The sequence below is a fragment of the Humulus lupulus genome, chromosome 4 (assembly GCF_963169125.1).
Source record: "Humulus lupulus chromosome 4, drHumLupu1.1, whole genome shotgun sequence".
NCBI classification, from domain to species: Eukaryota; Viridiplantae; Streptophyta; class Magnoliopsida; order Rosales; family Cannabaceae; genus Humulus; species Humulus lupulus.
Genome location: NC_084796.1, coordinates 123,507,973 through 123,580,061, shown reverse-complemented (window position 1 = coordinate 123,580,061; position 72,089 = coordinate 123,507,973). Strand labels below are relative to the sequence as shown.

Below are 72,089 nucleotides of genomic sequence, written 5' to 3'. Positions count from 1 at the left end.
TGAAAAATTAGAGATATATGAAAAATTATATGTTTTTGTTGATTATTGAGTTTTTAGTAACTTAGTTGTTAGAGTGTATAAGTCTAAGCTCTATATATACCAAATTTTTTGTTTAGGTTAATTAATGGCTCATTATAATTTTTTTTAGTAATCATTTCTTAATTAATTAATTTTAATTTTGTAGGTTGAGGTTTTGTTGGAGTGATACTTTATGGTGGTGTTTGTCTCAAAATTTCTATTTCAAACACACATTTGAGGTAATTAAGTTTCTTAAATTACAAGAATAAGTTATTGTTAGACGTTCAGTGATATTATCTTAGTAATCTTTCTATATATTAATTAATTTAATTTTGTAAGTTGTTGTTTTGTTGGCATGAGATTTTAGAGTATTTTTTGCGTCAAAATTTGTATTTCAAGCACACATTTGAGGTAATTAAGTTTCTAAAATTACAAAAATAAATTACATATTGTTAGATATTTAGTGATATTTTATTTATTAATTATTAATTTAAATTTTGTTGGTTGTTGACTTAATAGCAAAGTGGATTGTTAAGTGAAGTAATTTTGCTAGCTTGGATTATTAATTGCAAGAGGTACATATATATTTTCTTACGTCTACTTTTAATATTATTAAGCAAATATTAGAGGAGTTTGAATATCTTAAATATTCATCCATAGTGAAGTAGGTTCTGAGATTTAAATTGTGCGTTGTGGTAATAGAATGTTGAGAACTTTGTGTGTTTTAGTGAAGTAGGTTCTGAGAAATTTTGTTGTGTGCTGCAGAGCTATACGGAAGAAAATTATTGTATGTTGTTTGAATTATTTGTTTTGCTATTCACATACAGATGGTTAGGTCACTATTATAGAGGAAATGCTTTTCGATTTTATCTAGGATTACAAACAATTAGCTTTATATAGACATCCAACTCTATCACGTGCTTATTTAGTGTCATTTCTTTTATTTTTCATAGTCATAGGAGAATATATGGAAAGAAAGTGGATGTCAGTGAATAAGTTATCTGCAGAATATAGGAACGAGTTCGATTTGTTCTTGAGGTTTTGTTCGGAAAATGTAAGACCCAAATTTTACTTCTTGTCCATGTCTTAAGTGTGGAAATGTTAAAAAGATCACAGAACACTTAAATTATTGAACTATTATAGTAATTAAGTAGAATAATATTTATGCATTTTTTACTAAGTGTCAATTTAATAATGAATTACTCATACTTTTAAATAAGGGTTTATACCTTTTTAGACCCTATGTTTTGTCTCATTACCTGTTTGGACCTTGTGTTTTGAAAAATTATTTTTTGGACCCTGCGTTTTGTAAAATTGTTCAAATAGGCCCCTAAACCTGATTTTGATGAACAAAAAATTAAGTATAACAACACAGTTCTTAGGCAGAATGATTGCATTTTTATTCTGAGTTGTTAGTTTGATGAATTATTTGTGATTTTAGTTCAAAAAACTTTGATCAAAATCGGATTTAGGGGTCTATTTGAACTATTTTAGAAAACACAGGGTCCAAAAAGTAATTTGTCAAAACACAGGGTCCAAACAGGTAATGAGACAAAACACATGGTCTAAAAATGTATAAATCCTTTAAATAGTTATTGTCCACACCAGCCAAACAATGTGGCATATAGATACTACATAATGAGGATGTTGAAGGATTTGATTGAACATACTAGCCCAAGACATTACATGAGAACAGTATTATTAATTAAAATTTACAAATTATTTTTGAAACCATATATATAAATGTAATCAAATAATTAATTAATATATTTTATTTTATATTTCTTTGCAGCTAACAAGTATGTCATATACAGATGAACAACTTGATGAGTTGTGACAAGAATGAGCGACATATGTGTTACCGATAATCCAAAGTTACCGACCTCGTTGTTAGGTTTTTTTACTTTTTACCACTTTCTTCACATATAGTGCAATATTTGTTAATTTTGCATATGTCTAACAAATATTGCTTATCTTGTAAAACAATCTAAATTTTTATTAATAAAGATTTGCGATTTCATTTTATTAATTATTAAATCAATTTAAATATATATTAATTATTAAATCAATTTTATTTTAATTAATTATTAAATCAAATTAAATTAATATTAATTATATTTTAATTTAATTAATTAATTAATTAATTTTAAAAAAATGGGAGACTTTTCAATGTCTCCCGCTCAGAGACATGGAATGTCTCTCACATCTCCCAGTGAGAGACATTGAAAGTCCACGTTTTTTGATACCTTTCAATGTCTCCCAATACACCTCTCCCATTGAGAGACGTGGGATGTACACTTACAATAGTTCCACCTACGATGTCTCCCCCAACAGGAGACGTTGTAGACTTTTAATGTCTACCAAATAAAGCCATAAAACTCATATATTGTTGTAGTGTAATAACCCAATTATTAACGACGAACGTGCATTGCCGCTAATAATGTTGCTATTGAAAAAGTTTTTTCTTCTATTGTTGGGCTCATATTGTTAGAGATGGTAGACTATAGTTTAATGGGTCAACCTATTGTCATTAGGGTACTACTATGGCCTTAAATGCAATTAGTAAGTGTTATTCATCTCATTATAGTTATTAACAATTAGTATAGGCACTCCAATTAATGATTGTGGTTATGAATTTATGTTTGTGATTATATTAATCCATATAATAATTCTAACATAGTTTACATTTGGGTTAAATAATGAACGGATTTGGATCTGCATGATAATTGATGGTTATATGTCACTTAAAAAAAAAGTCTTTTAGCTACTAAGGTATTGATAGCCATTAATATATATTTGGTAGCTAATAGACTTATTGCTACAAAAAAATTTGGTAACTAATTCGTAGCTGATTCTCCGTCACTAAAAGTATATAGCTATCAAAAAATTTGGTAGCAAATGCTTATTATTTGCCACTAAATATTTAGTAGCGAAAAATATTATATCTAGTAACAAAATGACTGAATCTTATATGTACTAAATTTTTTTGATACCAAAATTTAGTAGCAAAATACTATGTCGTATTAATATAATGATTTGTAATGCTATTTTGCTAGTAAAATTTGGTAGCAAAATATTTTAAAATTTGTAGCTAATAAAATATTGTCCACCAACAAATAGAGAAATGTTTTAAATAAGAAAATCATGAAGAACATTAAATTAAATAAGAATTTAAGAATTAAGAAATAAATATTGTATACATAAAACTTTTCTTTACATGGAAACTACAAGCTAAGATTGTTTGATTATTGAATTTAAATAATTAACAAGTGTTGGCTTTGTTCCAAAGTAAAATATAGAACAAATTTTGAGTTAAATTCTTCTAATTTGTAATCTCCCAGACTAAAGTTGATGATGCCAAAAGTAGATAAATTTCTCTATAATCCTCCTCAAAAGAAAAATTAACAAATAAATAATGCAAATTAAATTAGTTAAAGAAGAAGAAAAAACGTACGAAAAAGTCTCGTGCAAGAAGAGATAAACATTAAAAGCAAAAGAATAAAAGATATAAAAGGACAAAAAGATAAATTAATTTGTTAAATAATTGAATACATTGAACATCATATTTCCAATAGAATCAAGAGCTGTATAAACTTCATGAAGATATATGCAGATTAAAAGAACACAGGTCTTATTTCATTCTCTTTTTTTTTCTCTAAACTAAACGAAATGATGGAAATATTTTAGTTGATCTCATAGATAAATATATTTATGTATAATAGATCAAATGTGATCATGGTTGTAGTGGTGAGATAAAAATGTGTGTGAGAGAGAATTAATGACTGACAGTTGTATACATGATCCAAAAATAGTACCGCATCGTGTGTGAGAATATATGTACTATATAAATTTATTATTTTGATGACTTTATTTTACTTACTGTGACACCATTTATTATTTTTATTAAATATGTACAAAATGTTTAATTATTAACCACAATTAAAAATCATTATGTTATTACAAAATATATTATATAATCATTATAAATATTTCAAAGATAAATATAATTAATTTTTTTTTATGTTTTATATTGAATATTTTAGCAATCAACATTTTACTAGGGTGATACTATTATTAAAATATATTTTTTCCTACAAAATAATAGTAAAATTTTTCAGAATTTAGTAAAAATAACTTTAGTTTCCGCTACCAAAAAATTTAGTAACTAACATTCCATGTATTGCTAACAAAACAGAATGGTAGCCAATAAAATAAAAACTTTTTTATTTTGGTCACAATATATTTAGCTACAAAAATAAATTTGGAAGCTAAAAATATCAATTAGCTACCAAAAAATTTGGTAGTAAATATATTTGGTCTTGTAGGGGAGCCCGTATCAACACACAATATTGTTGATGACGAAATCCAGGGCCTTCTTCGAGGTGATTGTACTCATGGGTTTCGCTTCAGCCCACTTGGTATAGTACTCGACGGCCACGATGGCGTATTTCACCCCTCCCTTCCCGGTTGGGAGCGATCCTACCAGATCGATTCCCCACACCGCGAAAGGCCAGGGACTTGTCAACAGAGTTATTTCTTTTGGAGGGGCTCGCGGGACCTTCACGTACCTTTGGCACTGCTCGCACTTGCGGATGTATTTAATACAGTCTTTCTTCATGGTTGGCCAAAAATATCCTTGGCACAGGATCTTTTTGGACAGACTGAGTCCGGCCGTATGGTCTCCGCAGAAGCCTCCGTGCACTTCATGCATGATTGTGCTCAGTTCGGTCCCTGATACGCACCTGAGGTATGGCATGGATAACCCTCTGCAGTAGAGCTTTCCGTCCATTATGACGTGTTTGTGGACCTGATACTGAAGCTTCCTAGCGACGGCCTTCTCTGTTGGCAACCCGCCAGTTGTCAGATAGTGGGTAAGGGGTCCCATCCAGGATGGGGTGTTGGAAATGTGCCTTGAAATCATATGTAGTAGACATTGTTTTTATGAAATAAATAAATGAATTGAATTTGTTATACATATATTTTATGGACTATATTATTCTATGATAATATTATGTAAATATCAGGAAAATTCCTAAGTTCATATATGTGATCTCAAACACGTATTGGTACGAGAGGATTGTGTTTGAGATAAATGAACTTGAATAGTTCACAGTAAAATAAAGTTATGGAATCTTTAGATTAATTACTGCAAGTACAGTCCACTAGTATCATGAATACATGTGATCTAGATCCGGATAACTAGTGTGGTAGGACACTTTAATGGATGTGCTTTATATATTAGAGAATATATAGAACTGGACCAGATATGTTTATTAATACTTAGTTAAATACTGTTTCGAAGTATTAATCAAATATATCAACTGATGATCATAAACAAATAGATCTTAATCCTGAAGTTACTATGAACTCATGTTTATGTTATATGAGTTCTTTGATTCTCTTGTTAGGGTCTGTCAGAATGATCAGGCTAGAAACTTTTGTTTTGGGAACTCATTAATATAGATGGCTGGGGACATAGTATACAGATATGGAATCTATGCCTTCTCGCAAGAGATTGAATGATGGTTCTCTTAAGGGTTGACTTTTGGGACTGAAAGGTTATTGAGCTCAAATTCATAATTTAGTTATGAATTAACCTTCACTAGTAGAGTCAATGGTACTTAAGGAAACAAGAGATAATTAAAAGGGTAAGACGGCAATTTAATTCCCGATTAATTATGAATCATTATTAGAGGGTCAAGTTGTATGCAATGATTATAACAATGGACGCTTTATGATTATAAAGTACTCAGTAAATGAAATGTCTATAATTACAAGAGTGCAGTCTCATATTTATAGTAGAATAATCATGAGATTAATAAATTAATATTATTTAATTAAAGAGTTTAATTAATAATCTCAAATTTATTGGAGCTTGGAATTATAGGTCCCCATAGCGGCTCTATCAACACTGTTCAAGGTAAGAGATGATATGAAGGGAAAATAGTTTGAAGACATATTTAAGAAAAAATTTGTTCTTCAGGCCAAATATGCAATTATATGATAATAGTGATTAATTAATTAATTATAAATTAGTTGTAGTTAATAAAATTAATTAATATTTAATTATTGTATAATTTTTGAAATTATATTAAATAATTAAATTAATTTCGAAATTTAATTAAATAATTAATTAATTATAATTTTCAAAATTATAATAAATTAAATATTTATTTTCAAAAATTTTGGATTTAATTAATTGGTAGAATTAATTAAATATCTTTATTTGAGTGGGAGAAAATAATCTGATAAGTTCAAATTGGATTTGAATTTAAAAGATTAATATTTATTCAAATAATTAATTATATTTGATAATTAATTAAAGAGATAATTAATTTGAATTCAAATTTGAATTAGTTATCAGGTTGTTAGATCTTATCTGACAAAGTAATTTGAATAAATATTTAAATATAATTTGAAAAATCAATATCCCTAGAAATTAGGAAGCTACACATTCACACACAGTCCATGGACTGTGTGTGGCGTGTAGGGCCAGCATTTTCAGGGATGGGATTTTCATTTTTATTTAATTAATTAATGGATAATTCAAAAATTGGTTTTTGGATTTTTTTCATTAATAGAATAATTAATTAATTAAAAAGTAAATTGTAAAATAGTTACAGATTTATATTTTAAAATTTGAATATTTTCTTTTAAGTATGACTAATCAGAAAATTATTCATATAAGTGATGTGAGACAACTTTGTACATTCACTCTGTGAAAAATAGAACGATAGTTTTCTCTCCCTGAAAATAAAGAACCAATTCTCAGGCCTATTCTCTTGATCTCATGTGTTGAGTATATCAAGTAGAATCATAAATAAACTATCCTTCATTCTCTAAGTGCCCACACATTTCTTGAGGTGTAGAGAACGCTTTGGAAGATCTTGGTGTGAGTACGCGAGAGCGGTTTGGATAGGAAGATCGTTCTAAATACGAAAAGATAGCAAGGATACTTGATAGGCTTCAAGAGGTGTGAATTCTATCCTTATCTTGTTTATGATTAATGTATGTATATTAATGGATCCACATATTTAAAGGTAGTTTAAATATTTTACAAAAATTTTGTTGTACACTGGGCCAACCACACCACCATTCCGCTGCGTATTAGGAAACTTGTTCCTAACAATTGGTACCAGAGCGGTCATTAATCTCTGCATATATTAATTACTGTGTGGGCATAATATGCATTCTTATGTTATTGTAATATATGTGAATGGATGGATGTATATATGATGATAGTTTATTCTTAAGGGTCGTTAATTATATGGTGTTTTGGGTTTAGGAATTGTTCTTAAAATTCTAGAGGAAAAATGTAAGCCATTTTGGGGCATAGGAATTTTTGTAATTTTAATTTTCTGTGTTAAAATTATTTGAAAAATTCTGTAAGGCCCGAGCCCCGGGTTCCGTGCCTCGAAGCCCTAGCCTCACCCAGCCGGACTGCTGCGTGCCCAGCCCCTGCGTGCTGCCAGCCTAGGCGTCTCGCCCGCGCCCCTGCGCACCTGCCCAGGTGCTCTTGCGCCATGCCCAGCGCGCACCTGCCCAGGCACCCCGCGCCCCTGTGCGGCCCTGCGCACCTGCCCAGCGCCTCTCCTAGCAGCTCCCCAGCCCGAACCCCTGCCCAGCGTGTGCCCCTGCGTCTGCTGCACCCCAGCAGCCTATGCACCCCAGCCGCATGCCCCATGCTGAGCCACCATATGCAGCCGCCCCTAGGGTTTCTAAACCCTAGGGCTTGCATCCAAAAATTGTCCATTTAAATTATGGGCTTAATTAATTTAACCCATAGTTAAAAATTGTTTTATTTTGAATTAATTGTATGAGCCCAAATTCAAATCTAGGCCTAATAACTTATCGGGCATTAAACCCAAGTTAATTATTCTTAAAATTTGTTTAAGATAATTAAAAGTTATTTTAATTCAAAATTAAATGGATAAGTGGCTTAGTGGATCAAGACTACTTGTGAAGGCCCTAAGTAATAGATAAAGATATATTTAGATCTTATTTAGTTTCTTACATTTGTGTGTATATTTTTGCAAGTGTTGTAATTTTTCTAGAAATACCCAAGACACCCGGCCCGCATTTATTTATTTATTTAGCTAGTATTTATTTATTTAAATGTTTGAATGTGATTAAATTGTTTTATACTTTATCATGCATTTTTTGTCATGCCATACATATAACCCACATAGTATTTAAAATTGTGCATGCATCTCATAAGAGTAGAAACATGCCTTAGGATTGTCCTATGTGATTATATGCTGGTCCATATAATAATAAATCTAGTTTTTAACTAGTTCAAGAGCGGAAACAGATTTTAAAAGTTGTTTAATTTCTAGTATTTAATAAAATTGTTTTATTAAATTATAAATGATATTCTTAATAATTATGGAAAAATAAAATTGAACTAATTAGGGCATAGTTCTATATTTTTAATTTTTCTTAATTTGATTAGTAATTATTAGAATATCATTTGGTAAAAATACATCACTTTATTTTTACAACCAATTAAAAAGCATAGGATGTTTTGAGAAAACACATGTTCTAAAATAGTGAGTGGGAGAGGAAGTTATGACAATAAGTCCCATGGTCTCCATTATTAGTTAGCATCGAGGTAACATGGAGAGGGCCTCGCGGCACCATTGCTTGTGTCCCCCTAAGGAAGGCTTCCGACTGTGTTATTCTCAAGGCAAACTTCTTTTTCAAGAATAGGATTTAATGGTGTATTTCAAGTTTGACTGACCCTAAGGCACACTCTTGAGTTAAGTCATTGATCTAAAATAATGGGTTACACTCACAAGGTACATTAGGCTTTCGAGCGGACTAGTGTATTCTTGACCAAACAAGCGGTTGTTTATAAGTCGAAAGAGAAATATTGATTTAAGTTTTCACTTATAAATTTGAGAGCTTGTCTCAAAATTAATTTGGAATTAGTCTGACCTACCCTAAGGCTGGTCCATTAATGTTCAAATTAATTAATCGCGGAATTTGTAATTAATTTTTATGTGTTTTTTGTTGCATTCATGCATCACGTTTACTATTCTGAAAATAACTGATATTTATTATATGCATAGATTCATTTTGTTTATTTATTTATTTTCAGCAATTATGTCTAGCTCAAATCCTGTATCTTCTTTACTTGCTAATGAAAAGTTGACTGGTGAAAACTACATGAAATGGAAATTGTTGACTGTGATTTTAGCCAACGACGTAAGAACGTCAAATACGACAAACCTTCAAGAGAATTATAAACGACAACAGACAGTTTTTATCAATGAAAGTAAATAACACGAGATTTTATAGTGGTTCAGCCCCGATAATCGGTAATAGCCTAATCCACTTAGAGATTTTATTACTGTATTCACACTCAAGATCAGATGAACCAGTGTCAACTGAGTTTCTTCAGTGCAAATATTCCAGAATACAAAAAAGGGGTTCTCTCAGGGAAAAACACTTTCTCTCTCTAGAACATAGGTTAACTCTTAATTTCGCCAAAAGTCCTTTTACGATCCTCCCAACCCTCTATTTATAGACCTGGGATTCTCAACTGATATCCCCTTTAGATCAGGATATTTTATTATTCACCTTATATTTATATTACAAAATAAATGTTTAAAATACAACTGATCCTAAATTCGAGTGAGGAGTGAGAGATTCCCGGATGCTTAGACCAATTCTCACTGAAGTCGTTTCGGGAAGTTTGACGTAGTCTCACATGCATGTTGATTACTTCTTCAAGCTTTTCGTGGGTCAAAGGTGGTATATGCATGGCTCTCCTCGGACCAAAGGTCATATAAGTTTGGCTCTCCTCGGACCAAGGTGGTCCGAGCTCACCTCCTTTGCTCCTTACCTCGGACAAGTCCGAGGTAAGCTCCTCCCTGACTTGTCTGATCGGACACAATGGCTTTCTCCTTGGCTTAAGGTGGTCCGGACCACCCTCTTTGGCATCTCACCTCGGTCAAGCCCGAGCCCATTTCCTTCAATCAAGGTCCGATCGGACCTTGTAGTTTTCTCCTCGGACCAAGGTGGTCCGAGCCATCTTTTCCATATCATCTCCTCGGACCAAAATGGTCCAAGGCACCTCTCCTATGGGCATGTCCAATCGGACATGGTGCCCTTCTCCTCGGACCAAAGTGGTCCGAGCCTCTCCTTTTCAACCAAGGTCCGATCGGACCTTGTAATCTTTTCCTCGGACCAAGGTGGTCCGAGCCTACCTTCCTCCTCCTTCTTCTCACCTCGTTCAAGCCTAAGCATACCTCTTCCATGGCATATCCGATCGGCCATTATGTAGCCTTCCCCTTGACTAAAAGTTAAGTCTTAGTCATTCTTTTTGGACACATTCGAGCCAAAATATCAAGAGGCTCCCCAAGCTTAGGTCCGATCGGTCCTGTTGCTTTTATCCCTTGAACCAAAATCCAAATCTCTCCTTCAATCTTCTTGGACTTGGTTTCAGATCAATTACTAGGGTCTTCAAACTGGGGTCTGAGCCAAGCAACCCTTAGACCAAATATTCTCTTCGGTCGGGTGTATTTGACTTGAATATCTGTCCAATTTCTTAACTGGTGTATTGGGCCACTGCTAAGCCAGATCACCCCACTAACTCATGCCATGTGCTAATTTTATTGCCACATCATTCTTTTCAAATTTTTGGGATAACATTTGCCCCCCAAGTTTATTATATGATTCATTCACGTAATAAACTTTTTCTCCAGCTGACGTCATTATAAAAAAGAATAACTGTTCATCTCCATGCAGCAAACCCACGATCACTACAAAAATCCACCCATGATCGTGGAGAGAAAAATAGTCCCAGAATGCCAAATGTCCAAAAGTAAATAAAAACCCACTTTTTTTCCCTTTAAATATCCCCACTCTACACTCTTTTCTTCACACATACAAAAATTACTCTAAAAAAGAAACCTCTCATCTTCTTCTTCTCTTTTGGCCGAAATCCTCAAGGGTTTCCTTCTCTTTGCCAATTCCAAAAGCTTCAAGGGGAGCTCTTCATCTTCAAGCAATCTTCAAGCAAACCAAAAGTCTTCCAACCTTGAGTAAGTCTTCTTTTCCATGCCTTTTATATTGTTATATTTTTTTTTTTCAGAAATTTTCTAAAAAAAATATGCCATGGCCGAACCCCCTAGCATTGCTTGTTCTTGAAGTTCTTGTGAATGTTTTGCACAATTTGTTAGCTTGTTGTCTTGATGATGTTTGTGGCATGGGCAACCCGAAATTACCCCTAATTTCATAGGAATTTCAAGACAAATAAGCTACTTTGACATGAATATGAATATGGGTCTTAGGGGTTTTGATAGTGTAATGGGTTTCTAAGAACATGAAGAAAAACCTTTCATTTCTATGCTTTGATCTTGTTTTTTGTATGTGTGAATGAAAGAATGTGTTTAAACTAGGGATTTTAGGGCTTTGCCCATTTGATTTGGATTTGGGGTAGGCAAAGTGTTCAATTAGGGACTTTGTCTATATGGTTTTGCCAAAAATATTCTGGGCATACGTGTGGTCCGATCGGACCACACTTTATCCTCCTTGGGAGGTCACGTCCGATCGGAGACGGTGGGTTGTGGCTAAGGCTTGAGGCGTGCACTTCTTTGAACGGGGCAAGTGATCACTTCCGATCGGGCACTGAAAAACTTTTAGGCAAGTGTGTGGTCCGATCGGACCACACTTACCTTTCTTTGCATTGAAGTGCCCAACTCTTTTGACAGCAAATTTTGAACTCCCTAAGACGCCCATGCCCGATCGGTCGTAACGTGTCGTTGCTGGCTAGGAGCTTCAGAAGCATAAGGCACACCAGGCGCCTGGACATTCGAACCGTGGGTGTGTATCCTCTCCTCGGGCGTGCTATGTCCGATCAGACATCCTGGGGGACTTCACGTTGGGCTCGCGTGGTGGCAAGGCTGGACGTCTCCTTGGCCAGATTGTGTCCGATCGGACCTCTTGTGAATTGTCTGGTGCTGGGCTCGCATGGATGCATGGCTCCTTGGTTCCCTTGGCTCTGAACGACCCTTTGGTCATATGCACTTAGTGGGTCTAAGCATCCGATCGGATGCATTTAGATAAGACCATTTCCTTGAGCCCAAAACGTGTTCCGATCGGACCACACCTAATCTCTTAGGCCTTGGCCTTCTTTCTTTCCAAATGTATACCCAACCTCTTAGCATGTTAACTTACACGCATAAGGAATTTAGCCTCATAGGAAAACCTCAAAAGTGCCCATTTCTATAAACTTTAATAAGTTCAACACCCCAAGTACTTTTTAGGCATTCTTGAGCATTAAAATTATTTTTTCCATATGTGTCATATTTTTATAACTTAGACAAAATTTTCTAAGTATAAAAATAACTTTTATTTTTGATGAATTTTTCCATTATGGTTACTCACCTCCCCATGTTTTATTCATTTTTGTAGATGAATCGCTCTGACTATAGGGGAGGTGACAATCATACGGACTCCGAAACATCCGCCCCGCAACACAATCGAGACTCCCTTAAATAGCGATTCCTCACCAGACTCGTCTACTGGTTGCACTCCAGAGGACCGTCTTCGCCGCTTCAAGCAGATCCTCCCTCGCTCAGCCTTGTATCTTCTCCACGAGGAACAGTTCCTTCGACAAGTTTCTCAGTCGACGATGAGGGTGAAGCAATCCAACAGACTCCCTCAGGAACATGATCCACAGGTTGCCCGCAGAGCGGTGCAGAAGGTGGTAAAGCGCAATCAAACTCGCACTACCACAGCTTCAAGAAAACCTTCTCAGGAATTTGCTACGGCAATCCAGGATTTGGCCGTCCAGAAGCCATGTAATGAGGGGGAAGAATAACCCTCCTGGTTCACTACTGATGCTTCAAAACTTAATCCCGCGCTGTTTCAAAAACACATTGAAGCTTTAGGCTTGAGCGGGGCAAACGTGATATGTCCGGGCTCGCATCAAAGATCCAATAGGCCCGGTGGAAGATACTGCGCTTGGTCCAGGCATCATGTGCACGCTGGAGCGACACTCCCGCTACACATCTATTTCCGGTCTGTAGCAGATTACTTCAACGTCTCCCCATTCCAGATCGCACCGAATGGGATCCAGGCACTTTCTGCGTTATACATCCTTTACTTCCTGCATGGTTGGGAAGAGCCCACCCCTCATGAGGTGCACTACCTGTTTGATCTCAGGACCAATCCTTCCCACAACAACATTGGCTTCTTCCACTTCTACCATAGGCATAGGGGGATTACATATCTCAATGGTATTTCTCACAAATCGAACCCCGGGAAGTATCATAAAGAATACTTACTTACATTGGACATTGAGGCCAACAATTTGGCCTTTACACGCTCGGGTCCATTCGAGCAACCGTTGCCTACTAAAGGGATGTTTAAGCGGGCCCAGAAGTTGGCTAACATGAGTCTTAAAGAGAAGGATGTGAAAAAATTGGTCACCTTGGACCTCCTTCAGATGGTGGGCCTGGTGCCGTGTGACCAAGATTTGGCGGTGGAAAGTACCACCGGGGAGAACGACACTACCGATCAGTCCAACGCGGGGACGGAGCTAATGACTGATCAGCTTTCTCCTGGACCTTCTCCGCTTTCTCGTAGACCTGGCGACTTAGTCATTAGAGAACTCGAACCTCAGCGCAGATCTACTATTCCCGCTCAGCCTGGGAAAGGTAAGGCTATCCAGGTTGAGGGGGAACTTAGCTCATCCTCGGATGACGAGGATGAGTTCCTTGATCAGATCCTCAACACAGGTAACACATGTCTAGTGAAAATAGGAATATTTTTTATAGCTCAGTAATTAGAGAGTAACAAAATTGCAGTATACACTTGTACACGTTTCATTATGTTTAAATCTCTAACTACTTTGTGTTTTCCTCCTTTGCAGATTCAAACATGTTCAGAGAGTGCGTTGCTTCAAAGAGGAAAACTGGTGATGGAAGTGGCTCTATGCCTCCGCAGAAGATTCAGAAGGTAGCACCACCCAGTCAAGGGAGGCACACTGAGGGACCGACTACACTCCCGCCACTGACTCCCTCTTCACTTCCTCCTTCTGCGAGCCTAACTCCTACTCACCAGGGTAGCTCAAGTGAGCTCTTTAGTGTTGTTAGTGACCTAGGCAAGGGACTTCTTGAGGAGATCGGCCACGATGCTTCAACGCTCCAAAGCTTAGAATCCTACCCTCGGCTTAGCGTTGAAGTCGTCTTGAAGAGAGGGCTTGCTCAATTGATGAAGGTAAGTATTTCCTCTTAAGACAATTTATTATTAGTATTTTCGTTTATAATAACCTTTTTGTCTTCCATGCAGTCACTTGTCACCATTGGTCACGCTCAGCTCCGAGCCGTAGACTACAAGGAGTTGATCAAGGTGCTGAACGATCAACTGGTGGAGGCCAAATCCAAGCTGGAGCAAGCAGAGAGAACCGTAGCTGAATGGGACGAGTCTCTCAAGAAGCTTTCTGATGAGAACCAGAAGCAGGCTCAAAACAACGCTTCCTTGACAACTCAATTGGAGAAGCAGTCCCTCGAGAACAAAGAGTTAGCTCGGGACAATGAGAGGTTAATCAGCGAAAACGAAGAGCTGAAACAAGAAAAGGAACTTGACTTAATTCGCTTTGAGGAGGCCAGTTTCGACTGCTTTTATAAGGTCTGGAAGTTGAACAAACCTCTCAATCTTGATTGTTTCTCCAAGGAGGCCCAGGCAGAGGAGCTTGCTAGATGTGAAGCAAGGGCCGCTGAAGAAGCTGCCAATCCTCCTGCACTCACTCCCGCCTCCTCTGCTTTATCATTCCGAGCGAGAGCGGCAGCTGATGCCGAGGAGGGGGTAGATCAACCCATTAGAGGAGCACGTTAGTGACTCCCTCTCGTAGTTCATCATAGTTTACTTTACTTTGTATTTTGTTGCTCGAACTAGTGAGCTATTTTGACACTTAGCACTTTACTCTTTTTCTGTCAACAAGTTTAAACTTTTAAGTTTTTATTGTACATAGCAAAGTTCTTAGATGCCTTTAATTTCACATGAGTATTTAGTTTTTTAACTTAGAAATTTTTACCATTCCATAAGTCCATACTAAATATACTTCCTCATGCTCTTATTGCTCTAACTTTTTATGAGCATAAATTTTTTTATTACACGAATATCCGTTTCTAACTTAAAATTTGAAAAATTCTAAGTTACTTAAGCTTTGTAAAACAAGTTAGCTTAATGGCTTTTTTTAGACTTCCAAGCTTACAAGTCATCCCAAACAAATATATTTGCTCGTGTTCTTATTGCCTGTGTTGAAATACATATCAGTATACCCTATGTGCCCCCCAAGTGATTGAGGGTTGATAAATCCTTGATCACTTGCTACTTGACCGAATTTGTTCGAGTAGTTACTACTCGTGAAACACATAAAATATGCTAAATATCTTAGTAGTTGATCACTACAAAAACATTATTTAAACGTTGGTCCTTCATATTATGATATCGACCAGTTGAACACTGTCCGGTATACATTTACACTTAGCTTTTAGAAGACCTGTTTTGTTTAAATCATTATGACAGTTGAACACTGCCAAGCAAAAATAATCAACACATATGCAAAATTTGTAGCAAGATGCGACCACGCTGTGCGTGGTCTCTTTTATTACTCGTAATATTAAGTGACAAAACGTGTCTAACAACGAGTTCCAAACAAAATAACATTGTTCAAAATAATGTGACTGGGTAGCAAATAACCAGTTCACAAACAAAAAACTTAAATAACAAGTTAAGCACTTGATACAAAGCTACTACTCTGCAAGCAGTATTTATTGATAATATTTTCTCAAGTGCTCGCCGTTCCAGTAGTTCCTGATTAGCTCCCCATTCAACTGAGCGAGCTTGTAGGTTCCGGGTGGTAAGACTTGCTCAATTTGATACGGTCCTTCCCAGTTTGGTCCTAGCACACCAGCTGCTGGGTCTCTAACAAACACCTTTCCTAGGACTAAATCTCTGACCTGGAACTTTCGATCTCGCACTCTGGAGTTGAAGTAGCGTGCCACTTTTTGTTGATGAGCGGCTACTCTGAGGTTTGCCTCCTCTCTTCTTTCCTCTAGGAAGTCCAACGATTCTGCTAACAACTAATGGTTCTCCTCTTGGTTGTACATGGTCCTTCTATGAGAAGGTGGGTCTATCTCCACATCTAACATGGCCTCATACCCATACGCTAAAGAGAATGGGGTATGACCGGTGGCCGTCCGAGCAGTAGTCCTATATGACCAAAGGACCTCTGGTAACTCTTCTGCCCAAGCACCCTTAGCTTGCTCCAGGCGCTTTTTTAGAGTGTCCTTCAATGTTTTGTTCACCGCTTCAACCTGCCCATTGGCTTGAGGATGGGCTACCAAGGAGAAACTTTTGGTGATGCCATGCCGAGTGCAAAAATCAGTAAATAAGTCGCTGTCAAACTAGGTGCCATTGTCAGACACTATCTTCTTAGGTAGGCCATAGCGACATATTATGTTCTTAACAACAAAGTCCAACACTTTCTTTGATGTGATCGTGGCTAATGGCTCGGCCTCAGTCCACTTAGTAAAATAATCTACCGCGACCACCGCAAACTTCACTCCTCCTTTTCCCTTGGGCAACTTCCCAATTAGATCAATGCCCCACACTGCAAAAGGCCACGGACTTTGCATTTGCTTCAAAACATTTGGGGGCGCTCTGGGCACTTTAGAAAATCTTTGGCATTTGTCACACTTTTTCACATATTCCATAGAGTCCTCGTTCATAGTAGGCCAGAAAAATCCTTGCCTCAAGATCTTTTTAGATAGGCTCTGCCCCCCAGCATGATCTCCACAAAACCCCTCATGCACCTCAGCTAATAAGCTCTTTGACTGGTCGGGCGTTATGCACCTGAGTAGAGGCAAGGAGTATCCTCTCCTATACAATACTCCATCCACCATGGTATATCTAGCAGCTTGCCTCATAACCTTCCTTGCCTCATTACGACCATCTGGAAGGGTCCCTTGCTCAAGGTAAGCAATGATGGGAGTCATCCAGGTGTCGGCTATCGTAATCGGCATGGCCTCTTGTCTATCAATGCTCGGCTCCGCCAAGTATTCCACTGGTACTATATTTAGAGTTTCGGCATCCTTTGCACTAGCAAGCTTTGCTAGAGCATCGACATTGGAATTCTGCTCCCTTGGTACTAACTTGATGGTATACTCCTCGAACTGGGCTAGCAAATCCTTGGTTTTGTTTAAGTATGCCACCATGCGTAGGCCCCTTGCCTGGTACTCCCCCAATACTTGATAAACCACCAATTGGGAATCACTATTTATCTCCACTGACCGGGCACGTACATCTCTAGCCAGTCGCAAGCCTGCTAAGAGGGCCTCATACTCCGCCTCATTGTTAGAAGCATTAAATCCGAATCCCAGTGCACAATGAATTCGGTGCTTCTCTGGTGTGACTAATATTATTCCATCTCCTGAATGGTGCTCATTCGACGATCCATCAACAAAAAGTTGCCAAGTAGGAATTTCTTCTTTTGGCCCAGTAACACTCTCCTGCTGGTCGGGGACCTCAACGATTCCGGTACATTCAGCGATGAAATCTGCCAAAGCTTGACCTTTAATAGCAGTCCTTGGTTGGTACTTGATTTCAAACTGGCCTAGTTCAACTGCCCATTTAAGTAGCCGACCAGACGACTCCGGCTTCTGTAAAACTTGGCGAAGAGGTTGGTCAGTAAGGACCTTGATGGGGTGTGCCTGAAAGTACGGCCGCAATTTTCGTGACGCAAGTACCAAGCAGTAAGCCAACTTCTCGATCATGGGGTATCGGGACTCCGCTCCTATCAAACGCTTGCTAACGTAATATACCGGGTGCTGCACCTTATCCTCCTCACGTACTAAGGTAGCACTAACAGCATGTTCCGTGACTGCTAGATACATGAATAGGTCTTCTCCATCAACTGGCTTAGAAAGAACAGGAGGTTGGGCCAAATGCTCCTTTATCGCCTGGAAAGCTTGTTCACACTCTGCGGTCCATTCAAACTTCTTGCCTCCTTTAAGCAGGTTAAAAAACGGGACGCACTTGTCCGTTGATTTCGAAATGAACCTGCTTAGAGCCGCAATCCGCCCAGTCAAGCTTTGCACATCCTTTATTCTTGTCGGAGACTTCATCTCTATGAGAGCCTTGATCTTCTCTGGGTTTGCCTCTATTCCTCGGGAGTTAACAATAAACCCAAGGAATTTTCCAGAACCCACTCCAAATGAACACTTGAGGGGGTTTAACTTCATGTTATACATCCTTAATATTGCAAAGCACTCCTCCAAGTCTCCCACGTGCCCCTCAGCTTCCTTTGACTTCACTAGCATATCGTCTACGTATACTTCCATGCTCTTGCCGATTAAGTCACGAAATATACCATTCACCAAACGCTGGTAGGTAGCTTCTGCATTCTTCAATCCGAAGGGCATCACTTTATAGCAATACAGCCCTATATCCGTTCGGAAGCTGGTATGCTCTTCATCAGGAGGATGCATGCTGATCTGATTGTACCCCGAATACGCGTCCATGAAGGACAAAGTCTCGTGACCAGAGGTTGCATCTACCAACTAGTCTATTCTTGGTAAAGGAAAGCAATCCTTCGGGCACGCTTTGTTTAGATCAGTAAAATCTACACAAGTCCTCCACTTTCCATTGGGTTTGGGCACCAAGACTGGGTTTGAAACCCAAGCTGGGTAGTATGCCTCTCTAATAAACTCGTTCTCCTTCAATCGCTCTACCTCCTCCTTAAGAGCCTTTGCTCGATCCTTGTCAAGAAACCTCCTCTTCTGCTGTACCGCTGGATATCTTTCATCCACGTTGAGCACGTGGCTGATCACAGTTGGTGAGATACCCACCATATCCATGTGAGACCAGGCGAAGACATCTTGATTTCTTCGCAAGAATTCTATCAGCTGTACTCTCACCTCAGCTTTCAAATTCTTCCCAATCTTGACCCCTCTTGTCGGGTCATTCTCATCTATAGGGACCTCCTCTAACTCCTCGGACGGTCCCACATCACTCTCATAATCCCCAAAGCGAGGATCAATATCTCTTCCCTCGCTTTGGGCAACGCCCTATTTGGTGACTTCATCACCTGATGGGGTCTTCTGCTCTTTTAAAATAGGAGTGCTCTCCTGGCCACACTCCTCCAACATCTCTTCATCGTTCACTACTACAAGACTTTGGTCTACATCCATCTCATCCACCTCCCCTTTTTCAACACTCACAATCATGTTGTTCTCTTTGGCACCTTTCTTTGCCTTAGCTATGGAGGCATTATAGCACTCTCTAGCTTCCCTTTGGTCTCCTTGAACGCAGCCTATGCTAGCGCTGGTCGGGAACTTCATAGATAGGTGCCAAATTGAAACTACTGCATGCAAATTAGTGAGTAGTGGTCGACCAATAACCACATTGTAGGCGGACGGGCAGTCAACAATCAAAAACTCAGTCATCACGGTCTCATGCTTGGGGGCTTCCCCCGTGGTGATTGGTAACTTGATTGTCCCAGTTGGTGACAGTCCCTCTCCAGTAAACCCATAAATGACGTGAGAGCATGGCTTCAAGTCATTGATGGATAACTTCATTTTTTTCAAAAGAGGACTTATAAATAATGTTTACGGAGCTTCCCGTATCAACTAGACATCTTTTCACCTTCATATTAGCTATTTGGACTTTCACAACAAGAGGGTCATTGTGAGGATACCTCACGTGTTTAGCATCTTCTTCAGTGAAAGTGAGGGACTCACTTTCATACCTTGGGTTCTTGGATGGTCGCTCCTCCACCGTCATGACCTCGGAGGTGGATGCCGCACCCAACTCATGACGAAGGGTGCGAGCATACCTCTCCCTCGCCTTGTTGCTATCTCCAGCAAGATGTGGCCCTCCACATATTGTATCTAGTGTGAAGTCCACAGGTTCAGGTTGCAAAGGTGGGGACCGTTGCCGCTTGAACCCAGGATTATTGCTGCTCCCCTTTCCCTGGGTCTTCTCTGCCTTATACTTTTTTAGTTTCCCCGACCGGAGGAGAAACTCTATCTCATCCTTAAGGTGATTACATTCATTCGTGTCGTGACCATAGTCTCCATGGAAACGACAGAACTTGTTCTTATCCCTCTTACTCATTTCCTTCTTGATTGGTGGGGGTCTCCGGTAAGGGACCTCCTGATGGCTGGCTAGATAGATCTCAGCTCGGGTCACCGAAAGAGTGGTGTAGTTGGTGAATCGAGGTTCATACTTCGTTGGCTTGTCATTCAATCCCGACTTAGCTTTTTTCTCATTGTGGCGGTCAGACCCGTTATTCCCACGTTTCTTACTACCGCCTTGATCATTTCCGCTATCCTTCGGAGTTTCATCTGATCCACTTGGGTTGTTCAACCCATTCTCTCCATTCTCAATGGCGTCATCCAACTTCATGTACTTATCTGCCCGGTCTAAAAACTGCTGTAAAGTTGAAATTGGATGGCGGTGGATGCTGTCCCACAAAGGACTTCGATAAATAATACCGGAGGAGATTGCAACCATTTTCCCTTCATCTCCAACCGCGGTAGCCCGATTGGCTTCTCTCATAAACCTTTGAATGTAGTTCTTGAGAGACTCATCTTTACCCTGCCTAATGTCCACCAAATGGTTGGCATAAACAGGAGGGGTTCGGGCAGTACTAAACTGCCTGCAGAACTCCTTCCTAAAGCTCTCCCAAGAGGTGATGGAGTCGAGTTTTAACTTCCAGTACCACTACTGGGCAGTGTCTGACAAGGTGGTGGGGAAGACTCTGCAGCGGTAGTCATCACTCACCCCAAGCAGCTCCATCTGGTCTTCGAACTTCCCAACGTGTCTCACCGGGTCTGCCTTTTCTGTATAAACTAGCAATGCCGGCGCTTTGTATTTCCTTGGTGGTTGGGCTGCTCTTATTCTAGCACAAAAAGGGCTACCACTTCTGTGGTCTACCGGATCAATAACTGGTTGTTTTGAAAAACTTTGGACTGCCGCCGTTAAAGTATCAAGCTGGGCTTGGATGCCCGGGGCCACTGCTGGGGACGCACTCTCGGGACCGCTTAGTCGGGCACTCCTATCCGGCGTATCAACATCGAGTATTTCTACTCGACTAGTAGGACGGATTGGCTCTTGCGCTTCGACCGGAACGGTCCTCCTTCTGTCATCAATGATGTCCCTTAGGTCCTTCTCAGCAGTGTTCTTTCCCAACCGGTCGAACACCGTACTCCGAGTCTTCTCGGAAGGTCTATTAGGTGAAGCGTGCTCTTTGCCATTACGCTGGTTGGGATGCCGTGGTGGCTTCCCCGTTTGAGCTGGTTGATCCTCACCTCCTCTTCGGTTATTATTCTTCTCCTTCGACTGGTTGGTGTGGTGACTGTCAGCTTCATCACGCCCATGTCCATCTTTGAAGTGGGAAGTCTCCTTGCCACAAGGAGCTTTGTTGTGCCCCTGCTCAGAAGGTATTTTCTTGCTGCCAGACTTATGACTCCCTGACCTGGAAGTCTCTGATCTGGGGCTCCTTGAGGGGGTCTTGGAGTTCCCCCTCTGGGTTGAGGCAGTGCGCGATCAGACTCCCTCTTCCTCATGACCAGGTGGGTTACCACCATTCCTGCCTGGCCTATCAGTTTTCTTATGACCAGCTTTTGTGTCCAAAAAGAATGACTTAACTCAAGAGTGTGCCTTAGGGTCAGTCAAACTTGAAATACACCATTAAATCCTATTCTTGAAAAAGAAGTTTGCCTTGAGAATAACACAGTCGGAAGCCTTCCTTAGGGGGACACAAGCAATGGTGCCGCGAGGCCCTCTCCATGTTACCTCGATGCTAACTAATAATGGAGACCATGGGACTTATTGTCATAACTTCCTCTCCCACTCACTATTTTAGAACATGTGTTTTCTCAAATAGGGCAACTTAGTCATTCTTTTTGGACACATTTGAGCCAAAATATCAAGAGGCTCCCCAAGCTTAGGTCCGATCGGTCCTGTTGCTTTTATCCCTTGAACCAAAATCCAAATCTCTCCTTCAATCTTCTTGGACTTGGTTTCAGATCAATTACTAGGGTCTTCAAACTGGGGTCTGAGCCAAGCAACCCTTAGACCAAATATTCTCTTCAGTCGGGTGTATTTGACTTAACTATCTGTCAAATTTCTTAACTGGTGTATTGGGCCACTGCTAAGCCAGATCACCCCACTAACTCATGCCATGTGCTAATTTTATTGCCGCATCATTCTTTTCAAATTTTTGGGATAACAGAAATCAAACTTGAACATTGCATTAATATGTGAGAAGCCTAAAAAGTCATCCAAAAGCAAAGAGAACAAGAACACTAAAACCTCCAAAAGGAAGACCCCAAAAGGTACTTGCTTTTATTGTGGAGAAAATGGTCACTGGATGAAAAACTGTTCAAAGTATCTAGCTGACCTCAAAGAGAAATATAAGGTAAATTTGATTTACTTGTGTTAGAAGCTTGTTTAGTGGAAGATAATTCCTCATCCTGGATAGTAGATTCAGGAGCCACTAACCATGTCTGCTTTTCTCTTCCGATTCTTAGTTCAACGAGGAAGCTTGCTGATGGAGAGGTGACTATGAGGGTAGGCAGTGGTCAGATTGTCTCTACAGCAGCAGTTGGAACAGCCCGTTTGGAATTTGATAATAATAAATTTCTTGTTTTAAAAAATGTTTATTATATTCCTGGATTTTCTAGAAACTTAATTTATGTTTCTATGTTGCATGAACAAAATTGTAAAATATCTTTTAATAATAATTCGATTGTTATTTCAAGATATGGTTTTAAGATATGTTCTGCAAAATCTATCGATGGGCTTTATAAATTGCAAGCTAAAGAGAAATCTGTAAATAATTCTGAATTATTTAAAACACCAAATCCTAGATCTATTAAATGACAAAAGACTGATTTCGATAGTGATACATATCTGTGGCACTTGAGATTGGGCCATATTGGTCTAGACAGAATAAATAGGCTTGTAAAGGATGGTCCTTTAAGAGAACTATCTATTGGATCTCTCCCTGTTTGTGAATCCTGTCTAGAAGGCAAAATGACCAAAAGACCTTTCTCTGCCAAAGGCTCAAGAGCCACAGAACCACTTCAGCTAGTACATACGGATGTTTGCGGTCCACTTAATGTACAAGCAAGAGGAGGTTATGAATACTTCGTCACCTTTATTGACGATTATTCAAGATATGGTTACCTATATTTAATGCAAAGAAAATCTGAAACTTTTGGAAAGTTCAAAGAATTTCAAGCAGAAGCTTAAAAGCAATTAGGTAAGTCACTAAAAGCTCTTTGATCTGATCGAGGAGGAGAGTACTTGGATTTTGAATTCAAGGACCATCTATGTGAGCATGGCATTCAATCCCAACTTACAGCACCTGGAACGCCACAGCAAAATGGTGTTTCGAAAAGACAGAACAGAACGTTATTAGATATGGTTAGATCAATGATGAGTTTCTCATCATTACCACTGTCATTCTGGGGCTATGCGATTCAATGTGCTCTATACATATTAAATGTTGTTCCATCTAAGTCTATCCAAAAGACACCCATAGAATTATGGAATGGTAGTAAACCTAGTTTACACCATTTTTGAATTTGGGGGTGTCCTGCACACGTGCTTAAAGGAAAGACCGGGAAGTTGAAATCACGCTCTGAAGTGTGCATGTTTGTGGGTTATTCCAAAGAGACCAGAGGTGGAATTTTCTATAGTCCAAAAGAAAATAAAACGTTTGTATCGACAAATGCAACTTTTCTTGAACATGACTATGTGAATAACCACAAACCTCGCAGTAAGGTTGTTCTGGAGGAGATGGTCTCAAATGAAGTTGCAAAGTCACCAGCAACAACCAATAAAAAACGGCAAGAGGAAACTGCTAGTTCTAGTCAGAATAGTAGTGAACCTCGTCGTAGTGGGAGGGTTAGCAAGCAACCCACACGCTATGAACACGAAGTTCAAATGCTTGTGTCTGACACAAACAAAGATGATCCATTGACATTTAGAGATGCAATGGATAATTCTGACAAGGACAAATGGCAAGATGCCATGAACCAAGAAATGGAATCAATGTATTCCTATTCTGTTTGGGTTCTTGAAGATCCACCTGAGAATATCAAACCCATTGGTTGCAAGTGGATATTCAAGAAGAAAAGAGGAGCGGATGGGAAAGTAGAGACTTTCAAAGCAAGGCTTGTAGCCAAAGGTTACACACAGAAAGAAGGGGTTGACTATGAAGAAACTTTTTCTCCTGTAGCCATGCTAAAATCCATTCGTATACTCTTGTCCATAGCTGCGTGCATGGATTATTAGATTTGGCAAATGGATGTCAAAACAGCTTTTCTGGATGGCTACCTTGACGAAACCATTTACATGTCTCAAACAGAAGGGTTCGAGTTAAAAGGTCCAGAGCAAAAGGTTTGCAAGCTTCTTAGATCCATTTATGGACTCAAACAAGCTTCTAGATCTTGGAATCTTAGATTTGATGACATAATTAAAACGTTTGGTTTTGAACAAAGCGTTGACGAACCTTGTGTCTATAAACAAATCAAAGATGGTATAGTAGTATTCCTCGTTCTTTATGTTGATGATATATTACTGATTGGAAATGACGTAACATCATTATCAAAAGTAAAGAACTGGTTAGCTGAACAATTCCAAATGAAAGATTTGGGAGAAGCCAAGTATGTTCTAGGCATTAAGATTCTTAGAGATAGACAGAACAAAACTTTGGCATTGTCTCAAGCAACTTATATTGATAAGGTGCTAGAACGCTTTAATATGCAAAATTCCAAAAAGGGTGATATGCCAACCCGTTCTGGAGTATTCCTTTCCAAAGAGCAGTGTCCCAAAACACCTCAGGAAGAGGAAGACATGAGACAATATCCCTATACCTCAGCAGTAGGCAGTCTAATGTATGCCATGTTGTGTACAAGACCTGACATTTGTTATGCAGTAGGGATAGTCATCCGTTATCAATCCAATCCTGGATTGAGTCATTGGACTGCAGTAAAGAATATTCTCAAGTATCTTAGAAATACTAGAGATTATATGCTTGTATATTCAGGTGGAGACCTGAACCCCACTGATTCTGATTTTCAATCAGACAGAGATAGTCGGAAATCGACTTCTGGATCAGTGTTTACTCTTGGAGGAGGAGCGGTAGTCTGGTGAAGTATTAAACAAAACAACATTGCAGACTCCACCATGGAAGCCGATATAGCGGCTTGTGAAGCAGCTAAGGAGGCTGTGTGGCTCAAAAAGTTCTATTCGGATCTGGAAGTTGTACCAGATGTGGATAAGCCATTAGTCCTATACTGTGACAACAATGGGGCAGTAGCTAACTCAAAGGAACCACAGAGTCACAAGAGGGGAAAGCACATCAAGAGGAAGTATCACTTGCTAAGAGAGATAGTTCATCGAGGAGATGTTGCAGTTATGAAGATAGCTTCAGAGCATAATCTTGCAGATCCTTTCACAAAGACTTTATCTATAAAATCTTTTAAGGAGCATGTAAGAAACATGGGAATGAGAGAGATGCATCATTTGCTTTAGGGCAAGTGGAAGATTGTTGGAAATGTGCCCTGAAAGCATATGTAGTAGACATTGTTTTTATGAAATAAATAAATGAATTGAATTTGTTATGCATATATTTTATGGACTATATTATTCTATGATAATATTATGTAAATATCAGGAAAATTCCTAAATTCATATATGTGATCTCAAACACGTATTGGTACGAGAGGATTGTGTTTGAGATAAATGAACTTGAATAGTTCACAGTAAAATAAAGTTATGGAATCTTTAGATTAATTACTGCAAGTATGGTCCACTAGTATTATGAATACATGTGATCTAGATTCGGATCACTAGTGTGGTAGGACACTTTAGTGGAGGTGCTTTATATATTAGATAATATATAGAACTGGACCAGATATGTTTATTAATACTTAGTTAAATACTGTTTCGAAGTATTAATCAAATATATCAACTGATGATCATAAACAAATAGATCTTAATCCTGAAGTTACTATGAACTCCTGTTTATGTTATATGAGTTCTTTGATTCTCTTGTTAGGGTCTGTCAGAATGATCAGGCTAGAAACTTTTGTTTTGGGAACTCATTAATATAGATGGCTGGGGACATAGTATACAGATATGGAATCTATGCCTTCTCGCAAGAGTTTGAATGATGGTTCTCTTAAGGGTTGACTTTTGGGACTGAAAGGTTATTGAGCTCAAATTCATAATGTAGTTATGAATTAACCTTCACTAGTAAAGTCAATGGTACTTAAGGAAACAAGAGATAATTAAAAGGGTAAGACGGTAATTTAATTCCCGATTAATTATGAACCATTATTAGAGGGTCAAGTTGTATGCCATGATTATATCAATGGACGCTTTATGATTATAAAGTACTCAGTAAATGAAATGTCTATAATTACAAGAGTGCAGTCTCATATTTATAGTGGAATAATCATGAGATTAATAAATTAAGATTATTTAATTAAAGATTTTAATTAATAATCTCAAATTTATTGGAGCTTGGAATTATAGGTCCATAGGTCCCCATAGCGACCCTATCAACACTGTTCAAGGTAAGAGATGATATGAAGGGAAAATAGTTTGAAGACATATTTAAGAAGAAATTTGTTCTTCAGGCCAAATATGCAATTATATGATAATAGTGATTAATTAATTAATTACAAATTATTTGTAGTTAATAAAATTAATTAATATTTAATTATTGTATAATTTTCGAAATTATATTAAATAATTAAATTAATTTCAAAATTTAATTAAATAATTAAATAATTATAATTTTCAAAATTATAATAAATTAAATATTTATTTTCGAAAATTTTAGATTTAATTAATTGGTAGAATTAATTAAATATCTTTATTTGAGTGGGAGAAAATAATCTGATAAGTTCAAATTGGATTTGAATTTAAAAGATTAATATTTATTCAAATAATTAATTATATTTGATAATTAATTAAAGAGATAATTAATTTGAATTAGTTATCAGGTTGTTAGATCTTATCTGACAAAGTAATTTGAATAAATAATTAAATAAAATTTGAAAAACTAATATCCCTAGAAATTAGGAAGCTACACGTTCACACACAGTCCATGGACTGTGTGTGGCGTGTAGGGCCAGCATTTTCAGGGATGGGATTTTCATTTTTATTTATTTAATTAATTAATTAATGGATAATTCAAAATTTGGTTTTTGGATTTTTTTTCATTAATAGAATAATTAATTAATTAAAAAGTAAATTGTAAAATGGTTACAGATTTATTTTTTAAAATTTGAATATTTTCTTTTAAGTATGACTAATCAGAAAATTATTCATATAAGTGATGTGAGACAACTCTGTACATTCGCTCTGTGAAAAATAGAACGATAGTTTTCTCTCCCTGAAAATAAAGAACCAATTCTCAGGCCTATTCTCTGTACGTGGGAGCGGCTTGGATAGGAAGATCGTTCTAAATACGAAAAGATAGCAATGAAACTTGATAGGCTTCAAGAGGTATGAATTTTATCCTTATCTTGTTTATGATTAATGTATGTATATTAATGGATCCGCATATTTAAAGGTAGTTTAAATATGTTACAAAATTTTTGTTGTACACAAGGCCAACCACACCTCCATTCCGTTGCGTATTAGGAAACTCGTCCCTAACATGTGGAGTGGCCAATGGCGTTGATCGCGGAGACTTGAATGCTTGGGATGGGGAGATGGTTGATGGGGACCAGCTCAGACAGCTCCGCCTCGGCATCGGTGGCCAATTTTGCCAGTGTGTCTGCGAACACATTTTGTTCCCTGGGGATCTGACGGATGAAGTGTCTCTTGAACGTTTGCAGCATTTCTCTTGCCTGAGTCACATAAGCCGCCATATTTTCCCCTTTGGTTTGGTATTCTCCCAAGACTTGCCTGAAAACCAGCTGGGAATCGCTATAGATCTCCAGGTTTGTGGCCCCTACTTCCCGGGCCAAACGCAGCCCGCCCAGCATGGCCTCGTGCTCAGCCTCGTTGTTCAACGCCTTGAAGTGGAAGCACAGGATGTTTTGCAACTGGTGCCCTTGCGGCGACACTAGGATGATTCCAGCCCCTGCTCCATTTTCATTTGAGGCTCCGTCCACGAACACCTTCCACACGGGTGCCGCGAGCTCCACGGGATCGTCCCCTTCGGTGATTCCGAAGCATTCCACGATGAAGTCGGCTAGGGCTTGCCCCTTGACTGAGACTCTAGGAACGTAAGCTATATCAAATTGACTCAGTTCCATAGCCCACTTCAAGAGTCTTCCTAATGACTTGGGTTTTTGCAACACCTGCCGCAAAGGGTGGTTGGTCAGAACTTTTATGGCGTGGGCCTAGAAGTAAGGCCAGAGTTTCCGGGACGCCACCAGCAGACAAAATGTCAACTTTTCAATCAATGGATACCTCGAATCCGCCCCCACTAATCTTTTGCTCACGTAGTACACCAGGAGTTGGGTTTTCTCGTCCTCCCGCACTAGTGCGGCACTGATCGCGTGTTCGGTCACGGCCAAATAGAGGTATAGAGACTCCCTGTCCACTAGTTCCGCCAATATCGATGCTTGGGCAAGGTGCTCTTTCAACTTTTGAAAAGCTTCCTCACACTCGACTGACCATTCGAAACGTTGGCTTCCCCGAAGAACATTGAAGAACGGGATGCACTTGTCTGTTTCCTTTGAGATGAAACGGCTTAAGACGGCTACCCGCCCGGTCAAACTCTGGACGTCTTTATGCTTCCGGGGAGAGGTCATTTCAACCAATGCCTTGATCTTGTCCGGATTGGCTTCTATTCCCCAGAAACTCACTATGAAACCCAGGAACTTCGCTGAAGCCACACCGAAAGTGCATTTCTTGAGATTCAGCTTCATCCCATATTATCGGATGATCGCGAAGGCTTCGGCCAGGTCGTCAAAATGTTTCCCGGAGGTTCTGGATTTGACCAGCATGTCGTCAATGTAGACTTCCATGTTCCGCCCCAGCTGGGCCCAGAACATTCGGTTGAAAAGCCTCTGATAGGTGGCTCCGACATTTTTTAGCCCGAAAGGCATGACGATGTAGCAGTATATCCCTTTGTCAGTTTGGAAACTGGTATGCTACTGGTTTGCTACATGCATAGAGATCTGATTGTATCCGGAGTAAGCGTCCATGAAACTCAAGATCTCGTACCCGGACGTCGCATCCACCATCTGATCGATCCAGGGAAGCGGGAAACAATCTTTAGGGCAAGCCTTGTTGAGATATGTGAAATTGATGCATGCCCGTTCGGCTTTGGTACCAGAACTGGGTTGGTTAGCCATACAGGGTATATAGCTTCGTGGATGAAGTTGATCGACGACAGCTTTTCGACCTCCAACTTGAGGGCCTCGGCCCTCTCCATTCCTAAGGGCCTTCGTTTTTGCTAGACCGGGGTTGCATCTTTGTTGATGTTCAAGGCATGGCAGATGATGTTACAGTCGATCCCCGTCATATTCGAATGAGACCAGGCTAGGACATCATGGTTCTCCATTACCCGGGTGACAATGGCGACCCAGACCTCTGCTGGCAGATTTTTCCCGACTTGGATTACCCTGGTCGGGTCAGTGTCACTAATGCACACCTCCTCAATCTCGTCCATGGGCTTCAGGATGTGGTCGTCTCCTATCCTCAGGTCTAGCTCATCCTCCTCCTGAACAATTCTTCTTGCTGGAGGAGGTAGAACCGGGCCGATGATTCCCTCAAAGGGTTCCTCCCGGACCATGTAGATTGGTCGGGCGGACACGTGGTAACATTTTTGGGCGCTCTTCTGATCTCCCCGACTGTTCCCACCTCTCCGTTATCGCAATGGAACTTCATGCAAAGATGACGGATGGAGGTGATAGCTCTGAACTCGACCGATGCGGGCCGACCGAAAATGACATTGTAAGCAGTGGGGCAGTCCACTACTACGACCGTTCAGAACTTGAATGAGAGTTGCAACTCGCTCCCCAATGTTACGGGCAACGGGGTTTTTCCCATGGGGAGTATCGCGTCCCCGTTGAAGCCGTAGATCTGGGTTGGGCATGACGCCAAATCAGCTTCGGTCAAGCCAATCGTGGGAAAGGCGGGCTTGAACAGAATGTTGACGGAGCTTCCGTCGTCCACCAGCACCTGAGACACCAGTTTATTGGCGATCTGGGCGTCTATGACCAGAGGGTCATGATGCGGGAAGTGGATGTTAGGGTCGTCGTCTTCCGTGAAGGTGATAGGGAGGTTCATCAACCTCTGGCGCTGAGTCGGGGCTTGGACCAAAGCGCAAATCGCCTGATCATGGTCGAGCTCGCTAATGTAGCATTTCTGATCATTCCTGGACGACCCTCCCAGATGAGGCCTGCCCGAGATGGTGGCCACATGGCCATCCACTCGGGGGGGGGGGGGGGGGGGTGCCGTCTCGGATGGATAAGGCACTCCAGGTCCGGATGCTTGCATAGCGGGGACCCCTTGAGGGGCCTGTGCTGCCAGACCCTTTGTATATCCTCCCTAAGGGGGATATGCTCCGGGTGCACCCAAGACCGTGGATTGTTCGGGGACTGCTGATAGGCCCGGGACTCCCACGGGCATCCTGACCCACTGGTGGAGATGCCCCAACATGACCAAATTCTCGATCTCGTCCTTGAGCTGTCGGCACTCTTTAGTCGTGTGGCCCACATCCTTATGGTAAGCGCACCATTTGTTGGTATCTCTCAGATTCCTTCCTCCTTTAAACATGGGGGTAGGCTTCCGGTAATGAACCGCTCTTTCGGTGGCCAGGAAGATGTTCGCCCTGGTGTCGACCAAGTTGGTGTACTCCGAATACTGGGGTTCGTAGCCCCTCTTGCCTTTCTTAGTCGGCTCAGACTGGTTTTGGCCTTTGCCGAATCTCTTCCCCGGGAGGGGTTTACATTTGCCTCAGCTTCCCTGCTTGGGACGGCTGGGCTCCGACGGGGGCTGGGCTTTACCCGACCAAGTGCGTATCCATATCCAGAAAAAAGGTCAGACTGGACCGGGGCATATCCGGAAGTGGCAGGACCGTACACCGTGGGTGTGGTGAAGGTCATCCCGGGTGCGGCCGCCGATCCTGAGGCAAGCGATGGAGCGAGGTATTGCTGCATTGGAAACTGCACCCCGTATCCTGGATACGTTTGGCCATTGGGCTGAGGTGCCGGCTGCCATTCGAACGCCTGAATTTGGGCCTCTTCCCAATTGATGAATCCTTGTGCCTTCCTTATGAACTCCTCTAGGGTAGCCGCCTTGCTACGCTACATATCATCCTAGAGGGGGGACCTGTTGGGGTTTTATGCCCTAATTAAAACCCAAATTCTTTGTAATCACATTTTATTATCAATAAAAGAATAGAAATCATTTTTTGACTTGGTCAATCACTTTGCTCCCATGTTTTATTTTCATGATTATTTGTTTAATATAAACTTCTATTAAATCCCGAGCATATAGCTAATCTTATTTATAGTGACGTAATCACAGTGGAATATAAATATGATTATATGTTCGAAAATAAGTTAGTCCTAAGATTAGTCAGTGCACCGGATTTACACTGACTTGCCAATCTACGATATGATCTACTTACACATTACAGTGTTATGTTCTTTCCAGAACATTAGCAAAGTAGATAAGATCAGATGTATTTGTTACATCGGACAGGACCGATATTGACAGTTGATAAGATAAGTAAACATACCGTTATTATCTATTCTAGTCATATCATATAGTTGACCATAGGTCAATTCAATCTCAATTCTGAGTGGTTAGTATTCTAACTGATTGTATTATTTGAGTTCTTTGACTTGTTCGTTACCAGCTTACCCTACGGACTAGCCCATACTTACATCTTGGGAACTCGGTAGTATAATTAAGTGGGAGTGTTAATCATAGATATGAACATCTATAGCTTCTGATGAAGAAGTGAAACGATGGTTTCCTTTTAGTTTGGTTCAAGGTGATAAATGATAGAGATCTCATTTCAGTAATTAAATTAGTTTACTGAAATATCATTTACAAGGAACTAAGTGTTTTAAGGATAAAATACAATGAGGGGTAAAACGGTATTTTAGTCCTATCTCATTGTAGACTGTCTATAGAGGATTGAGTGACAATTATGGTTGTAACAATGGATAATTAATAGCGTATCTATATTTGTTATAGAGCGTTCTATGAATTCAAGAGTGCAATTCCAAGTCTATAGTGGAGTCATGAGGAATTAATAAGTTAGTAAATTTATTTGTTAGATTTATGATAACTTATTGGAGCTTGATTTCAGAGGCCCATGGTCCCCATTGTACCTTGGATAAAATCATCTAGATAGTCTCAATTAATTGATTTAATTATCAATTAGAATTGTCAAAGTTGACCAGGTCAATTTTGGATAGTTTCACAGAGTTGTGTAATTTTGAGAAGAAAAGAGAAATTATGGCAGATTTATTAATTAAGATAAATTGGTATCTAAATTAATAAATAAATTTAAATCAAGGTTCAAATTATAAATAATTAATTTGATAAAGGATTTAAATAATTATTTAATTAATTAAATCAATAGAAAATAATACATGCCTTGATTTTAAGTCCGATGGGCTTATAATCAAATGAGAAATTTTACGGGCCTATAGCCCATGATAATTTCGACCTAGGGCTTCAAAATGGATGTTATTTTGTTGATTTTTTAATTAAATTAAATGGCCTAATTGAGTCTATAAAAGGAGTGCTTAGAGAGAAGATTTTAGAGACGACAGATAAGGCACAAGTCAGATTTTTTGATAGTTTTATATTCTCTCTAAACACAAGTCCCTTTCTAAGCCACTTTGTTATTTTCTCTTCTTCTCTCTATATCTATCTCATGTGTTGAGAATTGCCCACACTAGTCTAGGTGGTTCTAAGGATACATTGGAAGATCGTGAAGAAAATAGAAGATCGGTTCAGTTTCTTGATAATACTCTGCGACAGAAAGGATACAAGAGTTAGAGAAACTGAAGGAAGGACTCTTAATTCCGTTGCGTATACTGTAAGTATTATATTATTTGTTTCTCTTTGAATTCAATTTTAGAAACATGTTTTAGGCTATCTCGTATTAATTTGTTTAATATTTGATATACATGAAAATAAATAAAGATCCTGTATAAGCTTTTTCCAACAACTGGCCTCAGAGCCTTTGGTAATCTTTATTTTCATGCATGAACATGTTTAAAATTGGATTATTTGATATGTTTGAATAATTGGATGGTTTTCATGTTTTTATGAAGCATATTGATTTTATGTGAATTTTAGCAATTTTTAGGTTATTTTGTTGTGTTTTCTATGCTATTAATTTTTATATATGCTTTATTTTGTGTAAAACATGTTAAAAATTAATTAGAAAATTATTTTGGTTGAAAAAATTGCACAAAAATTTTTTTTGTTATGTTTTGTTCTGGCTGCCATGCGCGCGCGCCCCGCCAGCGCACACCCCACCAGTGCCCAACGTGCGCCCCGCACGCGCGCGCCTGTGTGCTTCCCTCCATGTGCGCGCGCGACACCAGCCAAAGTACACGGGTGAACAGTACCCCGATTCGGGTACTGTTCATCCAGAATTTTTTTTAATTTTTTTTTTGAAAAATAAAGAAAATTAAAATTGTGAAATTTTATTATTTATTATCAAAACCAAAAATATCTTCTTTGTTTCATCATTTAATTTTTTTTAAATAAAGATGTTTTTGTTAGTTGGGATTTAAATAATTAGATATTTTCTACAAAGATTCAAATTCAAATTTAAAATATAAACTAACAACTTAATTTTAAATCTTTTAATATATTAAAATATTAGAATTATGATATCAGATATTTAAGATATTTTCATTTAAATTCTTCATATTCTAATTGAATCTTTATTTGAAAATATAAATATCTTTTTATTCTATAGTTTTTAATATTTAAATTATTTGAAATTTGAATATTGTTAGTTAGATATTTTTATGGATATTTGAATTTGTTTAACTATTTGAGATATTTTAGGGTTGTTATAACTATTTGTATTTTATTATTTTTAAATGTTAAAATATTATATAATAGTTGTAACAACACAAGATATTTTTGGAAAATAATTTAGATATTGATTTTAAAATTTAAAATTGGTTAAATTTTGAAAAATATCATTTTTTTTTCAGCCAATTAATAAAATATTTTTTTAATAAATGGGATTTAAATTAACTTTGGTTAATTGTTGATAAATCCTATTTAAATTAAATTAATATTTTTTTTTTCAAATTAACCTAAAACCAAGTTGATTGTTGATAAATGAAATTTAAATTAACTATTGTTAATTGTTGATAAATTTTATTTAAATTGACTTATTTTTTGTAAAAATTTAATTAATTTGAATTTTTTTTTGATAAATTCTAGATAATTAGTTGTGGTATTTTTGCAAATGAAATAAATTGTGGTATTTTTGCATAAATTCATAGAATTACTCATATAGTAACATGATTAGGCCCATCCAATTATAACATGTCTGTTTGCACTATATGTGGTATTTTTGCAATTGGGCTTAGATGCATATAGTGGCCCACATGTTTGTTAGATATATGGTATTTTGCCAAATAAAATATTCATAAAAATGATAGGTTTTATTTGGGCCCATTAGAAAATGTAAAGTTTAAATTCCTCTCTTGTGGGTGATTCCACTTGTGAAGGCCCATTTGCTTTGCATGACTATAGTGGGCCTAATCAATTAATAACAATTAATAAAACGAAGGTTTAAATTCTTGTCTTTTGGACCTTGTATGGAAGATAGGGGGCTTTTGTAGTGGGAACGACATACTGGACCCAGCCCTCCTCCATACAAGCCCAATTGTTAAGGCCCATTTACCTGAGTTGGACTTAATTGTATAGGTTCATTATATTAGTTAAACCTAAATATTGATTAGCAACAAATTAATTCTAAATTAATTGAATTTGTTTCAATGTGACACTTTAGAATTAATAAGAAATTATAGGACTTTGGTTTTAAAAAATTTAATCTGTTTAATTTTTTTTTGGAAAACCATAGTCATTAATTTTCTAAAAATAAATAATAAAAATATTAATTTTAATTTTATAATGAGCTTATTTTAAGAATTTTATTCGATCTCCACCGTTGGTTTAACATAGTCAATAGCTTAATGGGGCCTCGAGGCGCTTTGATTCGTCCCCCTACGGAAGGTGTTCATTAGTTATTTTGACAATGTTAGATTTCGAAAGATAGATAATTATAGGTCAAATTCTACCAGACTCACCCCTACGGTGACTACTAGAACTAAATCTATGATTATTGAAACTGTGGGTCTAGCTCATAAAATAAGAGATTTTGTTTTCTTATTTTGATCGAATATTAGGTTGTTAATAATGGTGTCCATTATTAAATGAGTTTACAACTCTATTTAACTAGTGGTATTTTTGACTCTCGCCAACCGGGACAAGGATATCATAGATTAGTTAAAAACCTAAAGAAATAGAGATATGATTGTTTTTGGTATTTTTTCTCATATCTTACATATTTTTGGTATATGTTGTGCTATTTCTTGAAATTTGTGTGAATAGAAGTTTTATTGAGCAAATGTGATTGATTTCGATTTTATTGATAATTTGTAGTTTTAAGGTAAGTAGTGTTTGTGTCTACTCCCATCCTTTCTCAACTTTCGGTGGAGAAACTCACTAGAAAAAAACTTCCTTAATTGGAAGCAGAATACCAACATAAAGTTGATTGGTGACAACTCCGAGTTCGTCATGATTGAGGTATCCCTAGAATGAGCATCGTCTCTGCACGTTCTTGATAGCACCGTAAATGATTGGATAACACCGTCTCCACACGTACGTGATGGCACCGTGAGTTCTTGGATGGCATCGTGTCTGCACGTTCGTGCTCAACTCAACTATGGTCTAACGCAGCTCATGAACGAGCTTCAGATTATTGAACCTATCATGAGTGGACCTAGTAAAGGAGGTGAAAATAAGACTAGTGATGTTGCTGCTCATCTAGCTAAGGCTGAAGCTAACCCAGCTTCGTCTTCGAAAGCTAGAAACAAGAGGAAAGGTGGACAAATAAACAACCCCAAGCCTGCAAAGGCTGCAAAGACGAGTGGACAACCAAGTGCATAGACGCCTAAGGGGAAGAACAAGAAAAACAAGAAAGGTAAAGATAAGTGCTTTCACTGCAAAGAGAAGGGGCATTGGAAACAAGATTGCCCCAAGTTTCTAGCAGATAAAAACAAAGGAAATGATTATAGTTCATTTATCTTAGAAACATGTGTTTTAGAGAATGATAACTCCATTTGGATTATGGATTCTGGAACTACTAACCATGTTTGTAACTCTTTACAGCTTCTTGAATAGTGGGAGGAAGTGAACGAAGGCGGCTTAAAGCTTAGAGTTGGGAACGGAGCGTTCGTTAAGGTCCAAGCTAGAGGAATAGCTCGTCTGAAGTTCGGAAATAAATACTTAATTTTAAAAGATGTATTTTTTATTCCGGATTTTAGTAGAAATTTAATTTTAATTTCCATGTTGCAATTAGAACGATTTGTTATGACTTTCACAAGTTTTAAAATATCTATTTCTTTTAATGGATCACAATTGTGTATTGCATGTTTGGAAAACGAGCTTTATATTCTGCGACCTAACGAACCCCTCGCTCTTAACAATGATTTATTCAAAGTAGCTAAACCTAGGACTAATAAACGTCAAAATATCGATAACAATAATATGACGTATTTATGGCACTTGAGACTAGGTCACATTGGCTATGATAGGATTCAAAGACTTACAAATGACGGACCTTTGAGGGAACTCACCTTAGGTGAATTACCTGTCTGTGAATCTTGTCTAGAAGGCAAACTGACCAAGCGTCCATTCTCTGCAAAGGGCGATAGGGCCAAAGAACCACTTGGTCTTGTGCATTCAGATGTTTGTAGACCTTTGAATATACAAGCCAGTGGTGGTTTTGCGTATTTCGTCACTTTTATTGACGATTACTCTAGATACTCATGTCTTTACCTAATGCATAGGAAATCAGAAACATTTTCAAAGTTTCAGGAATTCCTAACAATGGCTCAGAACCAATTAGGTAAAAGGTTAAAGATCTTGCGATCTGATAGGGGTGAAGAATATTTGGATATGCAGTTCCAAGATCATTTAACTAAACTTGGGATTTTATCACAACTTACTGCCCCAGGTACTCCGCAACAAAATGGTGTAGCGGAACGCCGAAACAGAACTTTATTGGAAATGGTTAGATGCATGCTTAGTTACTCAACTCTACCATCTTTGTTCTGGGGACATGCAATTGAAACCGCAAATGACATTCTCAATGTTGTGCCGTCAAAATCAATCCCCAAACACACCTTTAGAACGCTGGAATGGTCGTGAACCTAGTTTACGCCTTTATAGAATCTGGGGGTGTCCCGCTCACGTCCTGAGGAAAAAGGAGGGAAAGCTAGAACTGCGAACTGAAGTTTGCATGTTTGTTGGCTATCCTAAAGGTACTCGGGGTGGACTTTTCTACAGTCATTCAGAAAAGAAAGTGTTTACTTCTACAAATGCTACTTTTCTGGAAAATGACTATGTCCAGAACTTTAAACCTCGCAGCAAAGTAGTTTTAGAGGAGATGGTTAAAGAATTGACTCCAACCAATGTTCCATCGTCATCAACGCGTGTTGATGATGAAATTCCCACTCTTCATGTACAACCGACGCAAGTCGATTTAAATGAAGAAAGTACCATTGTTCCTGAGCAAACAGTCACGGAGCCTCGTCGTAGTGGGAGGGTTTCTAGAAACCAAGTTCGCTATGGTTTGGATGGTGAAACCAATATGGTTGTTGGTGACACTAGTGATGATGATCCATTGTATTTCAAACAGGCAATGGCTAGCCCTGAAAAGGAACTATGGCTCGAAGCCATGAAACAGGAATTGGAGTCTATGTACTCAAATTCCGTCTGGGATCTTTTGGAAGCACCTAGTGGCTTTAGGGCCATTGGGTGCAAGTGGATCTACAAGAAGAAATGAGGTGTTGATGGAAATATCGAGACTTATAAAGCTCGATTAGTGGCAAAGGGTTATACCCAAAGAGAAGGCGTGGACTATGAGGAAACTTTTAGTCCGGTAGCCATGCTCAAATCCATTCGCATCCTCCTATCCATAGCAGCCACTCTCGACTATGAGATTTGGCAAATGGACGTCAAGACAACTTTTCTTAATGGAAAGCTTGACGAGGTCATTTATATGGATCAGCCAGAAGGATTTAAAGTATCTGAACAAGAAGGAAAAGTTTGTAAGTTAAATAGGTCCATCTATGAACTTAAGCAAGCTTCTCGTTCCTTGAATCTTAGGTTTGATGAAATAATCAAAACCTATGGCTTTGAACAAAATATTGATGAGCTCTGTGTTTACCAACTGAAGGCAAATCAAATAGTGGTATTCCTGGTTCTTTATGTAGATGATATCTTACTCATTGGAAACAATGTTAAGAAATTATCAGATGTGAAGAATTGGTTGAGCACTCAATTCCAGATGAAGGATTTGGGTGAAGCAAGTTATGTTCTAGGTATCCAGATCATCAGGGATAGAAAGAACAAACTTTTAGCTCTTTCTCAAGCAGCTTACATTGATAAAGTGCTTGAACGTTTCTCAATGACAAATTCCAAGAAAGGGCGTCTACCGTCCCGCCATGGAATTCATCTTTCAAAGAAGCAGTCTCCCCAGACTCCTGAAAAGGAAGATGCAATGAGAAAAGTTCCTTACGCATCTGCAGTTGGAAGTCTGATGTATGCCATGTTGTGTACTAGACCAGATATCTGCTATGCAGTGGGAGTAGTGAGCAGGTATCAGTCAAACCCAGGACCGGAACATTGGATAACAGTTAAGCATATCCTGAAGTATTTGAGACGGACTAGGGATTATATGTTAGTCTACAAGGGTGGTGTTCTGAACCCTGTAGGCTACACCGATTCAGATTTTCAGACTGATGTCGATGACAGAAAGTCTACCTCTGGAATGGTGTTTACTCTTGGGGGTGGAGCTGTGATTTGGAGAAGCGTAAAGCAGTCTGCAATCTCATATTCCACCATGGAGGCTGAGTACATAGCCACGTCAGAAGCAGCTAAGGAAATAGTCTGGCTAAAGAAGTTCTATTCGGATCTTGGAGTTATTCCAGAAATGGATAAACCACTTGTGTTGTTTTGTGACAATACAGGAGCGATAGCCAACTCGAAAGAACCTCGAAGTCAAAAGAGAAGTAATCATATAGAAAGGAAGTATCACATTATTCGAGAATATGTGGCCAGGGGAGATGTGAAGGTTATGAAGATTGCAACTGAAGACAATCTTACGGATCCGTTTACAAAGACACTACCAGAAGCTACATTTGATAAGCATATCAAGGAGATGGGATTAGTAGAATTAAGGCATTAGTTTCAACTAGTGCAAGTGGGAGTTTGTTGGGGTTTTATGCCCTAATTAAAACCCAAATTCCTTGTAATCTCATTTTATTATCAATAAAAGAATAGAAATCATTTTTTGACTTGGTCAATCACTTTGCTCACATGTTTTATTTTCATGATTATTTGTTTAATATAAACTTCTATTAAATCCCGAGCATATAGCTAATCTTATTTATAGTGACGTAATCACAGTGGAATATAAATATGATTATATGTTCGAAAATAAGTTAGTCCTAAGATTAGTCAGTGCACCGGATTTACACTGACTTGCCAATCTACGATATGATCTACTTACACATTACAGTGTTATGTTCTTTCCAGAACATTAGCAAAGTAGATAAGATCAGATGTATTTGTTACATCGGACAGGACCGATATTGACAGTTGATAAGATAAGTAAACATACCGTTATTATCTATTCTAGTCATATCATATAGTTGACCATAGGTCAATTCAATCTCAATTCTGAGTGGTTAGTATTCTAACTGATTGTATTATTTGAGTTCTTTGACTTGTTCGTTACCAGCTTACCCTACGGACTAGCCCATACTTACATCTTGGGAACTCGGTAGTATAATTGAGTGGGAGTGTTAATCATAGATATGAACATCTATAGCTTCTGATGAAGAAGTGAAACGATGGTTTCCTTTTAGTTTGGTTCAAGGTGATAAATGATAGAGATCTCATTTCAGTAATTACACGGGCACTCCCGACAGCTTTTGTTCACTGAAGCGCTAAGATGTAAAGACCTCTCTCGTCCGGCTTGCCCTGGGGCATACCGGGGCCTCGTACGACCGCGTCCCGTGCGGATTGGTCGGGTGGCCCTGTCCTGGGACGGGGCGCACCTTCTCTTTCCTAGGGAGCGGCCTGGGATGGGTCCTGGTTCTCTGGACGGGGGGGGGGGGGGGGGGGTTTCCTCTAGGTTCTTGCCCCGGCTATCTTTTTCTCTCGGTCCAGGTTTCCTGGGCCTTGCTCAGGAGCCTATCCCGGAGGAGGTGTCGGCACCACGTCCTCAGGCACACTGGTTCTGGCTTGCGGAGCGGGCGGTTGTGCTCCCGAAAGCAGGCCAGCTGGGGGATTGGTCGTCGGACCCTGGGCGGCTATGAAAGCCTGCAAGGCTTGGAGGGACTCTTGCATCCGCCGAGAAGCCTCTGCCTGCTCAACAATCCTGGCTTCTTGATCCAGGACCTGCTGCCTCAGCCTAGTCACCTCCAGATCCTCCTGGTTAGAGTTCACTCCTTCTGGGATCTCGGGATCCTCAGCTTCGTCGTGGTATTCCCATTCATTCTCCTCCTCTTCCTCGTAGTAGTCCTCCTCGTACTCCGCTCCACCTTTGTATTTCTGCGACTCGTCAGGCTGGGACATCTGATGGGGAATGTCTTCAGGCGGACTTTGAGGAAGAGGTTGGGTGGGCAGTGGCTCTCCATTGCCCTTGTAACGACCCCAAATTCGCTAATAAGGCTTAAGGGCCTTGATTAGTGTGCCTGGAGGGTATATTGGGATTTATGTGTGACTTTATTGAGTAAAATGCATGGTTATGATTTAAAGCATGTTATATGACTATTTGACTATTTGAGATGCATGACTATGTGTATTAGTATGCATGTAGGCCCTGATTGTGTTGGAAGGGCATAATTGTAATTTTGGCCATTTTGGGCACAACTGTATTGATATGTGCTGATTGTTGAGACCACATTGTGATGTGGATGTATCTGTGATTTGTGACTCGAGACGATCCCAGAGAGAGCAGATTAGCGGAAAAGTCCTGGCGGGAATTTATACTCGGCTCGGAGCCGGCCTGGGGGTATAAACAGGAATTTAGAGAATATTTTGAGATTAATTTTGATAATGAGGAATACATATTTGGTGATTTATTAGGTATTGGGAAGCAATGGGAAAATATTAGAGACACTTGAGGAATTAACGGGAATTGGGTAAAATGACTAAAATGGCCCTACATGGACAAAAGAGTTTAGAATTAATAGGGGGGCATTTTGTTCAATTGGCTTCTTAGAGATAGATTGAATGAGGCTTTATATAGTGAGCGAGATTGTTAGAGAGTGAGAAATCTGAAGGAAAAGAAAGAAAAAGGAAGAAAAAAAGAAAAGAGAGAAAAATAGAGGGTTTTCCTAAAAGGGGCGGTTTGAGGATTCTAGCACCATTTCTCTTCAAATTTCTTGGGGCAAAGCTCAGGGGAGAGCTAGGATAGGCTGAGCCTCAAGGATCCTAAGCTAGGCTTGAAGATTTGGCAAGGGATTAACAAGATCACATCAATGTTTGAGGTAAGTTTTTTAGAGTTTTCAGTTTTGGGTTTTGACTGGTTTGGGCTGTGTATCTAAGCTGGATTGATGGGAATCTTAGGGGAATTTCTGGGCAAGCTTTGAGAAGAGCAAGCTAAGGAGGTCTAGGAGTTGAATCAAAGTCGAAATTGCATCAACGATATGAATTCTAAGCCTTTAACTTGATGTTTGACTGAATTTCTGGGTTTAGGGTTCGTCTATGGTGAATCTTGAGATTTGGGATGCATGAGCTTGGGTTTTGAGATTTGGGGATGCTTGGGATGAGTGGAGAGTGTTTATAAGCTTGATTTTGAGTTTTGTGAAGATTTGGGGAAGTTTGGGTGAGATTGGCTCAAAGAAATCGCATAAAAAGAAAACTGGTGTTGCCTGCCTGCAACTAGCGCTACAACGCTAGTCTTTGGGCGCTGTAGCGCTAGGCCCTGTTTCTGGGTGGTGCAGTTCTGCTTGTAGCGCTATAGTGCTACCCTGTTCCCAGAAAGGGGTTTTCGGGTTATTTTTAAGGGATTTTGACCTAGGGTTCGGGGTTCGATTCCACCATCTTGTTTTGTGGATCTAGGACTTCCCGGGGGGCTCGGGATTGGTCCCGAGGCTAGGTTTTCAGACTTGAGGTTCGGTGATGACTTTGACCTATGGCTGTGTTTAGGTGTGTGCTAGGGCTCGAGTGGGATCGTGCTCAAGGAGTCAAGTGATGAAAGCTATCAAATTGACAGGTAAGAAAACTATAGCACCCGTAGGACAGGGCATGGGCCCATAGTGTGATTGCAGGGCACGACCCTATATTGCATTACATGTTAGGGTGCAGACTTGATTGAATTGATATATGTTTGAATGTTATTTGAGATATACTATTTGTGATTATAGTAATAATGTGTGGCAACAGAGCCGGGAACGGCAACGGAGCCAGGGACGGCAAAAGAGCCGAAACGGCAGGGAGCCGAGAACGGCGAAGGGCCGAGAACGACAGCTGGGCCGGAAGTAACACTTGGCACGCGAAGTTCTTGTAGACAGGGTGGGACCCCAATGGATACAGGGGATATCCTTACGGTGAGGACCGAGACCCCAGGCTTTGGTAAGGCCTCTGGGACGGCATGGCCGTGTTTGTTTAGTCTAATGGAATACTTGTTTATCTGTGGATTATCTGATATGTTAACTATATAAATCGCATATGTTATGTACTGTATGAGTTTTCTTGCTGGGCTTCGGCTCACGGGTGCTCTGTGTTGCAGGTAAGGGCAAAGATTGAGTCAACCAGCCATGAGTACGGAGAGCGTGAAGCGACACGTACATGTTTGGCCTGCCTGACTGCTTTGGTTGGGGGTTTATTTGAGAAATGGTTGTAATAATCTGTGATTTTAATAATTAATCGACTGTAAACTTATTTTAAGTTGTAAATAGTTTTCAAACCTTATTTTGGGATCCCAGATGTTAAATACTAGAAGTTTTCAATGAAACAACGCATTTTTAAAGATTACAGCCTTAACTTTTGCTTAGTCACACATTTGTTTTAAAAACCTCGGTTAGCGAGTTCATTGCACATTTTTCGTTTTAAAACCCACCTCGTAACGGCTCTAAGGAAGTAGGGCGTTACAGCCCTGTTCTGGGTTAGTAGGGTCGAAAGTGGTGTGTCTTGTGTTCACCATTGTTGTAGAGGTTTGATGTCAACACTAGCTTTCTCAGGCTCTCAATAAAAGCACCAAAATGTTTACCGAGTTTTTCAGAAACTAGAATAATAAAGGATAAGAGAGATTAGAGAGAAAGGGTTTAGAAGTTGTAAGCCGGATTTTTACGTGGTTGGGGCGTTAATGAGCCTTAGTCCATGAGTCTGTTGTATGAGAGCTTCTTACAATGGAGTTTTCTACAAGTTTCAGCAGAGTAACTGTATACACACCAAGAGAAGATCCCTTCTCGAGTGCTCTGTTGCATGTATTTATAGGTTCACATGTGCACTGGGCTTGGGCTGGGCTAACCCGGGCCCAATAAAGGTATAAATACTGCTGGCTCCTCTATCAGAAGCCCAATACAAAGGATTAAAACATAAATGAAAAATATTAATCTGAACCCACTGGGCCAGCCCAAACCATCTCTATCATGTGACAAATTGGAGCTTTGGTCTGGGCATTTCGAGTTACGAGGCAGATTCAGGGGACAAGACCGGTCAGATCAGTGGCTGCGCAGGTCCGAACCAACAGCGTACAATCCCGAGGTGGCCTTTTCTGTAGGGGAAACGAGGGGACAACTCCCACGCTTCCTGTGACGAAGTCAGGGTCACGGATGCTTTATCCTGCCAACCTTGGAGAACCGACTTCCCGGACGACCGTCCCGGACAATACTCCCCGGACGCGCTTCGGGCGTCGCCCAGAATCGGGCCGTCGATATCTATTATAGTTCTTGCCAAACGGGCCTGGGCTGGGCCCAAACTCATTTGGCCAGCCCGTGGGCCTGATACGCGGATCCGGGTGCTTGACAGGAAACGAGATAACAATAGCCAATAACATAAAAACTTTTTTATTTTGGTCACAATAGATATAGCTACAAAAATAAATTTGGAAGCTAAAAATATCAATTAGCTACCAAAAAATTTGGTAGTAAAAATATTTGATCTTATATTTTTAGTTTTTGCTACTAAATCATTTTTCTACCATAATTTGGTAGCAAATTACAATTAATTGCTACAAAAACTATTTGGTAGCTAAAACCTTTGATTTTCTTGTAGTGTGTTTTTCCGTCAAGTAAAAACGCATTCTTCTTTATTAGCTCTTAAACAGTAATTCGAGTTGCCTTTTCCTATTGGGCAATAGAAAAGTAGTGCACACAGTCAACAAATCAAGGTTCACCAATCCAAATTTCATTTGCTATTGTATTCAACTATTACGATATCACTTAGCAAAGACCCAGACCCGAGCCACTTATACAAAAGTCCACTTGTAAATAAATCAATGTCCTGTAAAATATTATATATATATCAAGCTATTTGTTTGCCTGTCGTTTTAATAGAATCGGAATCTAGAAGTGTAATTGATCGAATTAGAAAAGGTTTTAGAGACTTATCTCTTTTAGTGATGTTATTAGTGATATGTCTTGCTCGTTTTCTTCTATATATCCCTCAATAGTACTGTCTCATGCATGTTGTTAAAGAAGATAATGTATGATCATATACCACACTCTATTTCTGTTCATTTTCCTATACCCACTTTTTAATTTTTAATGGAGATTCGATAATGTTCTAAAAAAATATATAATATATATTTTTTGCAACTATAAAATAATCATATTCTTCTAAATATATATTATTCTTATATTATTCCATTAAATAAATGCATTAGAAGTACAACACATTTAAACCGACAACGAAGACGTGTGTGAAACAAGTAAATGCTAAACATCAGCTTATTTCAGCATCTTATTCAAAAGCCCCATGTATTTTTTATGGTTTTCCTCTTTTTCTCACACGTGGCATCGCACGAAAACGACAATATGCTAATTCCCTTTTTATTATTTTTTTTCACGGAACAGTACGCTCATTTCTTCGGAAGAAATTTTTTATTCCTCATTGTTTCCAATTTTTTACGTGCGTCAAAGGCCATCTCCTCTCATAATTTTCCTTCCCACTCTTCTGAAACCAATCCAACCCATCAAAATTTCCCAGTCATGTCATCTACCACCACCACCTTCAAGGGCTCACATGTGCTTGTCTACCCATACCCTTCCTCAGGTCACATGATACCTCTTCTCGACTTCACACACCGATTACTCACCCGCGGATTAACCGTCACCTACCCCCAAGGAGCTCCCTCTTCTTCAGCCACTCATCTCCACGCATTCATCTTCTTCTCTCAAAACACTGGTCATTCCAGTTCCGGACATTCCCTTATCGACTCCATTCAGACACATCGCCAAGATCAAAGTCATGAGAGATCATCACGAGCCGGCTCTGATCCAGTGGTTCGAGTCCCACGGTACTCCTCCCGTAGTCGCGATTATATCTGATATATTTCTCGGGTGGACCAATGACTTAGCGGCTAAATTCGGAGTGAAACGAATCGTTTTCTCCCCCTCCGGCGCTTCCGCTCAATCGATTGCATTCGCCCTGTGGAAATATCTACCAAAATAGAATATTGCCGAGGACCCAAACGACGAAAACGATACAGCAACAATCACGTTCCCCAACCTTCCAAAGTCTCCGATATACCCCTGGTGGCAGATTCTTCCAATCTACAGATCCGGTGACGATAAAGATCCCATTTGGGAGTTTTACAGAAACAACAATCTTGCCAATATGGCCAGCTGGGGCATCGTATTCAACACATTCACCGTGTTGGAGAGCCTTTATTTGAATCATTTGAAGAATGAGGTAGGCCACGGTCGTGTGTGGGCGGTCGGACCTTTGCTTCCAGATCTAAACAATGACCTCGCGCTTAGCAGAGGTGGAACCAGCGCTTTACCACGTCAACAAGTGACAACATGGCTTGACTCGCACCGGGAAAACTCCGTCGTCTACGTGTGCTTCGGGAGTGTCGTCACGTTAACGAGCGCACAACTGGAGGTACTCACGGCCGCACTAGAACAGAGCGGGGTGCACTTCATACTCTGCGTTAGGGAACCAAACGAGAGAAATGTTGGAGAGATTCCGGCTGCGTTTGAAGAGAGCGTGACGGAAAGAGGCCTAGTGATAAGAGGATGGGCACCACAGGTGGCAATACTGAGTCATCGAGCTGTGGGTGTGTTCTTGACTCACTGTGGGTGGAACTCGGTACAGGAAGGGCTAGCCGCTGGGGTAGTGATGCTGACGTGGCCGATAGGTGCGGACCAATTTACTAATGCTAAGCTAGTGGTAGAACAGTGCGGGGCGGGTATCCAAGTTGGTGAGGGAACTCGGATAATTCCAGAGCCGGCCGAGTTGGGTAGAGTGTTGGTTGAATTGTTTGAGGGAAGTAATAACGAACGGGAGAGGGTCCGAGCCAAGGAGATGAGTTGTGCGGCAATGGAAGCTGTGGTCAGAGGAGGAAGCTCAGAAAAGGATTTGAATGAGTTGGTCAAACAGCTTAATGAGCTTTCCAAGTGAGAGATGTTATATTATTACAACTTATTTAAGGGTAGTGATAATTATATAATGATAAAAGGAAAAACAAAATCCCACAACTATAAGGACTGGACCGCAGTCATATTTTTTTTTTTTACTGTATTAGGTTGAATCAATTAAATAAGTTATTATTTTTTATTTTTTCAAGCCGAATATATAAGTTGTTTCTTGCCAAAAAAATAAGTTGCTTATTTTATTCTGCATTCACTCCACAATGAATTTTTTTGCAACGCATTTATGATCGATCATTTATATCTTGTACACATTCATGTTTTGTCCACAGTCATATAAATGATTTCTAGACCAAAAGTACGGTGAATGTATGAATATAAATAAAAAGACCAAATTATTAACTTACTCCATGGACACCGATGCACCAGCGCCCAAAATTAACTTACCTCCAACGACAATAAATAAAATAAAGTGTGCCTGCGGTGGTGATCACATAATGGTAAATGATGACCTACTCAATTTCATTTTTATGCCAACCACAAAATCAATTTTCCACAAATAGCAACAATGGTGAAATATTACTTATGGAGTCGGCGTGTCCTTCTTAGACCATCTCCAATTAAAAATATAAAAATAGTGCTAAGTTTAGCACAAAAAGTTAATAAATGACATTTTTGTAACAACTTTTATAATTATGTTTCAATGCTTATATATATAAAAATTATGTTAAAATGTCTACAATTAATGCTAATAATACATAAGATGCTAAAAATAATAATTGATGACCAAAAAGTAAATAATAAATAAACATTTAATGCTAATAATAAAAAAGATATATAAAAAAATATAATAAAATAATAAATAATGACAAAAAAATAAACATTTATTGGTGATCCAAATTTAGATCATGCCATATTTTGATCTAAATTTGGATCAACTTTTAGCATGCGCAAAATTTGGTACAATTTTTAGCTCACCATTGGAGAAGTTTTTCTTTGAAGTGTATTATATTTTAACAATGCATCATAGATTTGCATCTCCATTTGAGATGCTCGTAGGATTATAAGACTCCTAGTGCTTGGTGAACTCTCTGGATAGCTACTAAAAACGCATAGGACATGTTGCTTTTGTATGTCCTTGTGAAAAAATATTATCACTACAACAAAAATCACTTTTAGGGGCGACGAAGGTCGCCTCTAATAACTATAAAAATCGTCCCTAATATAGATCAGGGGCGACATGTCGCCTCTGATGTGTCGCCCCTAATAAGATGCACTTAATGATGTACATTCACTACAAGAAAAAGAGTCTACAGTGACGACATCTATTGCGACGACTCTAAAGTCGTCACTATATGTAGGCAAAATCCACGAAAAATTATTTTTTCTTAATTTATTAAAAATAAGCTACAGCGACGACATCAACAACACACGATCTGGCCCTCCAATTTCCTAATACCCTACAGTGACAACTAGGGTTCCAGGAATTTGGAGGGAACACGAGGCGGGAACTGACTATACAACGACGACATGTCGTCGTTGTAGGGTATTCATAAGAAAAAAAGAGGGAAATATGTTTGTCTATAGCGACGACCTGTCAACGCTGTAGGATGCTCGGGGAACTCAACTGCCTAGAGTTGGTTGCCTATTTGCACACCCTATAGCGATGAATTGTCGTTGCTGTAGAGTCCAATATAATCCACTGATCAGCTATTTTGTACTCTACAACGAAAACATGTCATCGCTATAGGGTCAAAAATAAAACGTGGGAATGTGAACCGCCAAAAAATTTAAGTCAAATTTCACTGCCTATAGCGACGACATGTCGTCGCTGTAGAGTAGACGCGTAGCACACGAGGGGATTTGTGTACTATTTACTATCTATGTCGTTGTTGTAGGGTCTCATCGTTTGAGTAAAACGGTGCGTTTGATATCAGCTACGACATTCATATACTCTATAGCGACAACATGTCGTCGCTATAGAGTCTGTCGATATAACCTCCAACCTGAGCCTTCTTCCTCATTTCTGCAAAAAAATTCTCAAAGGACAGCGACGGAAAACCATCCCCCGCCGCCATCTGAGGTCTTCCAGGCTAATTCGTGGTCATTTCTTCCTTGGTTTGGTAATCTAAACCTATTTTCTTTGTATTTTATGGTTTAATTTGTATTTTTTTGTTTGTTAATATATGTGTGTATTTTGTATTTGTTATAAATGAGTTTATGAAATTTTTTGTGGGTTGTTTTTTTTTTTTTTGCAGATTACTTGTGTAACGTCCTAAAATTACCTAATAAGGCTTAGGGCCTTGATTAGGGGGCCGTGATGACAATATGTGGAAATATGTGTTTAATTGCTATACTTTTTGTAAATATGTGATATATGTGAGAGACCACATTATTATGTGGTTTTATTTGAACTATTCGGCACGAGGCGATCCTAGAGAGCAAGTTAGCAGGAAAGTCACAACGAGACCCAATACCCGGCTCGGGGTGAGTCAAGGGGTATTTTGGGTATTGGATAATTAATCGGGTTATAAAAATAAATAATTGGAGATATATTTGAAGTTAGAGAGTTTAGGAGGGAATATTGAGGAAATTTATCATTTTGCCCTCGGGGACGTTTTTGGTACCCCGGGCCTTGGGATTAACTTAGTCACTTAAGGGACATAAGACAAAAGTTAGAAACACTTGGAACTCTGCCTAAACCGACCTTTCTCTCTCTCTCACTCCTGTTCTCTCTAAACACTTTCCAAGTTAACCATTGAAGCAAAGGAGGAATTGGGCAAGAAACCAAGGAGAATTTGGGCTAGGATCTCATGAGTTGAAGCTTAAGTCTTGAGGGATTCAATCTTCATCAGAGGTAAGCCTTGACGTTGATTTCTAACTTATGAGTTTTCATGGCTGGTTTTTATGTGTTTTTGATGTAATGACCCAACTATTTCTAAGACCTTGGACCATTAAAACTACTAGACATAGCTACTATTTTGGGAAACATACATAAGAATTAACATAACTTTATTTAAAACCCCAAAATAAATTGTAACGACCTGAATTTGCTAATCGGGCTTAGGGCCTTGATTAGTGTGCCTGGAGGGCAATAAATGCTTTAATATGTTAATGTGTGAATTAATGTGAATATATGATAATGATGCATGTTTAGTTGAGTTAAATGTGCATGTGGGCCCCGTCTGGATATTAGGGGCATAAATGTGATAAATGCGATATATATGTGACATGTCTGTGCAGCACGATCCGAGACAGTCCTGGGGAGCGGATAGCCAGAGAGTCACAACGGGGTTGAGATTCCGACTCTGGGCGAGTCGAGGGGTAGTTCGGGTTTTAGATGTGTTATGGGGTTATCGAGTTGTGGAAATAAATATTTGGAGATATATTTGAGGATAGAATGTCTAGGAGGGAATATTGGGGAAATTTACCATTTTGCCCTTGGGGACGTTTTGGTACCCCGAGCCTTGAGGTAACCCTTTAGACTTAAGTTAAGTAAAACAAAAGAAGGAATCACTTAGAAACTTTGGGAAACCGACATTAGTTTTCTTCCCCAGCTGAAGACAATTCTTATCTCTTTCTCTTTCATTCTCTAAGAAACAACTCAAGGAAATTCTGGTGTAAGCTAACTTGAGCAAGGAATTGGGCTGAGAAAACTTAGGAGCTTAAAGCTTGAGGATTGAGGATCAACTTCAGGGATTGAATTCAGCAAAGGTAAGCTCTAATTATGGGGATTATGTTGGGATTTTAGTTGTGTTTTTGGGTTATGCATGTGGGTAGAACTTGATCTGTTTTTGGGTGTTTTAGCTGAGTTTTGGAGCAGATTTTAATGGGGTTTTAATGTTGATATTGAGTTGGAATGTATGTGTTAATTATTTGGGTTTGTTAAATAAGCTTTGGGTGAATTGGCTTGAGGAAAGGTGTAGAAAGATGGTGAGGAAATCTGGGTTTGGAGGTGAGGGCCGTGGCCCTAGGAGGGGCGCATCGCGGCCCGTGTGCACCCGCGGCCGATGGAGGCCGAGGAGTTCATGCGCGCCGCGGCCCGTGTGGGTGTCAGTGGGAAGCTAGCCTCTGTTTCGAGGCTAGCCGCAGCTCTTAGTGCTAGCTTGTGTTTTTAAGGGAGTTTAGGTGTAGGAACTCAATGGTTAAGGCTCGGGATGGATTTTATCACCCGGATTGATAGAATTCAAGGTCCCGGAGGTTAGGGTTATGGATGAAAGTTATTTATTGGATTAGAACTTGATGGATGGATGTTGTTAATGTATTGTGACTAGGGTTTCAGAGAGGCTCAAGTTAAAGGACTGTGCTCGGGATATCAGTGCTCGGAAAGCTCGGGACTCAGGTAAGAAAACCCTTGTTCCCATAGAGATTGTGTGCAGGGCTGAGCCCAATGTGTTTGAACTACAGGGCGTAGCCCTTTGACTTAATTTGCTAGAGTTCTGTACTTGCTTATTTATGCTATGATTGTTGTTATGTGAATGATTGGTAGGAGCCGGGAACGGTGTAGGCTGAGGTCGGCAGGAAGCCGGGAACGACAAAGGGTCGGGAACGGCGTTAGGCACGTTGGGTGCAAGGCCGAGTACGGCAAGGGGCCGGGAGTAGCGTTGAGCACGTGGAGTGCGAGTTGCCAGGGCGAGTCCCTAAAAGGATACCTGGGATATCCTCACGGCGTGGTCCGCGAACCCAGGGCTTGGTAAACGCCTGGGACGGCTAGGCCGTATGTGTTTAGCCCATTGGTGGCCTGTTTATATGCTTGATATATATATGTTGCACATGTTATATGTTTGTGGGTATTCTTGCTGGGATTCGGCTCACGGATGCTCTGTGGTGCAGGTAAGGGTAAAGAGAAGGCCAACCAACCGTGAGTGTAGCAGGCGTGAGGCGGCGTGTACATGTTGGGCCAGCCTGGCTGCCACAGCTAGAGGATTTTGGGAGATGGTTGTAAATAAACCTAGATTTTGTCGTTTAGTCGACTTGGTTCAATTTATATGTTGTAAATGTTTCTAAACTGTATTTTGGGATCCCAAGTGTAAAACTTTTATGATTTTCTATGGAAATTGCTATTTCTAAAGTTTTTCCTGTGTTTATGGCTTAATTACACTATTTGACCTAAAACCTCGATTAGTGAGTTGAAAGCACGTTTTTTTAAACTCACTTAGTAACGACTCTAAGGAAGTAGGGCGTTACATAAATTCTGTGCAAAATACAAAGTAAAATATGAAATATAAAATACGGTATGGGTACCCATTGTTTAATACATAAAAACAAACTTAAATTAATTAAATACTAATTGCAGAAATACATAAAACATAACTCAAAAGACATAAAATAACGTCATCCTCGACCGATCACATAGTCCATTCAGTCCATTCATCCTCAACACACAAGCCAAGCTGCCATGAATTTTTCCGCCTTCCATATTCATTTTCTTGCATCAAGCTAAAAATAAAGGAAAGAGCATAATGCCCAGCAAGGAAAATCTACTAACAACATATATCATAAATCATAAACAAAATACTATATCATATACATATAAAACATATGACTATAAAAACATATAACATATAGGACTACAATATTAATGGTCATTAACTCATTAACATGGCATGTGATAAAACAATCTAGGTCCTCTGTCTACTAATCGAGGTATGTTAGATCACATTGTAGTATATGATAACCCATCTAGGTCCTTTGTCTACTAAACGAGGTAGGGTAAATCATAACTCTAAACCATGAAAATGATAAAAATTCTTGGGGCTTACTATCTAAGCAAGTCATATGCCCAAGCGACTACAAAACATATTCTTGGGGCTTACTATCTAAGCAAGTCATATGCCCAAGGACTACAACACATATTTATACATATACATATTATAGCATAAAACATATCATAATATAAACATATAAACACATATAATCTTACCTATTTTCCTTACCAAAAACTGGGTTATGGAGATAAGAACATGATTTGGAACACTCCTAAAACCAACACTAAGAATGGTGAGTTTCTAAAGAAAAGAGATGAAAAAGAAAACTAAACCATCTGAGTAGAAACTTACCGAAAAGAACCTCGAGTTTCAAGAAACTTAAACACCTAATCAAGAATTATAAACAAGAGTTAGGATCTGAAAGAAAATAAAAGAAAACTAAAGAACCATGAAAAACTAAACTTAAGGATAAGATTACTTTAGATGATCTTATGAATTGATCTAAACCTCGATACCAAAATCTCACTATATCTCACTTCCGAAGTGTTTAGAAAAGCTTATATTGATAAAGCTTTTAACCCAAAACCCAAGTGTTTTTCTCTATAGTAACATTAGCAACCTGGAGGCTCTGAAGAATACTTGAAGAATGAAGAAAATGGTTGGGTACTAGGTCCTATTTATAGAGTTCAAGGAGTGAAACTAACCCTTTTTAATTTGAATAAATAAATGAATATAAAATGAAAAAGAATTCAATTTTCGTTCAACAAATGCCCAGAACTCGGTCAAAATCGTTCAAAGGCAGGTCTAAGTGGTTAAGGCTATTTTAAAATTTAAAAATCCTCATTATTGAAAAATATACTCCCAGGGGCAATATATCTATTACCCTGGGCGATATATCGCCTAGACCATTTTCCTGAGCCCCGTTTGTTCGTTCGTGCGAAGTCGACGTATTTTTCGTATCTCCCGTAGGCGATATATCGGCCCCTATAGCCGAGATATATCGGCATACGTTAATATATGAAACACGTATTTGCACTTTTTCAGCATATTTTGAATTGATTAAACAACTTTGACTGAGTCAAAACGTGATCCTAATAGCTGATGGAAGGTTCTAGAGCTTCTAGATCTTTCTTTTATTTAAACTTGTTGACGCGGTTCTTCGCCAACAGGTAATTAAGAAAAGAAGAGAAAGGGATTAGTGCTTAGGTTGAACCGAAATAGATAAATGATCTTAGAAAATGAAATGGTGACTCAAAATGCGTTTTTTAAGTGGTTCAAAGGTTAAAATCCTTCTACTCCACCAGTCAGTATTATTGCTATATACTGGGTATTTGATTACAGGGTATTTCTTACAATATAGAATCCAACCCCCATTAACTCCCAAGGTCTCCATATTTATAGGAGAGGGCACCTGGGAGTTGGTAAGAAGGTCATCCCGTGACCTTCTTACCTATCATGTCAACTCAATGACATTCATGATTAATTCCTAAACCTGACACATGAGTGTGGTCAAATCAATAGGTAAGGGGATAATGGGCCGCACGGCCCAAACCAGTCATGGGTGTCTGAATACGCACGTTCCTGCTGCGTGTCCGAGAAGTCAGGGATATATCAGACACGTGATGTCTGATATATGCACGTTTACCTTGCGTGGTTGACTTTATAAAAGGTCACAACCTCCAAATCCAGCTCGTACCACGAGCTGGATGCTTACCTCGACCTGCGGCCTTCAGAGTCCAGACAGTCCTTGAGCAATCTTGGCTAACCCTTAGGTTACCTCGAGCTAAGGAGGTAGGACCTTACGATGGCAGCTCCGGTCTTGGGGATGTCCACATGGAAGTCATGATTAGGCCGTATCTTAACTCATTAATCAGCCCGTGGGAAAATCAGGGCGTACATCTGCCCCCCAAGCCTCTGCTCGTGGTACACGACGTCGTGTAGGGCCACAGTAGGGGCTTTTAGGCTTCCCCATGAAATCTTCATATTCCACATTCTACGCAGGCGCCAAATACGTGGAACATCGTGGTTGGTGACGGTACGTCTTCCGAGAACCGCATTTAATGGCCTAGCCTATGCCTAGCCGTCGTTTCATCTTTCGAGTGGAGGGCCTTGGATCCCACATCAGGGAAATCCAACGGACCTCTTCACGTGACCCTTCACGCATATAAAAAGGGGTGGCCACCTTACACACGGGCCACCCGTTCATTTGAAATTTTTCAGAAATTTTCCTCTTCTTCTCTCTTCATCTTCAAGAGAAAAAACCCTTTTCTTCCCGACCGCCATTCCTATCGTTCAAGAAATTCAGGCGCAAAGACTCCTTCGAATCCTTGGAACCAACTGCTCCGACGAAGCCCCAACCCAGGCGATATCCTCATCCACTTCCCAGCCAAACACTCTGTAAGTCTCCTGATTGTGCATGTTTCGAAATTATTTTTTACTGTAGCTTAGGTAAATATTTACTGTAGCCACATGCAAGGGTTTGATGGGTTTTGTGGGAATGAAGGGTGAAAGCCTTTTAGGTTAGGGTATCTTTGCAGTAGAAAACTGTTTAGGGGCATGGTTTACAGGATGCATTTTCTGGGGAAAATTTCTGGGTAGGATTTTTGGGATATTAGTTCAAAATATCCAGTATTTTGGGTGCAAAACCGGGTAGCTTAGGAGACACGCTTCACAGGCGGTTTTGCCTTTCTTGCCTATTGGAACTTTCCCTCCAAGGAAAAATTCTAACCTGGCCCTCCTAACACACGAATTCCGAGTAATTGGGGATTTGTTGGGAGCACAGGCGCGTGTTCTTAGAACCGCGTGGTCTCACTCTCCACGAGCTGGGCTTACCTCAGCTCGTGTCAAGGAAACAGATTGTTCTCCATTTTTAAGTCGCCTTCTTCTAAAATTTCTTCTTTTTGTTCGCTAGGCGATCAGATGGGACCCAAGAAGAATGCTCCCAAGAAGCCTGTAGGCAGCTCGTCCTCCCGTCAGGACAAAGGAAAGGAGGTGATGGCCGAAACCCCGATCCCCAACTTCGGGCCAGCGGTGGAACAGGAACTTGAGGTGGCTCCTGATGCGTTCTTTGAGGCGGAGAGGATCGTCTCAAAGATTACCGACCAGACGAAGGTCAACAAAATATTCCTCTCCCACAACATCGGGCTGGGGAGAGCATCAGTGATTGCCCTACCTCCCGCAGAGGGCAAGCGGAGCTGCGCGCCGCTTGACGAGGCATTCTTGGCCTGGAGCGACGAGCATTTCAAGGCGGGGGCCTTCCTCCCGTTGGATCAGTATTTCGCTGACTTCCTCAAGTACGTGAAGTTGGCCCCATTCCAGCTCCCCCCCAACTCTTATCGGCTGTTGGTAGGGTTAAGATATTTATTCTTGAAATAGGAGTGGGAGGTCCCCACTCCTACAGATATTTTGTACTTTTTCTGCCTCAAGGCCAGCCCGGAGCAGCGGGGGCGAGGCGATGGGTTTTATTACTTAACCCGGTTCCCCAACACGGCTGCGGTCATCGAGCTACCCAGCCACCCCAATGACTTCAAAGATCAATTCTTTATGTTGACGAGGTTCCGAAACTGCGAGCTCCACTACTTCAATCGTCCTCGTAAGTGCTTTTCAACCTTAGCTCGTAAGTTAAGTACCATTTAGATCCTCCTGTATCCCTTTCTGACTTAGATTTATTCTGCAGCTATCTTCGCGAGGATAGAGAAATATGTGACCCTCGAGGTCCAGTACGAGACACTGGCGGGCTTGCCCCCCAGTGAAAAGGATTACCGCGTGCTCGTGATAGACAAGACGATGGTGGCCTGCAAGCTGATCTTCCCAAATCAGACTCTGAACCTAAGGAGGCCCCGGGCGCTTCCCCCAGCTCGCGATACCAGACCTACCATCGTGGAGGAGGTCGCGGGGGACGAAGATGAGGAGGACGAGGTTCCCCTCGTGAGGAACAGGAAGCGGGCGCTGGAGGTCGCCCAGAGAACGGACGAGGAGAGGATCCAGTCCGGAGCAGCCGCGGGTCCTTCTGGCCAAGGTAACCCTTACATGTTTAGGAATTTAGATAGGGCCATTGCCGACCCCCGGCTAGCTAGGTTCAATCCCAGAAAGCTTGTCCAACGTCACCGAAGTGATCCGGACCTGGATACAACCCTGCTTCACTGTGTCAACCAGCTCATGCTGGATTACCAAGATAGCCGACCTAGGGGTACCGTAGTCATAGATAACACCCTAGCCTTTCGGTCGATCCTATTTGAGGAGTATGGGACCAACCTTTGATCATGGCCATCAATCCGGAGGGGTGCCGTAGCTTCGGGACTTAGGCAATATGTAGAAGAATCTAGCTGGGAACCAGAGTCGGATCCAGAACTTGCGCCAGTTCAGGAAATAATCGACTTAGATTCTCCCGCAAGAGCTCCGGGACCGATGGTCGTAACCATAGGTTCTTCTTCTAGCTCGGGGGTAGGACCCCTTTTAGTATATATATGTACTTGAATCTCTCTTTGCTTTTGTTTTTGAATGGATGTTAACTTGTGTACTAACCATATCTTTGTTTTGACAGAAGAGATGTCTCAGCCCGGAGGGAGTCTTTGAGTTGCGTTCGCCGGGGGGAATCCCTCAGCCGGGGCCTCTGGGCCCAAAATGAAGAAGCCCCGGACCTTAAAGAAAACCGCTGGGACCCCGACCAAGTCTCTTGCAAAGGAGAAAGAGCAGCCCCCCGCCGCTCAGGTCGTGGGAACTGATCCTCCTGCTGCTGGGGGGAGCAACATGCCCCCACCCCCTCCGCGAGCTCCGGCCCTCGTCCGGGACACAGGGGCGGAGCCCGGGACTTCGGCCATTTCAACCTCCGAGGTGCGCATCCCGGTTGATCTCCAGGACCTGGAGAAGATTCCAGAGGCCTTCCGGGGGACGGTGTATGAGTCGGCGAACTACGCCGTCAGCCACATATACAAGTTAAACGAGAAGGTGATCAGGGCCATCGAAACCAGGAGCCCGGTGGGCGTGCTGGAGTCTTCACTGGGCATGCCCCTAACGGTAAGTTAACCTCAACCTTTTATGGTTTTTGATTATTACACCTTGCCCTATTTTTTCTTTCTCCCTTCTCTTTTTTTTTCTAAGGCATGTGCCTCTCCGTTTTCGCAGAGCGCCGTTGCCCTTCACCGGAGCATCGCCCGGACCAAGGCTCAGCTCGAGGAGATGAGGAGCGAGCACCAGGCGGTTGTGCCCAGCCACCAGACCTCCTTGCAGGCGGCTACGGACGCTCTAGCGGCCGCGCAGGGCAAGCTGAAAGAGGCCCGTCCCAAGCTACAAGAGCTCGAGGCCACCAAAGCCGCCCTCGCCGCCTCGCGAGCCGACCTAGACACTGCGAAGGCCGAGGCCAAGGCCGCCTTGGAGGTCGAGTAGGCAACTTCAGGTACTGCCATGGAGGACATGTTCTACCATTGCTGGGCCTATAATCAGGATGTCGACTTCTCCTTCCTGGCAGCGGACATCTGGGAGCCCTTGCTGGAGAAGTTCAAAGCTCGCCTCGAGAAAGAAGAACCTTCCGAGGCCGGGGAAGTCTCTGGCGCAGCTGAGCAGGGCGAAACGGCGACCTCCAAGGGGCCAACTGGTGGAACCTAGGGCCTTTCCATTCTTTCCTCACTCTTTCTTATTATTTTTTTGTTGTTGTAACCTTAGCATGAGGTGTTCCCACCTCGAGACAATTAATTTTTACCTTTGAATTGATTAACTCTCTTTTGCTTCTACGCATTTCAGTTACAATTTTTTCAAAAACTTAGTTCGCGTTAATTTTTATCAATATCCCGTGCTCTTTAAGAAGAACAACGATCAATAGATTTAAATCAACTTCTAAGATTTTTGACCTGGTTATATCCAGGAACTTAATTTGAAAACTTAGTTTGTGTTAATTTTTATCAATATCTCGTGCTCTTTAGGAAGAACAACGATCAATAGATTTAAATCAACTTCTAAGTTTTTGACTTGGTTATATCCAGGAACTTAATTTGAAAACTTAGTTTGTGTTAATTTTATCAATATCTCGTGCTCTTTAGGAAGAACAACGATCAATAGATTTAAATCAACTTCTAAGTTTTTTGACCTGGTTATATCCAGGAACATAATTTGAAAAATTAGTTCGTGTTAATTTTTATCAATATCTCGTGCTCTTTAGGAAGAACAATGATCAATAGATTTAAATCAACTTCTAAGTTTTATGATGCGACCTGGTTAAATCCAGGATAGGACTTAGTTCGCGTTGATCCTTATCAATATCTCGCGTTTTTTTTAAGAAAAACAACGATCAATCGATATGAATGAACTTCTAAGTCATTAAGGCCACCTGGTTATATCCAGGTACCATATGCCCCCCAAGTAACTGGGAAAGGGTCTTTCGTGGTTACTTTAGATTACACTTGAAAACAGGTACAAATATAAACAAAAAGTTGATTCTCATTGCTTAATACATAAAAAATGGCCTTTTAGGCCTTACAAGTGAATCATTGATAATATCTCTTCAAATGGATGGCGTTCCAGGTTCGTGGGATTGGCCCTCCATCTAGCCGAGCTAATTTATAAGTTCCTTCTCTAACGTGGACCGGAATAGGAGGTTCACCGAGCTCCCATTGTCGATCAGCACCCTCCTAACCCTCCGATTAGCGAGCTGAACTGCTACGACCAGAGGGTCATTGTGCGGGAACTGGACATGGCCTGCATCATCTTCTGTAAAAATGATTGGTTGCTTCTCCAATCGCTGTTGCTTTGGCAGGCGCTGCTCCGGGATGAACTCTACTCCATTGTGCGCCTTAAGTTCATTTACGTACCTCTTCTGGGCACCCCTGCTCGTGCTAGGCATATGTGGACCTCCAGAGATGGTGGATATCTCTCCTCCTATTATGGGAGGAGGGACGTCCTGATCTACCCGAGACCCGGGCTGACTGACCGGGACTTCTGGAGCAGGTCGACTTGCTGGAACCCTGTTCCGTGCGTACTGAGCCAAGGGGCTGGCTCGGATGAGAGTCTCGATCTCATCTTTCAAATGCCTACAATCATCAGTATTGTGGCCAACATCATTGTGAAAATGGAAAAACTTGGAGGTGTCTCTCTTCCCCTTTTGGTGCTTCAACGGCTCCGGCCTCTTCCAGGGGAGGCGAGTAGAGTTAGCTAGGAAGATATTCTCCCTAGACTAGGTGAGCTCTGTATAAGTTGCGTAGACGGGCTTGAACTTGTCTACGGACTTATTCTTCTTTGGACCGTGCTGGCTGTTTTCGCCATTCCCCTTTCTTTTGCCTCCACCGAGCTGGTTGTTCTGTGTGACGTTTTGGGTCGCTGCCATGACCTCTGTCCCCACTCCAGCGGGCTGATCAGGGACCTGGCTGGTTCCTGCAGCTTCGGCTTCGGCTTCCTCCAAGTTGATCCATTCCTGGGCTTTGTTGAGGAATTCGTTAACCGAGCTGACTCCCTTTCTTTGTATATCTTTCCAGAGTTCCCCTTCGACGAGGATTCCAGTTCTCATGGCCATGAGCTTGGAGCTATCATCCGCATCTCTGGCCCGAGCAGCGAAATTCATAAATTTGCTTAGGTAGGCCTTCAGAGTTTCGCCGGGCTGCTGCCTCACGTTAGCCAGAGAGTCGGCCTGAACACGGGCAGCCTGGGAGGCTCGGAATGCCCTTTTGAAATCAGCCGAGAAAGTTTTCCAGGAGCTGATTGACTGTTTTTCGCCTTGCTTGAACCACTGCCTGGATGGTCCAATCAATGTGGAAGGAAAGATTAAACACCTCAGCTCGGGGCCAATGTTGTGGGCCATCATCAGGGTGTTGAACATCCCCATATGATCCGACGGATCTCCATCTCCATTGAACTTAGATAGGTGCGGCATACGGAAACCAGGTGGGTAAGCCGTTGCTGCTATGCTGGGGGCGAAGAGCTCCATCTCGTCCCCTGAATCGTATTCATCTTTTTCTTTTTCTGACAGGAGCTTCCTCATCAGCTCCTCCATCTGGGCCAGACGCTCGAGGGTTTGGTCCTGATGTCCTTGGTTATTCTGGGGCTGTTCAACAGCTCCGGATCCATTGTACATATTTGGTGGGTTATTTCCCCTCCTATCTTGAGATAGGTTATTTGGGGCATTCCTGCCGTTACGTACTTCGGACAGGGCCCCCCCTGAGCGAGCATGGCTGTCTCCTCTTGCTGGCTCCCCTCTATGAGAGTTAAGGCGATCTCGCAGGTCGCCCCCTTGGGTGGCTTGTGGACTTTGTGCCGAGCTCAAATGCTGACGCAGGTCTTCGCCAGAAAGGTCACTCCGGCGACTGCCGGTCTAGTAGCTCCTGTTAGAGAGACTTGGAGTCCGCCTTTGGTGGTGAGGATCTGGGCTTTCCCTCAGCGCCCTGCTATGTCGGGGAGGTCCGGCTGATGGCGAGTTCCTCCTGCTACTTCCATAGGCTGGAATATCTCGGACGGGCCGAGGAGGAGATGGATATCTGATTGGAGACGGAGGATGCCTGACCGGAGAGGCGATCCTAGTTCCGTCAGGACGGATCAAATTAGGTGGGGGCCTTTCGGCCCTGCCAACCTACATGTCCCGCGCCTGGCGATCTGGACGAGGCGCAGGATAGCTATTGGGGATGGGCTGGCGCTCCGAGCCCTCCCCAGACCTCCTTCTGGAATTTCCCCGAGCTCTCCTGGGCGAGCTCGAGGCTGGTTGGGAGCTAGGAGTTGAAGTTCTGACCGAACGGCTGTACTGCTGTTGTTCGGCTCTAGGCATTTCTCCGAAGTTTTCTTCTCGACGGTGCGACGAGGGAGTGGAGTTGGCTGTCGGAATTCTGTCTGAGCGGCTATGCCTAGACCGATTACCCCGGCGAGACTTAGGAGCCTCACCTTGCCTCTCTCCGGCGTTCGCGTCGGTTGTGAGAGGGGGTAGTCGGGCCAGCACATCCTTCATCTTCTGATTAGCTATTGCTAGCTGGCTCCTCAGCTGAGCATTCTCCATCTCCACCGCAGTGTAATAACATGGGTTCGGATTAGGTGGCCGGGGCGCTGAACTTCCAGTGTCGTCTTGGCCCGCCGGCTGCTTGCTGGGCCGCTGTTGGACTTCATGAATTTGTTCACCAGGGATGGCAGTATGATGAGCCTCCTGCCCATCATGTTGTTCCGTCTCGTTACCATGCCTGGATCGAGTAGTCACCATAGTTGTATGTTTGCAAGAGCACTAATCGAACTTGCTCTCAATGAAAGCACCAAACTGTCGACGCGGTTCTTCGCCAACAGGTAATTAAGAAAAGAAGAGAAAGGGATTAGAGCTTAGGTTGAACCGAAACAGATAAATGATCTTAGAAAATGAAATGGTGACTCAAAATACGTTTTTTAAGTGGTTCAAAGGTTAAAATCCTTCTACTCCACTAGTCAGTATTATTGCTATATATTGGGTATTTGATTACAGGGTATTTCTTACAATATAGAATCCAACCCCCATTAACTCCCAAGGTCTCCATATTTATAGGAGAGGGCACCTAGGAGTTGGTAAGAAGGTCATCCCGTGACCTTCTTACCTATCATGTCAACTCTATGACATTTATGATTAATTCCTAAACCTGACACATGAGTGTGGTCAAATCAATAGGTAAGGGGATAATGGGCCGCACGGCCCAAAGCAGTCATGGGTGTCTGAATACGCACGTTCCTGCTGCGTGTCCGAGAAGTCAGAGATATATCAGACACGTGATGTCTGATATATGCACGTTTACCTTGCGTGGTTGACTTTATAAAAGGTCACAGCCTCCAAATCCAGCTCGTACCATGAGCTGGATGCTTACCTCGACCTGCGACCTTCAGAGTTCTGACAGTCCTTGAGCAATCTTGGCTAAGCCTTAGGTTACCTCGAGCTAAGGAGGTAGGACCTTACGATGGCAGCTCCGGTCTTGGGGATGTCCACGTGGTAGTCATGATTAGGCCGTATCTCAGCTCGTTAATCAGCCCGTGGGAAAATCAGGGCGTACAAAACTATTCATCAAAAATACGTAAATCATTAATAAATATGATTATGACAAGTGTCATGCTCTTATAAATTCTATCTAAACCTTAGCTTATAATAAATAATATTTCTAAGACCAGCAATATTAATGAAACCTTATGTTATAATTAATATATCTATACTATAGGTTAAACTTATAGAATCCATAATTGTTGCTATGAGTTTCCAACTAAGTCCCATCTTGAACCAAAATCCACGACAACTAACATACTACAAACTATGCTAACTACTACTACTATCTATCTTAGTAAAATTCTGACACTACAATTCTCCCATACTAACAAGAATTTCGTCCCCGAAATTTACTTACCAAACAATTCCGGATACCGTGCCAACATGTCTTCCTCCAACTCCCACGTTGCCTCCCGTTCAGAACTATTACTCCATAGGACCTTAACTATCAGAATACTCTTAGACCGTAATTCCTTCATCCCTCTATCTAGCATACTAACTGGTCGTTCCTCGTAACTCAAGTCTTTCTGGAGTGCTATCGTATCGTACTTGAGGACGTGAGATGGGTCTGACACATATCTACACAATATCAACATGTGAAATACATTGTGGCTATCTACTAGAGGTGTCGGTAGGACTAATCTATATGCAACTGTTCCAACCTTGTCCAATATCTCAAAAGGACCTATAAACCGGGGACTAAGCTTGCCTTTTCCCAAACCGCTTCACACCTTTCATAGGAGATATCTTTAAGAAGACTTGATCTCCGACTTTGAATTCCACATCATGCCGCTTGGCATCCGCATAACTTTTCTATCGTCTTTGAGTAGTGAGCATACACTTTCTAATCAGCACTACTGCATCTTGAGCCTCTCTAACAGCTTCGGGTCCAAGAAGTTTCCTTTCTCCTACCTTGTCCCAATGTAATGGTGATTGACACCTCCTTCCATAAAGTAACTCATAGGGTGCCATCCCGATCGTTGACTTGTATATATTATTGTAGGAGAGCTCTATCAATGGAAAACACTTACTCCATGATCCTCCGAAGTCAAGTACACAAGCGCGCAACATATCTTCTAAAATCTGTATGGTACGCTCAGACTGACCGTTGGTCTGAGGATGAAATGTCGTGCTAAGACTTAACTTGGTACCCATGGCTTCTTGCAAGCTTCCCCAAAATCTTGATGTAAACACTGATCCTCTATCGGATACTATAGTCCTAGGGATTCCATGCAGTCGTACTATTTCTCAGACATAAATGTCTGCATATTGATCCGTTGTGTATGTAGTCTTGACAGGCAGGAAGGGAGCTGACTTGGGTTAGTCTTTCTACTACTACCCAAGCTGAGTCGTGCTGCTTATTTGTTCATGGTAGTCCTGTCACGAAGTCCATGGCTATGTCTTCCCACTTCAATTCTGGAATACTAAGCGGTTGCAATAAGCCTGTAGGTCGCTGATGTTCTGCTTTCACTTGCTGGCATACTAAGCATTTAGACACATATTCTGCTACATCTTTCTTCATTCATGGCCACCAATACAATGCCTTAAGGTCATGAGTCATCTTGGTCAACCCTGGGTGAACTGAGTATGGAGTATTATGTGCCTCTTCTAAAATCTTCATCTTAATTCCATGATCATTTGGCATGCATACCCGGTCCCTATATCTCAAGAACCCCTACCCTGATATAGAGAAATCTGTGGCCTTGCCTTCTTTAACTGCAGCTATATGAGATACTAATGTGTCATCATGCACTTGCCCGATCCATATATCTTCTAACAGATTTGACTGGATGGACAAGTTAGCCAGTTTACCAATGACTACTTCTATTCCGGCATTGATCAGCTCTTGCTGAAGCGACTTTTCTATTCCGGATATTGCTGCTAGATTCCCGTAACTCTTTCTGCTTAGCGCATCAACAACTACGTTTGCTTTTCCCGGATGGTATAGGATTTCGTAGTCATAATCCTTTACTAGTTCTAACCACCTGCGTGTCCTCATGTTGAGCTCCTTCTGCGTGAAGAAATACTTTAAGCTCTTGTGGCCCATATAAATCTCACACCATTCTCCATACAGATAGTGGCGCTAGATTTTCAATGCGAAGACCACCGCTGCCAACTCCATATCATGCGTTGGATAGCATTGCTCATATTCCTTCAGCTGCCTTGAGGAGTAGGCTATCACTTTGTCGTTCTACATCAGCACACAACCCGAACCTTGCTTCGACGCATCATAGTAGACTACAAACTTGTCGTTAGGTGTCAGTACACAAAGTAATTGTGCTGAGCATAACTTATCATTAAGCAACTGGAAGCTCTCTTCACACTTATCCGTCCAATTCAACCTTTGCTGTTTCCGGGTCAGGTTGGTAAGTGGAGTGGCTATCTTAGAAAAGCCTTCTACAAACCTCTGATAGTAGCCTACTAGCTAATCTCTGACACATTCTTAGGTCTTGGCTAATCTTTCACTATAGCAACTTCGTCCTTCGATACTATGTGGCCGAGGAACGCTACTTGCAAAAGCAAAAATTCGCACTTCTTGAACTTGGCGTAAAGTTGATGCTCCTTCAGTCGCAACATGATCATTCTTAAATGTTCCTCGTGCTCGACTTCATCCTTGGAGTATACCAAAATATCATCGATGAACACTATGACGAATTTGTCCAAGTAATCCTTAAAGACCCAATTCATTAAATCCATAAATGCAGCTAGAGCATTGGTAAAATCGAAAGACATAACTAAAAACTCGTAATGTCCATATCGAGTTCTAAAAACTGTCTTAGGAATATCTTCTTCTTGTACCTTGAGCTGGTGATACCCAAACCGTAGATCAATCTTTGAAAACACAGTCGCTCCTCGCAGTTGATCAAACAAGTCATCAATCTGGGGTAGTGGGTACTTATTCTTAATTGTCACCTTATTCAACTCGCGGTAATCTATACACATCCGCATGCTTCCATCCTTCTTCACAAATAGAACCGGTGCTCCCCATGGCGAATGGCTCGGTCCAATGAAACCCAAGTCTAAGAATTCTTCTAACTGCGTCTTTAACTCCTTGAGTTCAGTAGGTGCCATCTGGTATGGTACCTTCAAGATAGGCTCAGTTCCCCGAACTAGTTCAATTGTGAAGTCAATTTCTTGAGTAAGGGGCAACCTTGGTAAGTCGTCAGGAAATACTTCTAGGAATTCCTTTATAATGCAGACGTCTCCAACCTTTAGTGGTGTTTCCTTTACCACATCCGTGACACTGGCTAAAATTGCGTGACACCCTTTCTCAATCATCCTCTGAGCTTTGAGAGATGAAATAAGTGGTGTCCGTAGTCTTGAAATATTTCCCATAAAACATAGTCTTTGACTGTCGGAGTTTCGAACATCACTTTCTTACATCTACAGTCGATGGTTACGCCATGCTTTGATAGCCAATCCATGCCCAGTATCACGTCGAAGTCTTTGATCTCTAGCTCTATCAGGTCTCCTTCTAGTTCAATGTCCTCAATTTTGATCGGTACACCTCATACTATCTGTGATTATTGGACTACTTTTCCCGAAAGCAATTATGTCACAAACCTAGTTCTAAATCTTTCACAAGGTTTGTCTAATTTCTCTAACATTCCTAACGAGATATACGAGTGTGTTGCTCCCGAATCAAATAATAATGAACATATATTACCGAGGATAGGAATCTGACCTATGACCACTTTATTACTAGCTTCAGCTTCTCCATGGGTCAAGGCAAAGACCCTGGCTGGAACCATCTTGTTGTCCCTTTTCTCTTCTTGCTTGAGCTGTGGACATTCCCACTTTTGATGACCATCCTGGACACAATTGTAACATCCCTTGGTGTTTGCACGACACTCACCAGGATGTTTCTTTTGACATTTAGAGCACTGCGAGTATTCATCATAACCCGACCTATTTCCTCCATTATTTGTCCGTTCTCTTTTATCATTGTCAGACTGCTTATTGCCAGGATGCCTTCTCTTCTGACCATTATTGTTGCTATGATGATGGTTGTTGTTGTGGTTTCGTCTGTTCTGAGGTTGATTCTGCTGTTTAGGTTCAGGTTTGCTGGCCTCCTCTTTACTGACATTTTCCTGAAGCCTTTCCACTTCTATAGTCGTTTCTAGAGCATCAGCGTAAGAAGTGGTTCCAAGATTTTCCATCTTGACTCCTAGCTCAATATTTGGTCTAAGTCCTCTAACAAACTTGGTGACCCTCAGGAAATCGGTTGGCACCAACTCTGGTGCAAACATGGCTAGTCGATAGAACTGTCAAGCATACTCTGCTACGTTAAGTTGCCCTGCTTCAGATTGGTGAATTATTCTACCCTCGTAGCAATGACTGCTGAGTTGTAGTACTTCTTGTGAAAGAGCTCCATAAATCTAGTCCATGTCATGGTGGCGACATTGTTAGTCTGCTGTACTAAATCCCACCATATTCTAGAATCCTTCTTCAGAAGAGAAGAAATGCAGGATATGCGGTCCGCGTTGCCGAGGTTCATGTGTGCTAGGATCGGCTCTACATTCCTGAGCCATTCTTCTACCTCGAAGGGGTCGGTTGTCCCTTCAAAGTTTGGAGCATGTTCTTATGAAACCTCTCATAGATTGGCTCCATGTACTGAGCTGGGTAGGGCACATAGTTCACCATTGGTCATCCCCCATAAGGACCTAGTTGTTGGGGTGCTTGAACCGCTGGCTAAGGCTATAGTTGCGGCTGAGGCTGGGGCTGAGTTTGAGTCTGTGGCTAAGTCTGTGCCTGTTGTCGTTGTTGCTGCATCAATTCTTCCACTTATTGCCATAGTCAGAAAATCTTAGCGTTGTTGTCAACCGGAGGCGGTGCACTTCTGTTAGCAGCAGCATTGGTAGCACACGTTCCCCTTCTTCGGACTGGAGGGGCTTCGATGGTCTCATTGGCGGCGTTGGAGGCATTGCCAGCTGTGCGTGCAGATCTTCTGAGCGACATCTTCATCAAAGTTCTAACAGTTAAGAAAAAGCATGTTAGAACTTACCCTAATAGGCTCTAAGGCAAGACTTAGTCTAAGCAAAGATAACTCGGAATTATTTGTTATGATTTCTTATGAAGAATTATGTAAGCCTTCTTTATAATTAGGGTGTGTTTCTTTACTTAGAAAATCAACCATCTTTATTATTTTCTAAGTCTGTTTCTAATCATCCTATATGACTTAATTCTCAGGCTCGAAACTCGTCGTTGTTCCGAAGTTAACCATATTGAAGGAGGGTTGGGATCAGTAAAATCGTTCCCACTACTATGGCCCCCTAAACTCTCAGTATAGAACCCGGTCCATTGATTTGTATCCACCCTCAATGAACTCAGTCATTGTTTATTAAATTTATTATTTATTATGATTAGAAAAAAAAATCAAACTCATACATGTCATTTGTAACGTCCTACTTCCTTAGAGTCGTTACTGAGTGAGTTTTAAACGTGCAATTAACTCGCTAATCGAGGTTTTAGGTTAAAAGTGTAGCTAAACTGTAATAAAAGTCATATAATTTAAAATGTAATCATTTATTGAAATTATAAAGCGTTATACATTTGGGATCCCAAAATATTGTTTAGAAATATTTACAACTCAAAAATATGATTAAAGTCGACTAAACGACAAAATTTGGATTAATACTTAGCATCTACCAAAAATACCCCTTGCCGTGACAGCCAGGCAGGCCGAACATGTACACGTCGCTCCACGCTCCCTATACTCATGGTTGGTCAACCTTTTCCTTGCCCTTACCTGCACCATAGAGAACCCATGAGCCGAAGCCCAGCAAGAAAACTTAATACAAACAATCAACATATGCATAACTATCAATTAGCACACAATAAGGCAGCCAACAGGCTAAACACATAGCAGCCATGCAGTCCCAGGTGCTATACCAGGCCCTGGGTTAGCGGTCTACATCGTGAGGGTGTCTCAAGCATCCGAGGAGGGTCTCACCCTAGCAACTTGCACTCAGCGTGCTCAACGTCGTTCCTGGCCCCTTGCCGTACCCAGCTTCCTGCCGTTCTCGGCCTTCGCCGTTCCCGACCTTCGCCATTTATTCACAAATATGCAACACACAACATATATTCAACAAATACTTAAACAAATACAAACATAAACAATAGGGCTACGCCCTGCATCACAATCACATAGGGTTGTGCCCTGTAATACAAATTATAGAGCCACGCTCTACTCTACGGGTACAACAACTTTCTTACCTGTGTCCCAAGCTTCCTAAGCACCGATATCTTGACACTACTACAAAATTGACATGGGACGATGGTTTTAAACCGTCATATGGACTCTCATACGTTGGTTCTAGTACCGTCGTCCCATGCAATGTCATGCCATGTAATGCATGAAACGACGGTTTAAATAAAAGCATCATCTCCTACCGTACATGAGACGATGGTTCCTATACAAACGTTGTCTCTTGTGGTACATGAGACAACAGTTTCTGTGCAAGCATCATCCACTGCAGTAAATGAGACGAAAGTTCCTACTCAAGCGTCATCTTTCTGCAGTACATGAGATGAAAATTTATGTGCAAGCATCGTCCCCTGTAATACATAAGACAACAATTTTGTGGAGACCGACGTCCCATGTAGAATACGGGAATTTTTTCATTTCTTTATTTTCAACTACTATATTCATTCATAATTTCTTGTGTAATTACAACATGGTTCAGACAGAATCAATAGGCAAACAAAATAATCAATAGAACTCAGTATGTTCCAAATTTAAAAATTACAAGAACAAAATATACACTTGTAATAACTATGTAAGGGATAACTAAAAACTACAATTAGTATATTTTTTAATTATGATTTCAAAAGTTACTCTAGCTATGACTCATCCGGTCAAGAAGCCTGGCTGCCCATTGAATTCTTCCAAAAGGTTATGCATTTTTAAAGCTTCTTCCAAGTAATTGTCCTACAGAAATTTGGAAGCTTTCAGCCTTAAACTTGGCCTTAATTCAAAAGACAACATAAGATAACTTCAAATTCTAATGGTTACCTGATTCATGTCAATCGTCTGGAGAGCTTCTCCTCTCGTGAAAATTATAACATGGTTTTGGTTTTCTGGCTTTCGTTCTCCTATCTTGGCTGAACCCGATAATTTTATCCGATATATTTCCTTTAAACCGGTACCAAAACAATCAGTTGTATATCATAAGGCATAGAAGCACAATTATTGTTCTCAATATTTACCTGATCAAGATTATCAACAGCTTTCACCAAAACTGAATAATAAACTTTATGTACTTTTCCTCCTTCATTCTCTTCAACTTCATCAATATATGCCACCCTAAGAGAAGGATTACTGTACAAAGGAAAAAAAATAAATTCTTGAATGAAATGAAGAAATGACATGTAACATTAATTAACAAACGGAGAACATACTTGACCATCAAGTTCAGGATGTCTGTTGCACGACGATCTCCACTTCACTTCTGGTTGCCATAGTTTTGACAGGTAGCGATATATGTGAATTTCATGTCAGCAACTGCTTCTAATTGTGCATAAAGAGATCTTTGGCTTTTTTTATCTTCCTCTGATGGAACTGTTATGGATTTGTAGCCTCCAAGTATCTCTGTTCACAACAAGAAATTACAAACATAAAGAAAATATAACTACTTACACTACCTCATATGGACAGAGATCAGGAAAAACATGGATTGTGTTCATAGGCAAACACCACTGGCATATAATAAACATGCACAATTAAAGTGTACTAAGAACTAAGAGCTTGATAGACATTGATTCCTAAAACCCAAAAAAAGAGAACTAGGAAGTAAGAGTTTGTTAGATTGATTCTAAACTTCTAAAGCTTTAATAACTTTTGCATGATTTTTTAGCACAATCCTGTTTTTTCAAGTGAAATAAAATTGACTACAACACAGAAAGATACACTATAAATTTTATGAAGCAACTGAGATCTTGTTTTCAGAAGACAGAATAGTTGATGATTTCTGTAAAAGCTACAATCCCAAAAAGGCCTTAATATATGAAGGCACTAGAATTTGCAACAAGATCTTTAGAAGTCTCTTGGTTAAAGATTTGGGTGAAAATACTCTTACCACTTTCATTGGCCATGTCAAGGAAAGCCTGAAGCTTCAAAGCTCATCTGTAGTACATCATTCCTCGAACTGAAACACAAAAAATAGTCAGTACAACAAGCTGATTAATACTATGAAACATGAGAAAGGAATGCATCCAATACTTGTTCTGCAGAGAGTTTGTCCTCTTAGGGAGACCCAGTGACGAAGCTGTAAAATGTTTTCCTCAGTTTCCCATATCTCACTATCTTTTTTACAATTAATTCGCTCCATGAAGTTATTCCAGTCATCTGCAAGTTGCAAAATAATTAAATACCGAATTCAGAATGTGGTCATTAAATCAAATAGAAAATTTACTGTGAAACAAAGTTAAAAGACAGAATCACACACCTGGGAAAATTTTCTGCAAGTAATATAAGATTGATACACCATCTTCATTTTCCAACTCAAGGTCAGTTTTAGAGTAAACTATCTCCTCACTGTAGTATGGAGTCATGACACTGCCAGTAGCAGGAAATTAAGATACAAATCATGCAGTCAATATTTCATTTTATGAGCCTAAGCTATGCTGGCTGCAAGAATATAATATATTGCAGATAAAATATATCCTGCACATACAAGGATAGAAACATACACTAAACTCCTAGCCAATTTGTTCCATGAATATAACCCCCAGGAAAAAGTAAGTGAAATAATATATGCTTTTAAATATTCAACGTTAAAAAAAAAATATAAGAAATAATGCCAGTAGAAGCTACAGGCCACTTTCTGGGTTTTGAAAGGTACTGGTAGATCATATGCTGAGGCCTTAAAAGACCTTGCTATTCTAATTACAAGTACCCTGACTAGTTTCAAGAAGGTTCAGGCGTATGGAATTAATATGTTCCATGTTTATGAGTTAAGAACTTTTATTGAACCTGAAAGAAAGCATTTTCCGGACTTTGGGGGCACGTGGCATATCCATGAACAGTGAATTTGTGAAAAATGAGATTCTTCTACATGCTTCAAGGTTAGTTGGTACATCAGTAGCAGATTCCTTCACTGTCAACAAGAGGTATAGGCGTCTTATCTAGAATGATGGCAAGCAATAAGCATGTTTCAGTTAAATAGTTACAACAGATTGCAGTTAAAATGCATCTGAGTCTAAATTTTTATACCTGTTCTTCCCACTGAGCTGTGACAACTGGGGGGAATGCTATGGCAGGTCTTGTATCAGTACCTGCAAAAAGTTGTCTCCCAGTATCCTTGCTGCTATGACCAACTTCAAGCAATTCCCTGAAAGGTATAACATGAAAAAAGTTCATGAATTACAATTCAACTTTTAAAACTCACAACAATTGCTTCAGATAGAATGGCATAATGTTAAACCTACCTGAGCTCATTCACCATCATGTCATGGGTGACAACTTCCAACATATCTTGCAGCAACAACACCACTGTATCTTTATTGGATGGTTCAACGTCTTTCTTCAACAAAGAAGTTGTAATAATAAAGTTTATTGAATTTTCAAGC

The 72,089-nt window shown here is 40.5% G+C and overlaps 1 protein-coding gene and 1 pseudogene across 1 annotated transcript in view; one reads left to right on the top strand and one right to left on the bottom strand.

The window, feature by feature from the left end:
- The first annotated feature begins 45,193 nt into the window (after positions 1–45,193).
- On the top strand, positions 45,194–47,143 carry LOC133830776 (UDP-glycosyltransferase 89B2-like; annotated as a pseudogene).
- Positions 47,144–69,166: 22,023 nt separating this feature from the next.
- Positions 69,167–72,089, bottom strand: part of LOC133830774 (callose synthase 5-like) — a 3,721-nt gene continuing 798 nt past the window's right edge. Inside the window, exons 2-11 of the mRNA XM_062260842.1 lie at positions 71,949–72,089; positions 71,734–71,851; positions 71,494–71,645; positions 70,967–71,076; positions 70,741–70,866; positions 70,598–70,666; positions 69,921–70,110; positions 69,729–69,840; positions 69,535–69,654; positions 69,167–69,450 (exon numbers count right to left, since the gene is read on the bottom strand). The exon at positions 71,949–72,089 is cut by the window's right edge and continues 176 nt beyond it. Of these exons, the coding sequence (XP_062116826.1) occupies positions 70,641–70,666; positions 70,741–70,866; positions 70,967–71,076; positions 71,494–71,645; positions 71,734–71,851; positions 71,949–71,992 (576 nt within the window). The 5' untranslated portion in view covers positions 71,993–72,089 and the 3' untranslated portion in view covers positions 69,167–69,450; positions 69,535–69,654; positions 69,729–69,840; positions 69,921–70,110; positions 70,598–70,640. The remainder of the gene's footprint in view (positions 69,451–69,534; positions 69,655–69,728; positions 69,841–69,920; positions 70,111–70,597; positions 70,667–70,740; positions 70,867–70,966; positions 71,077–71,493; positions 71,646–71,733; positions 71,852–71,948) is intronic.